The sequence below is a fragment of the Microcaecilia unicolor genome, chromosome 3, assembly GCF_901765095.1.
Source record: "Microcaecilia unicolor chromosome 3, aMicUni1.1, whole genome shotgun sequence".
NCBI classification, from domain to species: Eukaryota; Metazoa; Chordata; class Amphibia; order Gymnophiona; family Siphonopidae; genus Microcaecilia; species Microcaecilia unicolor.
The window spans coordinates 223,279,587-223,335,579 of NC_044033.1; the positions used below are offsets into that span (position 1 = coordinate 223,279,587).

Below are 55,993 nucleotides of genomic sequence, written 5' to 3' on the forward strand. Positions count from 1 at the left end.
CGTCCACGTTGCAATTTGGATTTCTTTGTAAAATGTCCAAATTCGGGGGCAGGGAAAACCGTATTGTCGAGAAAAGATGGACATCCATCTTTCATTTTGAAAATACCATCAAAGACGTCCAAATCCAAGGACGTCCTTAAATTTGGATTTGGGCATCTTTGACTTTCGGTGATTTTTTAAACCAAAGACGTCCAAGCCATTTGGACGTGGGAGGAGCCAGCATTTCTAGTGTACTGGTACCCCTGACATGTCAGGGCACCCTAGGGGGCACTGCAGTGGACTTAATAAAATGCTTCCAGGAACATAGCTCCCTTACCTTGTGTGCGGAGCCCCCCAAAACCCACTACCCACAACTGTACACCACTACCACAGCCCTTACGGGTGAAGGGGGCACCTATATGTGGGTACAGTGGGTTAGTGGTGGATTTTGGAGAGCTCGCTGTTTCTTCCACAAATGTAACAGGTGTGGGGGGGATATGGGCCTGGGTCCGCCTGTCTGAAGTACACTGCAGTACCCACTAAAACTGCTTCTGGGACCTTCATGCACTGTCATGGACCTGAGTATGACATCTGAGGCATGCATGAAATATTTTTACAGATGTTTTTTGAGGATGGGAGGGGGTTAGTGACCACTGGGGGAGTAACGGGAGGTCATCCCCGATTCTCTCCGGTGGTCATCTGGTCATTTCAGGCACCTATTTGTGCCTTCATCGTAATAAAACAGGTCCGGGTGAAAACATCCAAGTGCTCGTCAGGGACGTCCTTGTTTTTTCGATTATGGGTAAAGGACGTCCAAGTGTTAGGCATACCCAAGTCCCGCCTTCGCTACGCCTCTGACACGCCCCCTTGAACTTTGGCCGTCCTTTGCAACGGAGTGCAGTTGGGGCTGTCCAAAATTGGCTTTTGAATACACCGATTTGGACGTTTCTGGGAGAAGGACGGCCATCTTCCAATTTATGTCGAAAGATGGGCATCCTTCTCTTTCGAAAATGAGCCCAATAGAGGCTGAAAAGGGGTTCTAATATGTCAGACTACATGCCAATTTGATGCTGACTAAGGGACCTGACATTATAAAGATAAGTAAAAGATAAACAGTTTATTCAAGAGATGAACCATTAAAAGAATAGAGACCTCCTGTGATCAGATCTGAACCTGCCTTAACACCTCCTTAGTCTGGCCCAAGACCAGACGGGCACAAGGTTGTTTTGGTTTGGTTTGCAGAAAAGTTGTGATTTTTATTTCTGTCTGAATCTCTATTTGTAGTTGTCAAGTATATTGTTTTATCCATCATGAAGTTTACATGACAACCACACTACTTTATAAAAACAATATGAAGGAATATGTAAAGGAAGAAAAATGCCAAAAAACCACAAAGATTGATTATAATTATTTCTTCTAAGACTTTGTATATAATTAATAATTTTCTAATGAATGTGCAATTTATATAGATTATATTAAGAAAGCAAAAACCACAAAACACAACCTATATTTAATGCCAAACACACAAAGCTGGAGAAGACATCCCTTGAGGCTGAATCTTTCAGGAGCTGGACTCTATAAAAGATTTAACAGTGCCTTCACCATCTGCTGAATCACAGCTAATAATACAGACTTTGCTGTCTTTCCTCAACCTCATATGTGTCTTTCACTGATTTACTGGTGTGCAGTTTGAAAATTCTTGGTCATAATATGACTTTTTCTGCACTTTATTTTAATATCCAAGACATCTGAAACTTCCTCCCTCATACCACAACTGCAGAGAAGGGCAAGAAGGAGTTTGTTTCATAAGAAAAGCTGCTTTACAACCTCAAAGATGGCAGCAACTCTGGTCTTGATTTTGATACCTTTCTACATCCAATGGAAGACCACTGAGGGCCAGTATACTCCAATGAAATATGGACATGTAAAACCAGGATACTACAAGGATGGCGACATCGTGATTGGGGGAATTGTTACAATAAGCAATTTATTAATCTCAGAACCACTGTCCTATACAGCTTTTCCCACATGGATATATAAGTATGTGTAAGTAGCAGAGTGGCTTAGTTTACGTGGTAACATAGTAAATGATGGCAGATAAAGACCTGTACTGTCCATCCAGTCTGCCCAACAAGATAATCTCATTTTACATGGTATGTGATATTTTATACCGGAGTTTGATTTATCCTTGCTATTTCAGGGCTCAGACTGTAGAAGTCTACCCAGCAGAACTACTTGTACTAAATTCTGAAGTTAACGTTGATACCCCTTAAAATTTATACTCCAGCATATCCTTATCTATTCAGTCACGATCAGGGCGTAGACTGTAGAAGTCTGCCCAGCATCAGATTTGCTTCCAAATTACCGGCATCACCACCTAATTTCCGCTAAGATTGCATGGATCCATTCCTTCTAAACAGGATTCCTTTGTGTTTAACCCACGCACGTTTGAATTCCATTATCATTTTCATCTCATGATTCATATGTTTAGGATGGACTCTGACTTCAATTGCAAATTTGATTTGTATCTTAATGAAGGATCTTTAGATAAGGGTGTCCTTCTTGGGATTTTACATTTGTCTATCTGTATTCAATGGGATGCTAAGAATTTAATCATGATCTGAGGGTGTACAGTTATAAATCAGGGTCTGTCAGAAAATTAATTGCCTTTTCCAAAATACACAGAAATAGATATTCAAAATGATTTAAGCAGCTAATGTCTGGTTTATATGTACAAAAGGAGATGACAACAGAATTCTTCCCATGGCTTAGCTTAAATTCAACTGGACAGTAGCGATATTCATCCCCTTTAGAACAAATTTAGCTATTTTAGGTGGATAATAAATATCTGTCCTAATGTATACAGATAAAAACCATTTAAGTTTAGGACTACATATGGATAGTGTGATTGAAACAAGTGGAAAGGGAGAGGTGATGGGACTTGAAATACTGCTTTTCTGTGGTTACTATCAAAATGATTTACTATTATATACAGGTCCTCACCTTGTACCTGGGACAACAGAGGGTTAAGTGGCTTGCCCAGATTTACAAGGAGCTGCAGTGGGAATTAAACCCAGTTTTCCAGGTTCTCAGACCTGAATTAACCACTAGGCTACTCTTCATCAAGGCAAATGGGTCAGTCATTTGCTTATCTTTATCCAGAGACCAACCACCCTGCTGAATGTCAACTTCACACTGTCCAGGTAGACAGAGGAAAAACTGCTCATTTGAATTTTTACTTAGCTCAAGGTATGAAATGTGCAAAACTAGTGACCTTGAAAATGTCATATAAGCAAAGTTTGTCAACCCCATAAAAATCTAAGTGGTCGGTAATCAAAGTGATTTAAATAGTCATAAAATGGCTCTTGGCCCTTTACATCTCTTGTAATGGGAAATCCGTTGATATTCAGTGGCATCTAACCTTCTTTTTAGGTACCTTGTACAGATCTGTACACAGAAAAGTTTCAATTTAATTTCCTCTTTCATTTGCTTTTGAATCATGAAAGTTCATTTGGTTCCATCAGTGTCCTGGTTAATCCCCTTTTGAAAAAACCTTCACTTGACCTTTCAATTCCAGCATTTTATAGGCCTTGTAAACTGATTGAGAAGTTTTCTACCAACTCCTATGCCATGCAGAAGCCACAAATATTTTCCATCCATGCCTATTTGTCTTTTGTGCAGACCATATCATGGAGTCAATTCTGACTGGTTCTTGAGTGAAATTTACTCTGTCCTAGATAAGGGTCAAATTATATACCTCATCTCTTTAGATTTATTTTTGGCTTTTGATCTTATAGATCACAAGCTTCTTCTCTGCCATCTTGTGAATTATGAGCTCTCTGGCAGGATATTAAAGTGGTTCAAATCTTTTCTTAGAGATCGTTCTTCTCGGTCTGTGCCCATTCTACTCTGTCCACCCCTCCCTCTCACCTGTGGTGTCCCTTGGGGTCACCCCTTCTTTTCAACATATTTCTTAATCCTCTCTTTTGAACCTCAGATCTCTCATGTTATTTATATCTGCTCATGAGCATTGCAGCAGTTTAGATAAATCAGATATTATCTTGACCAGGAATCTCAGTTTATGTTCCTGCATGCTCACATCATATCTCAGCTGGATTACTATAACACTGAGCATGTCATCTTCCCACAGTTACTCATTCAAACAGTACAAAATACCATAATATAACTTCTTTTTCATACAGATAGGTATGATCACATCTTACCACTCCTCTGTGGCTATCTCTGGTTTCCAGTCATTTTTCAAACTCTTGACTCTGTCCCATAGAGCTGCTTATACCTGTATCCCTCCCTATTTGGCAAAATTCATCATTCCATACATAAGTACATAAGTACATAAGTAGTGCCATACTGGGAAAGACCAAAGGTCCATCTAGCCCAGCATCCTGTCACCGACAGTGGCCAATCCAGGTCAAGGGCACCTGGCACGCTCCCCAAACGTAAAAACATTCCAGACAAGTTATACCTAAAAATGAGGAATTTTTCCAGTCCATTTAATAGCGGTCTATGGACTTGTCCTTTAGGAATCTATCTAACCCCTTTTTAAACTCCGTCAAGCTAACCGCCCGTACCACGTTCTCCGGCAATGAATTCCAGAGTCTAATTACACGTTGGGTGAAGAAAAATTTTCTCCGATTCGTTTTAAATTTACCACACTGTAGCTTCAACTCATGCCCTCTAGTCCTAGTATTTTTGGATAGCGTGAACAGTCGCTTCACATCCACCCGATCCATTCCACTCATTATTTTATACACTTCTATCATATCTCCCCTCAGCCGTCTCTTCTCCAAGCTGAAAAGCCCTAGCCTTCTCAGCCTCTCTTCATAGGAAAGTCGTCCCATCCCCACTATCATTTTCGTCGCCCTTCGCTGTACCTTTTCCAATTCTACTATATCTTTTTTGAGATACGGAGACCAGTACTGAACACAATACTCCAGCTGCGGTCGCACCATGGAGCGATACAACGGCATTATAACATCCGCACACCTGGACTCCATACCCTTCCTAATAACACCCAACATTCTATTCGCTTTCCTAGCCGCAGCAGCACACTGAGCAGAAGGTTTCAGCGTATCATCGACGACGACACCCAGATCCCTTTCTTGATCCGTAACTCCTAACGCGGAACCTTGCAAGACGTAGCTATAATTCGGGTTCCTCTTACCCACATGCATCACTTTGCACTTGTCAACATTGAACTTCATCTGCCACTTGCACGCCCATTCTCCCAGTCTCGCAAGGTCCTCCTGTAATCGTTCACATTCCTCCTGCGACTTGACGACCCTGAATAATTTTGTGTCATCGGCGAATTTAATTACCTCACTAGTTATTCCCATCTCTAGGTCATTTATAAATACATTAAAAAGCAACGGACCCAGCACAGACCCCTGCGGGACCCCACTAACTACCCTCCTCCACTGAGAATACTGGCCACGCAATCCTACTCTCTGCTTCCTATCTTTCAACCAGTTCTTAATCCATAATAATACCCTACCTCCGATTCCATGACTCTGCAATTTCTTCAGGAGTCTTTCGTGCGGCACTTTGTCAAACGCCTTCTGAAAATCCAGATATACAATATCAACCGGCTCCCCATTGTCCACATGTTTGCTTACCCCCTCAAAAAAATGCATTAGATTGGTGAGGCAAGACTTCCCTTCACTAAATCCGTGCTGACTTTGTCTCATCAGTCCATGTTTTTGTATATGCTCTGCAATTTTATTCTTAATAATAGCCTCCACCATCTTGCCCGGCACCGACGTCAGACTCACCGGTCTATAATTTCCCGGATCTCCTCTGGAACCTTTCTTAAAAATCGGAGTAACATTGGCTACCCTCCAGTCTTCCGGTATTACACTCGATTTTAGGGACAGATTGCATATTTCTAACAGTAGCTCCGCAAGTTCATTTTTTAGTTCTATTAATACTCTGGGATGAATACCATCAGGTCCCGGTGATTTACTACTCTTCAGCTTGCTGAACTGACCCATTACATCCTCCAAGGTTACAGAGAATTTGTTTAGTTTCTCTGACTCCCCCGCTTCAAATATTCTTTCCGGCACCGGTGTCCCCCCCAAATCCTCCTCGGTGAAGACCGAAGCAAAGAATTCATTTAATTTCTCCGGATGAATGATTTTTAGCACTTTTTACAGAATTAGGGGGATAACATATAAACTACAGTGCATATCTCATCTTCAAATCCTTGCTCAAAGCCTACCTCTTCAATGTCGCCTTCGGCACCTAACCATTATACCTCTATTCAGGACATCTAGACTGCCCAATTTGATTGACTGCACATTTTGTCCATTAGATTGTAAGCTCCTTTGAGCAGGGACTGTCCTTCTTTGTTAATTGTACAGCGCTGCGTAACCCTAGTAGCGCTTTAGAAGTGTTAAGTAGTAGTAGTATCTTCACAATTTAGGTGTGAGCATTTACCCCAGCTCTGTCACTGATGTATGTGCACAAATAGGTAAATTCCTACTTGTACTAGTTTTCTATAAAGGAGGACAAGCAACTACCAGTAGCCCTCCAGTCATCTATTTTCAGGGTCTGCTTTATAGAATAGCTCCTATAGTGGTGATATTCATGCTGTACCAAAAAACAACAAGGCAAACGATCTGCAAAATCCAATATGGGAAAGAAAGCCAGCAGATCAATGTCACAACAAAAAGATTTTATTGAAGATACCGTGTATGAACAAATCGCCCCTGACGCAGCCCTAGTTGGGCGAAACACGGCCTGTGTCGGGCGATTTGTTCATACACGGTATCTTCAATAAAATCTTTTTGTTGTGACATTGATCTGCTGGCTTTCTTTCCGATATTCATGCTGTATACAGATAGTCTGTGCATTTAAGTTTAGGCCTAAAACTATAGGGATAATGACTGGCAGCCTGAGATTAATCTGTATATTCAGTGTCACTGCCTATCCATATAGCAGTACTTAATATATTTATTTTTCAATCTCTGCAGCTGGCTTTTAAAAACACACACTGACCACTGGCTTTTAAAATAGTTCCACAGGTTTCTTTCCATCTTTCAGTGAGTGATTAACTGTCTGATCTTCATTGTCCTTACAGTTATTATGCAGAAAACTATTTTGACTACCTGGCATTTGTTTCTGCAGTGGAGGAGATTAACAATAGCTCAGAGCTCTTACCTGACATCACCCTAGGGTTTCATCTTTATGAATCTTACCGCAATTCATTCTTTGCTTTTGGGGCTGCCATAAATATATTTACTGGTATGGACATATGGGTTCCTAATTATCGCTGCAAAACATCTGGCACATTGGCCGCTATCATTGAAGGTCTTCAATCAGAGGAATCAAGAGAGATGTCCAATATGTTCAGGATGTACCACTATCCACAGGTAAAGGGCCTGTTCTGTTTTCTTTTACTGTATAATCCATTAGGAAAGAGTGAAAAATGGTGAACCTGTGATGCATCAGTTTGGATTAAAAAGACCATTGGGAGGAGGCAGTGTGGCTAATTGCATTTAGGTCTTCTTTTCAGTGCCTACGTTTGGCTTACCAAGGGGCCCTTTACTAAGCTGTGTTACAAAGTGGAGTTAGAATGCTCTTGCATGGATTTTTCCTGTGTGCTAAGGTCAATTCTGGTCGCCGCATCTAAAAAAAGATATAGTGGAATTAGAAAAGGTGCAGAGAAGGGCGATAAAAATGATAAAGGGGATGGGACAACTTCCCTATGAGGAAAGGCTAAAGTGGCTAGGGCTCTTCAGCTTGGAGAAAAGGCGGCTGAAGGGAGATATGATAGAGGTCTATAAAATAATGAGTGGAGTTGAACGGGTAGATGTGTAGCGTCTGTTTACACCTTCCAAAAATACTAGGACTAGGGGGCATGCGATGAAGCTACAATGTAGTAAATTTAAAATGAATAGCAGAAAATGTTTCTTCACTCACCATGTGATTCAACTCTGGAATTCGTTGCCAGAGAATGTGGTAAAGGCGGTCAGCTTTGCGGTGTATAAAAAAGGTGTGGGCGGCTTCCTAAAGGAAAAGTCTATAGACCATTATTAAATGGACTTAGGGAAAAACCACTATTTCTGGCATAAGCAGTATAAAATATTTTGTACTTTTTTGGCATCTTGCCAGGTATTTGTGACCTGGACTGGCCACTGGTGGAAACAGGATGCTGGGCTTGATGGACTTTTACCACAGTCATAACATGGCCTTTTTCTAATTTTTGCATTAATGACCATGTGTTGATGTTGTCATTATTGTGCAGCGTTTAAAAAATTAGGATTTAAGAACTCACATACAACTGGCTTGGCCACTGTTTGGAAAACAGGATACTGGGCTAGATGGACCATTGATCTGACCCAGTATGGCTACTCTTATGTTCTTATGCTATTCCTGCGCTAATCAATAAGGAGGCTGCACTAAAATTTGGGGCTGACAGTGGATAAAACGGTCTCTCAGATTCTCAAACCAGATGTACCCAGGAACAAGCTGGAACAGGCATCCACCTCAATACCTGATATCAGAAGGCAGTGGATAAAGTGGTTTCACTAGTTACTTGCCCAGTTACTTCTGGGTTAGTGCTGCTAAAAAATACTGCCCTATTTTCCCCAGCATGCACTGGGGCTGGAGCTATCGCCGCTGCTCCTGTTGGGCCGGTGGTAGCTCCAGATTTGCATGGGGTATTCTTACTGTACACTGCCTTGAGTGAATTCTTTGAAAAAGGCAGAAAATAAATCCTACTAAATAAATATTTTTTTTACAGATCAGTTTCACCTCACGGAGTCTTTTAATGAGTGACACTTTTAAGTTTCCTTTTTTCTACCGAACTGTCCCCAGTGAACTGCACCTTTGTGCTGGGATTGTCAGGTTATTGAAGCATTTTGATTGGACCTGGGTTGGTATCATTGCATACGATGATGAAAGCAGCCTGAGGATGCTTCAAATCCTGAGAGAAGGGATTGAGCAAAATGGTGGCTGCACTGCATTCATAGAAACCTTGAGTCGGAGCAATGTAATGACATTGAAGAAAATACATAAAATAGTAATGGACATGCCATCAATTAAAGTGATCATTCTCTGTACTAATGAAGAAAATTTATTCTATCTACCCCTTCTTGTGTTGAACCCTGGGAAGATATGGATCACCAAAACTGAACTGAATTTTCTCTTGAAAGCTATACAAAAATTTAATATAATGAACACCATCTTATCATTTGCAATTGTAAAGAAAACGATACCAAGCTTTACAAAATTTATCCAGGAGGTGAACTTTACCCTGCTTCCAAATGATCATCACACTAAGATGTGGTGGACAGGCCTATGTGACAGCCAGTGTCCAAAAAACATCAAAAGATCCTGCAGTCCTGATGTAAAATTGTTGTATGTTCTACCCTGTAACACCAACTACGTTGGGATGAGCATTAGTGTATATAACGCTGTGTACGCCCTGGCACACGCACTGCATGAGATGCTCATATCTGGCTCTAGAAACAACACCACAAGGACTACAGAAATGTGGAAATTATCTGATTACTTGCCATGGAAGGTAACATTATTTGTTGTGTTGTTCAGAAGAAAGAAAAAGTGAGACAAAACAAAATTTGAAAGGAAAGACTTTGAGGAAAAGGAGACTGTATGATCTCAGAAAGGCACTGAAACCCCACGATCACAGAATGTTTGTCATGATACGGTTCTTTATAAGAAGAATAGATAAAGAAGTGGGGAAAGTATACAAAGCATAGCTAATGGAATTCTTTTCACCTTTTCTACACATATATTCCTAATTCTATAAAAGGAGTGCACATCTCAGCCAATTTGCACCAAGAATTGGCTTTTTAACATGCAATTATTGGGGTTAATTGGAATCAATCAAGATGTACGCTCATGAATTTAGGTGCATGATCTCTGCATAAATTTTATGCACGTCCTGGAAAAGGGGTCACAAAAATGGGAGGTTAATGGGAGGTTCAGGGTAGAGCGTGGGTGTGGATTTGGGTTATGTGTTTAATTATAGAAAATGCTATGAATTGGACAGACCTCACACACACAGACACACTAGGAAACAGGTCTTCCTTCATCAGGATCTTCCGTTGCTCTCCTCTAACTGTCACTAAGCAGATCTCTAACAAAAGCAGTGCAACCAATCAGAAAGCTCTATTTTAGCTCAGATTTCCATACAGAGATTCTATTAGGTATTTTAGGATAAAAACCATATATAAAATCTTTGTTTTGGATTCAAACTTCACAGTATAGATTATAGTCATGCCCTGATGTTTACTCTATAAAACTTTTCAAGAAAATTGAACCTCAACTGCCCAAACTAGAACCTTTCAAAAACGGACTGATTTGCATGCCAACTAAGATTCAATAACCTTATAGCAAACAAGTATCAGTATCAGGCAGCTAACTTCCACCACTAAAACCCATGCAAATAATTTTAAACTTGCTAGTGTCAGTGCAGGTCTCCATTGACACTACTGTGCATGCGTCCAAATTTGCGCCGTTTTCCCCATTACCATGGTAACTAAGGGTGCTTCAAACACCCCCCTGCACTCCCAGCGTTGTTTAGGACATTTTTAATTAAAATTGCGCAACATGCACGAGTGTCGCGCATGCGCAATTACAAACATCCCCCGATTCCATCCGCTGTTTTGATTTTTATATCTGACCCTTTTTAAGGGATATCCCAAACTTCACAACACTATTTTTATTAAAACATTTGTGGCTGAGTGTTTCCCATTTCTCTGAATTATAAACGGGACCATTGGTATACAACGGAACATCACTCCTACGTGATTGATGTCATTGATGACGTGATCGCGCATCCGCACGCTGCAGACCCGATTTTAGCGGCTTCCTACGTCCCCAAGGAACTCAGAGCTTTTCCTTCAGGCCTGTCCTGTTGATGGCTCACCAAAGACGATCCCGGAATCTCGCGACGGACCCACCCCCTAGCACAAAATGCAGCTCAGAGCCTTTCCCCAGCTCAGTGGCTCTACTGCCAGGTAAAAATAACTTTTTTTTTCCATACTGGTTACATTAAGTCTCCTGTGTGAGACTCAGCAATCTGATGCTATCTGTGTTAACACTAGACTTAAAGCTGGACCTTAGGAAAAAACAAATCTAGTCTAATTATGTTCTAATACTTCTCTTTATATTGTGTTTTAAATTAATGTAGCTTGCTATTTGTATTACATTGACAACTTTATAGTTATGTTTCAACAGTTCACTTAACTTAACTTGTTCCTTTCTACTAACAAATGAGAAAAGACATATGGAGGGGCATAATCAAACGTGAACGCCCATCTCCATGGGTGACTATTTCCGAAAACGGGTACGTGAAGGGGCGGACCAGACCCTAATTAAAAAAACGGTTTGTACGGACCAAATGCGCCATGGATTTAGTCGTTTGTGAGCTGGGCGTTTGTTTTTTTTAGCGATGATGAAACTAAAAACGCCCAGCTCACAAACGACCTAATCCAAGACATTTGGTCATGGGAGGGGCCAGGATTCGTAGTACACTGGCCTCCCTGACATGCCAGGGCACCACCTGGGCACCCTAGAGGTCAGTGCGGTGGACTTCAGAAACTGCTCCCACATGCATAGCTCCCTTACCACGGGTGCAGAGCCCCCAACCCCCTCCCCCAAAACCCACTACCCACAAATGTACAACACTACCATAGCTCTTAGGGGTGAAGGGGGCACCTACATGTGGGTACAGTGGGTTTTGGAGGGCTCCCATTTACCAGCACAAGTGTTACAGGTGGGAGGGGGGTGGACCTGGGTCCGCCTGCCTGAAGTGCACTGTGGTACCCACTAAAAGTGCTCCAGGGACCTGCATACACGCAGGCCTCCAGGACTTGTTGCTGCTGTATAACCTTGGCACACCAGTTGACACCTGAAGACTAATCACTCCAAAAACGTCCTTTATTGAAATAAGCATGTTTACTCACAGTTAACTGTAGATCAGAGGTTGTGCAGTAGGTCAGAGCTGGCAGAATGCTGTACAATGACCTCTTTCAGCAGCATTCAAAGTAAGAACTAGGTTCTGTAATGTGGCTAACACATGAAAGGGATCTAAAACTGGCTTACAAAAATGGCCGCTACCTCATGGACTACCGGAAACAAAACAGGGCACACTCTGACCCAGTAGGCAGGGGGGAAAAGCACCATGGGAGTAGAGACTACCACCTACCAACATTGTGAGCATTTAACATAAGCTAGTGGAATCACGGAGCCCAATACCCTACACCCACCACAATGCATTGCTGATGTGACTCTGCAGTGCACATAACAGAAAAGGTGTCACACTCACCCGAGAGCCACATCAGAACCAGGGAAAGGCTGTCTGTCACAGGATAGAACACATTCTGCTGTCATGGAGGTGGGTACGGCATTTGAGGCTGTTATACAGGCTGGCAAAAAAGGTTTTTCAAGTGGGTTTTTTTTGGTGGGAGGGGTTAGTCACCACTGGGGAGTCCGTGGAGGTCATCCTCGATTCCCTCCGGTGGTCATCTGGGCAGTTGGGCCACTCTTTGGGGACTTGTTCGTGAAAAAAAAGGATCCAAAAAAGTGACCCAAAATCGCGCTAAAAACGCCTTTCTTTTTTCGATTATCGGCCGAGGACGCCCATCTCTCCTTGGCTGATAACCACGCCCAGTCCCACCTTCACCACACCTCCGACACCCCCCCGTCAACTTTGGTCGTTTCTGCGACAGATTGCAGTTGAAGCCGCCAAAAATCGGCTTTCGATTATACCGATGTGGGCACCCACGGGAGAAAGACGCCTATCTCCCGATTTGGTTCAAAATATGGGCGTGTTTCTCTTTCGAAAATAAGCTGGATAGCTATTTGCAACTGAGAACAGCCTGTATGATAGGCTGCTGCTGTTTGGAAAAGAGAACTCGTGAGAGTGAGTTTTATTCTTTGTGCTACACTGCAGTAACCTGACATGGAAAACATTGGACTACACCTGATGCAGCCCTTGTGAAGGTGAAACATGGCCATGTTGGGCGATTAGAGGAAAATTATTGGCTGTTTTAATGTATCTGCATTGAGTAAATTTTTCTTCATGGTTCAGCTCCTATTTTTTGCTGTTCTGGATTTTGCACACCGCTTGCTTGTGTGCTTTTTGGGGCTTGCTATTTGTATTATGTGGAGGGGCATAATCGAAAGGGATGCCCAAGTTTTTCTGAGGATGACCTCACAGGACGTTCCCGTGAAGGGGCGGGGAAACCCGTATTATTGAAACAAGATGGACGTCCATCTTTCGTTTCGATAATACGGTTGGGGACGCCCAAATCTGGAAATTTAGGTCAACCTTAGAGATGGTCGTCCTTAGACTTGGTCGTTTCTGATTTTTGGCGATAATGGAAACTGAGGACGCCCATCTCAGAAATGACCAAATGCAAGCCCTTTGGTCATGGGAGGAGCCAGCATTCATAGTCACTGGTCCCCCTCACATGCCAGGACACCAACTGGGCACCCTAGGGGGCACTGCAGTGGACTTCAGAAATTGCTCCCAGGTGCATAGCTCCCTTACCTTGTGTGCTGAGCCCCCCAAAACCCACTACCCACAACTGTACACCACTACCATAGCCCTTATGGGTGAAGGGAGGTACCTAGATGTGGGTACAGTGGGTTTGTGGTGGGTTTTGGAGGCCTCACATTTACCACCACAAGTGTAACAGGTAGGGAGGGATGGGCCTGGGTCCGCCTGTCTGAAGTGCACTGCACAAACTAAAACTGCTCCAGGGACCTGCATACTGCTGCGATGGACCTGAGTATGACATTTGAGACTGGCATAGAGGCTGACATAAAATATTTTTAAAGAATTTTTTGAGGGTGGGAGGGGATTAGTGACCACTGGGGGAGTCAGGGGAGGTCATCCCTGATTCCCTCCGGTGGTCATCTGGTCAGTTCAAGCACCTTTTTGTGGCTTGGTCGTACCAAAAAAAGGACCAAGTAAAGTCATCCAAATGCTCATCAGGGATGTCCTTCTTTTTTTGATTATGGGTCGAGGACACTCATGTGTTAGGCACGCCCATGTCCCGCCCTCGCTACGCCTCCGACACACCCCTGGGAACTTTGGTAGTCCCTGCGATGGAAAGCAGTTGGGGACGCCCAAAATCGGCTTTTGATTATTCCGATTCGGGTGACCCTGGGAGAAGAACGCCCATCTTCCGATTTCTGTCGAAAGATGGGTGCCCTCTTTCGAAAATAAGCCTGATAGACAACTTTATGGTTATGTTTACTAAGCTGTGCTAGTGGCTGGTGGTACATTAATGCTGACACATCCCATGTACCTTGAATGGGCTGGGTCGTCGCTACAGGGCAGTCAATAGTGCGCCTTAGTAACCAGGGGGGGGGGGGTTAATTTTTTCATAACTAGTTCCTTTCTACCAACAAATGAGAAAAGGATTATTTACTAAGAATATAAGTGAACTGGTAGTTTTGATTAAGAAATCTATTGCTACATTTTCTTTCATTGACCTCTTTCTATGATCTCTACTATTTATTTATTTATTTATGATGACATCTCTACCCCGCATTTTCCCAAGAAAGCTTTAGTTCAATGCGGCATACATATCAAATTAAGACGAAGCATTACAAAACAATTAATATTAATACAAGAATACAACTATTAGGGAAAAATTAATTTAAGAATACATTTTTCCTATTAGCTATACACAGATCTAAAGACATGGGCTTTAAGTAAACTTCTAAATGACATATACTTGACTGATTGTCTGGTATACTTGAGTTAGGAGTTCCAGAGTTTGGTAAGAAAAATATGCCTTATGGATAGGTTTGTATTATAAGTTTTAACAACTTGGAAAATGTAATATGCAATATTCTCTAGATGAGGAGCTGGCAATCTATATTGATACTGGACTGCCACATTACTGTTGCCTTTCCCCCCCACAGACATTTCTCTTCAACTCTGTCACTCAGCGATTCATACCTGATTTTTCTTATCTTAAAACTACTAAATCACGTTTAATATGTGCAAGGTGCTTGTCTGTTTGTATCTTAAAATCCCTCAGCACATAATATACTGCTTTTAATTGTGAAACATTACTCTAATTTCTCCTGTTAATTGTAAGCCACATTGAACTGAAACTTGTTATTTGGATAGTTTTGGGATATAAGAATGAATGAATGAATGAATATATCAGACTGAACAATGGTTGAAAAAAAGGACAAGCGGGTATGAATCACTGACCTATCAACACTAGGTGACTTGTAACACTTGTAAGCTCTCGCTTCTACCTACCCTCCTCTCCTCTTTCCTCTACACATTAATTGATTTGCTTGTTTTATTTTTTGTCTATTAGATTGTAAGCTCTTTGAGCAGGGACTGTCTTTCTTCTATGTTTGTGCAGCGCTGCGTACGCTTTGTAGCACTATATAAATGCTAAATAGTAGTAGTAGTAGTAGGTGACAGTATGATTATTATTATAAAAATATTTAAAAAATAAAGAGAGAGGGCTAAAGAAGAATCAGATATTTAAAATGTAATTTCTAATGCATGCTTGTTTAGATTTTATAGTCTGTTAAAAACAGAGAATTAAAGAAAAAGAAAAACAGATAAATGAGAAAGAAAGGGAAAGAAAAAGAGAGATCAATCTGGAGATATTGATGATGAATGTCAAAGCAATTTACCAGGATAAATAGTCATTTACTTTGGTATAATAACTGAACAAAAAATCACTCTACTCTGCCTTGCTAGGGAGCTTGACCCAGACATTGTTGTGAGAGATCCTCTGAACAGAGACAATTGTCCTAGAAAAATTGCTGGATTTTCTTTCAGCAAACATACAAACACATAAGATCCCTTCTTTTCTATCATGATTGAGTCCATGAACTCTAAATCTGAAGATTCAGTCCTTATTGAGATAAAGATGCTTAAGGACATTCTTAAATGTTAGAGCTCATCAGAGATATACAAAAAGAGCTAAAAAATAAACAAAAAAATAGTTTAATGCAAAAGTAAATATTTCTCATCATAAATTAGATGATCTGGAACACAAAACTGCCAAGTTCAGCATGCAACTCATTAAGAAAGAAAAGAACATTGATCAGAAAATTACAACTAGACCTGGAAGAGCTTTCAATCAGATGCAGAAGAGGTAGCATCAGAATCCTGAGTTTACCAGCATTATCTGTGGGAAATGATATGATTACATTTCTAATCGCATGGTTACCGAAAATTCTGGAACTCTCCTTTGAACCTGAACTGGAAATAGAAAAAGCACATTTAGTTCCTTCTAGGTTGCTTACAGGAAATAGACATCGAAGACCCATAGTGAAAAACGTTCTGCAATACCAGCACACTTGAAGGATTTTAACAATGGCTAAAAATAAAAAAAAACAAAAAATCTGTTGCTGTTTCAAGATAAGACTGAGGCAGCCATGAGCAAAGAATAATTATATATATATAAGAAATCATATGAAGGGTTAATTCTGTTAAAAGCTTGAAGTTAGAATTCTAATTTTTTACTTTGCAACTGAAGTGAAGGTATGCCAGATGGTTCATATTATTTGAAAGTCTTGCCGGGCTGGGTCAGAAAGGTCAGAAAGACCCTTGTGAGGGATGGATTGCTAAATGCTGGCACAGCTGTAAACTATTATGAATGAACAAAGGAATGAGCCAGACATGCTGAAGTTTAAAAGGCTGAAATACTATTTCAGAAGTTCTTGATATGTAGATTTTGTTATAAGGAAATAGTTAGATTCTAAATAATTCTAGATATTCCTGATATTTAGAATATGTCTTATAAGAATGCTTACTTTAGAATATGTTGTATTCTGTGTAAATTAATAATTCTGTGTAGGATGTTTGTTCAACTCTGTGTTACTTTTAAAATGATCCTTTGTCTGCTGTTTAAGGCTGCAGTGAGGAGATCAACATGTGTTTTGAGTTTTCTGTGGTCTTAGCTAGTTTTGTGAAGGAAGCTGAAAGGTGAACGAGGTCAGGACTAGTCAGCTCTCTTCTCCTTGATTAATTATAGCTAAGTGTAGGTAAGTAAGACTGACTTTTGACCTCTTTAATGAATGCCAGAGTTTAGTTAGTAGGTAGTATGAAGCTGATTAGGAATATGAGAATAACCAATGTTAGATGGGGCCTCTTAGTCTCTAAGGGAATCCAGTTTAAGCTATAGATGAGACATCAATCATAATGAGAAATGTAAGAGACTGGAGACCAAATGTCTGGCATGAGGGGCCCCAGGTCACAGGTCAGTTTAGGATGTCTGGAACCTATGTAACTGATATTTCAAAAGTAATGATTGGTTGAGGCAAGGTAGCCAATCAGTTTCTTAACCAATTGGGAGTAAAGGGGGCTAGGCTAGGAGGAGGGCTTAGGACCCTATTTAAGTAGGAGCAGAAGCAGTTTACGTCAGAAGAAAAGAAGGAGCTCAGAAGAAAGAGAAGGACAGAAGGAACAGACAGAAGAAGGAGAAGACAGCATAAGAAGAGAAGCAGCTGAGAGAAAGACACAGAGAGCTGAGAGAAAGACACAGAGAGCTGAGAGAAAGACACAGAGAGCTGAGAGAAAGACACAAAGAGCTAAGAGAAGAGAAGAGAGCTAGAACTGATGTCTTGCTTTGTTTGCTGGCAAATAAAGAAGATTTCTCTCTCATACTGGTGTGTGCTGTCTGACTCCTGAAGCATCACAAATTCCTATCTCAATTCCTGCAACAATTCTTGGTGGCAGCGGTGGGATGAATCCTGCATTAATCCCAGCACCCAACTGACTGGAGAACATTCGCCGGGTATGTATTCTGTATTTTGTATTGTAATTCTAGCTAGAAAATTGTAAATCAGCCCCTCAAACAAATTGAGGAAGGAGAGCCTGATCAACTCTCAGCAAAGGCCCTAGTACCTTCTAGTCGCGGGGACTAGAAGCGAAAACGCTTGAGCTTATCTGTATTTGAGAAATCTGAAATTGTTGGGTGGGATTTTCTGTATGGAATGTGTGATGCTTGAATGTTAAAAGAGTGGAGACTCCTTACTGCATTCTCAAAAATTCCCTCCCTTTTTGTGTGTTGTAACTGTAAGCATTATGGGTGGGACATCATCTAGACAAATTGTTACCCCCCTAGATTGTATGCTTAGAAATTTCAAAAAAGGCTTTTTAATTAATGACTATGGACAGACTTTAAGCTCAAGTACTTTAAGAACCTTGTGTGAAGTTGAGTGGCCATCTATGGGAGTGGGGTGGCCCCCTAGTGGCAGCTTAGATATTGAAGTAATCCGGAAGGTCTATAGCATAGTAGTAGGAGAATCAGAATATTCTGAACAACTCCCTTATATAGATTCCTGGGACAGCCTTGTGACTGACCCTCCCTCCTGGTTGAAAACTTATATGGGATCCCCAGTAAAATTCATGTTAGGCCGTGTTCAAAGAAAGATTAGAAAATCTAAACTAGAAGAGGGAAAGAGCCCCAGGAAGCTTACCACCCAATCGGTGGCTTCCGCCCCTACCCTGTCTGAGAAACCCATACTCTCTGATGATCCCTCAGATCTTGAGCCACCACCTTATGGCCCATTGTTGGGGTTCCGTGCCACCCCTAGAGATCCACGCCGCCCAGCCCAAGCCTCTCCAGCACAGGCTTCTCCGGATAGTTCTTCCCCTCCTGTGCCAAACCTGCCACACCCTAGGTTGGACTTTTCACCTGGCCTCTACCCTTCTGTGCCACATCCTCCCCTGTTAACCTCCGAAGACCCACTTTGGGCTCCACTCCCTGACTCCTCAACTCCTGACAGCCCAGCCTCTCCCTCTAGTACCCCTACCCACTCATTAGGGGCCCGGCATCCCTTTCAATGGACTGACTCACCTGTGACCACCTCTCAGTCTATGAGTACCCCTCCCCATCCCTCAGGGGTTCAACACACCTCCACTGAATGGGTTAGACCTGCTGCAATCACCTTTGAGCATGATAGGAGGGTAGCTCCTAGCTCTACCTCAGGTTCCATTCCCACTTCCTCGAGAGTTCTGCCACTTCGTCAGGTAACTACCACTCGACCGGATCCTAATAATCAGGGTCAGGTTATACAGGCACAGGCCTACCAGTATGTACCCTTCACAACCACCGATCTCCTGAATTGGAAGACGCATTACCCCTCTTATACTGAAAAGCCTCAGGCAGTGGTGGACCTAGTGGCTAGCATTATGGCCACCCATAACCCAACCTGGACTGATTGTCAACAACTTCTCTTGACCCTCTTCACAACTGAGGAGAGGCGGAAGATTTTGCAAAATGCTGAGGCCATCACGCGAGAGCGTGCTCCCGAGAGGACACAGGACCCAGAGGGGTGGGTTAGAGCTCGGTTTCCTCGCGCAGCTCCAGATTGGGATCCAAATGATGGGCAGCACTATGAACTGTTGTCTGGCTATTGCCGGGACTTACTGGAAGGTATGAGGAAAGGCATAAAGAGGCCCATTAATCTGGCAAAGGTCTCTGAAATTCTCCAAGGGGCAACTGAATCCCCTGGGGCCTTTCTAGAGCGACTAATTGAAGCCTACAGAACATACACCCCATTTGACCCTGAAGCCCAAGAAAACCAGAGAATGGTGAATAGCGCATTGGTGGCCCAGAGTATGCCAGATATCCGGAAGAAGTTGCAGCGTCAGGAGGGATTCGCAGGGATGAATACCACCCAGCTAATTGAGATCGCAACCAAGGTTTTCATTAATAGAGATCAGGAGGTGCGCCGAGAGGCTGACCGGAAGATGCAGAAGAAGGCCGACCTTTTAGCGGCAGCCATTACTAATTCCACCCTTAACCGAGGTCGACCTCTAGCTAATGGGAAGCCAAAGTGGGACCCTGGACCACCAGCCAGGGCCCGAGATTCCTTCAATCAATCCCGGCCAAGGGGGGAGAATCCCAGACCAAGATTGGAGAGGGATCAGTGTGCCTATTGTAAGGAAAGAGGGCACTGGAAAGATGAATGCCCCCAGAGGCGCCAGGGACTGAGAAGGGGACCAGGAGATCGAGGAAGCCGAGGCCGAGTTCGAGAGGGAAGATATGAGCCTCCTGAATCTGACATCATCGGGATAGCCGAGATGGCAGAATGGGACGAATAGGACAGACCGGGTTCCTACAAACTGGGCTCCCAGGAACCTATGGTCAAGCTAACTATAGGGAGCCGCTCAATTCCATTCATGATTGATACAGGAGCTGAACATTCTGTTGTGACGGAGCGATTAGCGCCTGTGTCTGGAAAAACTGTCCGAGTGGTGGGAGCCACGGGGGTGCAGAACCGGAGGCCCTTCCTGACAACCCGTAGATGCCAATTAGGCTCACACATAGTCACTCATGAATTCCTGTATATGCCAGACTGTCCAATCCCTTTGTTAGGTCGAGACCTGCTGTCCAAGCTTAGGGCCCAAATTTCTTTTGACTCTGATGGCCAGACTTCAGTCTCCTTTCGGCCCCCAGCATCCAGCCCTAAGGGTATATTGAGTTTCTGCTGCCCTCTTGAAGAAGAATGGCGGCTGCATCAGTCGCATGGCCAAGTTGACCTACCCCTGGCAGACAGCTTTCAGGTCAGTGGGGTATGGGCAGAAGATAATCCCCCAGGGTTGGCCCGAAATATTCCTCCTGTACATGTAGACTTACTTCCAAGTGCCCGGCCAATCCATCTTCGCCAATACCCAATTCCCAGAAAGGCTCTGGAAGGGATTCAAGCACATTTGAATCGTCTGTTATCCCATGGAATTATTCGACCTTGTCAGTCTCCATGGAATACGCCACTATTGCCAGTTCAGAAGCCAGGGACTGAGGACTACCGGCCAGTCCAAGACTTACGAGTGGTCAACAAATCCACTATCTCATTACACCCTGTAGTGCCTAATCCATATGTCCTGCTAGGATTGATACCTTCTGGAGCTACCCATTTCACGACACTAGATCTAAAAGATGCCTTCTTTTGTATTCGGGTGGCCCCCGCCAGTCAATTGCTTTTTGCCTTTCAATGGGAAAACCCAGTAACAGGAAGGAAGCTTCAGTATACATGGACCCGCCTGCCACAGGGGTTCAAGAATTCCCCCACTATTTTTGGGACAGCCCTAGGGCAAGACCTTAAGACTTTTAAATCTGAGCCTTCCAGGCGAGTTTTACTCCAGTATGTAGATGACCTCCTGATTGCAGCAGTGACCCAGGAAGAGTGTTTTGAGGCTACTAGAGAATTGCTGGAGCTACTCTTGGATGCAGGCTATAAGGTCTCACGCTCAAAGGCCCAACTCTGTCAGTCAGAAGTGAAGTATCTGGGTTTTTGCATTTCCCAGGGAAGTCGGAGACTGGATGCTAGTAGGAAGCAAGCGGTAGCTGCAATTCCCCAACCCAAGTCCAGAAGAGAAGTTAGGGAATTTCTGGGAGCAGCCGGATTCTGCAGAATTTGGATTCCAAATTTTGCATTGATGGCGAAACCCCTTTACCAAGCCACAAAGGGGGGTGAAAAGGAACCATTTGAATGGGGACCTACTGCTCAACAATCCTTCATTGCCATAAAGAAAGCCCTACTCCAAGCCCCTGCGTTAGGCCTTCCTGATGTGGAGAAACCTTTCTCATTGTATGTCCACGAGCGACAGGGGGTTGCTCTGGGTGTGCTGACCCAGATGATGGGATCCTGGCAGAGGCCTGTTGCATACCTGTCTAAACAGCTGGATGGAGTGGCTAAAGGATGGCCAGCCTGCATGAGGGCCATTGCAGCAACAGCCTTACTGGTCCAGGAAGCTGATAAGTTGACCTTGGGGCAAGAACTGGTTGTTAAAGTCCCCCACGCAGTTCTCACCCTCATGGAGTATAAGGGCAACCACTGGTTTACAAATAACCGTATGGTTAAGTACCAAGCTAGTTTGTGTGAGAATCCACGGATACACCTGGAAACAGTGGCTACATTTAATCCCGCCACTCTTTTGCCAGCATCTGAGGGACCACCAGATCATGACTGTATCCAAACTATGGATGAAGTGTACTCCAGTCGACCAGATCTTAAAGATGTTCCGTGGAGGGACCCAGATGTAATTTATTTCACAGATGGAAGCAGTTATGTGGAGAACTCCAAGCGATTGGCAGGCTATGCTGTGGTGACAGAGGACAAGGTGATAGAAGCAAGAGCCCTGCCCCAAGGAACTTCAGCCCAGAAAGCAGAACTTGTGGCCCTCATACGAGCTCTGGAGCTAGCAGCAGGACTGGTGACCAACATTTATACTGATTCTAAGTATGCTTTCACAACCCTACATGCTCATGGAGCTTTGTATAAGGAAAAGGGACTTATAAATGCTGCAGGCCAACCTGTTAAGTATGGACCTGAAATACTTCAGCTGCTAGAGGCTGTGTGGGCCCCTAAGAAGGTAGCTGTTATTCATTGCAGGGGACACCAAAGAATAGATACTCCAGTGGCCCGAGGGAATCGCCATGCTGATCGGGTGGCCAAGGAAGCTGCTCGAGGACCCCCAGCAAGTACTGTGACCCCCCTGTTCCAAATTCAACTGCAAGAATGGACACCTATGTATACCCAAATGGAAGAGAAATGGGCTCAAGAAGAAGGTGCAGTAAGGAGACCTGATGGCTGGTTACATCTCCCTGATACCAGAGTTCTGGTGCCACGCCACCTAGCTTGGCCTGTAGTGTCTCAAGCTCATGACCTATCACACTTAGGGAAAACAGCACTAGCCCGCCTACTCAGTCGAGTAGTGGTGTTGGAAGGATTGGATAGTCTGGTTGCCACTGCCTCTGCCCGATGTACTCTCTGTGCCCAGAATAATGCCCGTCAGGGACCCCGTATTCCACCAGGAGTTCAGTCTAGAGGACTAACACCCTTTGAGTCCCTAGTTATAGACTTCACAGAAATGCCCAGGAGTGGTAGGTTCCGATATCTCTTAGTCATGGTCTGTACCTTTTCTGGGTGGGTGGAAGCATATCCTACAGTCACTGAGAAAGCCACAGAAGTAGCTCGAGCTCTCCTTAGGGATGTCATCCCCAGGTATGGACTGCCCCTTGCCATAGGTTCAGATAATGGTCCCGCCTTTGTTGAAGCTACACTTCAGGCCCTGTCCCGCGCATTGCGCATTACCTGGAAATTGCATTGTGCCTATCGTCCCCAGAGTTCAGGGCAGGTTGAGCGGGCAAACAGAACCTTGAAAAATAGCCTAGCAAAGATTTGTCAGGAAACCCAACTGAAATGGCCACAGGCACTGCCACTAGCCCTCTTCCGCCTCCGATGCACCCCAACTAAAGGAACAGCCCTCTCTCCCTTTGAAATTGTGTATGGGAAGCCCCCAGCCATTTTACAGGGAATTAAGGGAGACATAGGGATTTTAGGGTCTGCCCAGGTGCAGGAGCAGGTAGCCCTCCTGGGTAAGATAATTTCTGAGCTTCAGTCTTATGTGAGAGAAATAAACCCTGTCCCCTTCCAGGCTCAGGTACATTCCTTCCTGCCAGGGGATAGAGTTTGGGTAAAAGACTGGAAGCTCCAGCCTTTGGGGCCCCGATGGAAAGGACCTTTTACTGTTTTGCTTTCTACCCCTGCAGCTGTGAAGGTCGCAGGGATAACTCCATGGGTCCATTGGTCTCGAATTAAGTCTGCTGACTAGACTGAGCCCAGCACGGATCAGACGGAGCCTAAACAGTGGAGAGCAGAAAGTGATCCAGCGGAGCCATTGAAGTTGCGCCTGACCCGAACCAAAGAATCTACTAGCTGAAAAGAAGGGTCAACTGCATACTGCAGGAGCGGCTGAACTTCGGCTTCACACCGAGACTCTTTCTTGCCGGATTCTGGCTTTCCTGGAATTTGAGAGCTTGATCCTTGTCAGTTGAGGGTCTATCCCAACTGGTATAAGAACTCAAAGACTGAGAACACTATATTAGAGTAATCTGTGATTAGCACAGACTGTTGAAATATTATTGCTTAATTAGTTTGCTGTATTTGTTTTAGATTAGGAAGAAAGAAAATGTTAGTAGTTTGGATGCTTTTGTTGTTTTCTACTCCTTGCCTCCTTGTTCCTAATACCCCAACTCGCTCCAACCTTTGGTTACACTCAGTCCAGGAACTAGTTAGCCAGGCAAAGATTACTTCCCCTTGTATTGTGTGTTCCCGATTTTCTCCTTATACTACAGATGTCCCAGCTGTACCTGTCCCTGTGCAACTCCCAGCTCTTATACCTCCCTACTTTTCGAGTTCAGGTCCTTGGAGCCAGGATTATACTTGGTGGTCCTTTTATAATGCTACTTCCCCCTCTGACTCTTCTCTAAGGCCAGTTTTTACGTCTCCCTATCCAGCTTCTGGAGTGTTTTGTTTAACAAGAAGCATCTCAACTGTTCTTCCCATTCCCTGTAACTATACTAATGTTCTCCCAGAGAAGGAGGAACCTGTGTGGGTAGTTTCTCCAGGTACTCCTATGTGCCCTACTACCATACCTGTAGATTATGACCAAGGTGATTATCTGGCTCCTAACTATACTACTGAGAAGACTATAGTGTCCCATCCTATTTTCTACTTTCATAAGTCCCCGGGGGATGAAGGGGTTGCATCATATGAGCGGTCTGTTACAATTGGGGATTGGCACCTATGGTGTACAAAGTCTCCATTTCTTCTTCGTTCCCCCTGGGATAGGGGCTCGCATTATGGGCATCCTAATCTCCATCCTGTGCCTACATTTATTGGGAACTTTCGTCGCCCTCTCCTTGGTCATTACTGGCTCTGTGATAATGTCCTCCACATGATTCTTCCCTCCACATATGATTTTTGTGTATTGGTAACCTTGAATTATTTTCCTAAAGTTATTCCTCTTAAGCCACTATCCCCGCACCGCTCTAAGCGAGAGGCTTTGTCCTTACCCTCCTCCGTTGCCACAGAGGATGAGGCGATTGAATTAGCCCTCCAGTATATTAATTCTACTTATCCTCTGACTAAAAAGAGACTTGTAGCCCTTTCTGCCACGGCCTGGATTCCAATTGGAGGCCCGGTAGCGGGTATTACTGAACTAGGTATGGCTACCCGGAGACTTCAGTCTCTACTTCATGTTTTAGTTCATGAGCTGAACGTGGTAGTCAATGCATTGCAGGATCAAATTAATGAATTAAGTATAGTTTCTAGATATAACCGTATGGGCCTTGACTATCTCTTTGCAGCCCAGGGTGGTCTCTGCACAGTGTTAAATTCTTCAGAGTGCTGTACTATTGTCATAAATAGGACGCATGTAGTTAGGCATGCCATGGATAAAGTCCTACAGTTGGCCAGTCTTAATGTGGAAGATTACCGAGGAGGATTAGACCTTACCTCCTGGTGGTGGTCATTGACCTCCTGGATACGCCCCTTGTTCATTTCCCTAATAGTCTTAGTTTTAGCAGGGTTTTTGTTTTGTTTCCTGGCCTCATGTGCTTCGGCAGTATGCCGTCGGACCTTAACAAGTAGGGTAATGGTGATTCACAAGTCTATTCCTAGTTAGGATCACTATAGTCTCCAGAGTTTGAGATGTGAGACTTATCTCTGCATAAGCTGATTTAGTCTCAAAGGGGGGAATGAGGCAGCCATGAGCAAAGAATAATTATATATATATAAGAAATCATATGAAGGGTTAATTCTGTTAAAAGCTTGAAGTTAGAATTCTAATTTTTTACTTTGCAACTGAAGTGAAGGTATGCCAGATGGTTCATATTATTTGAAAGTCTTGCCGGGCTGGGTCAGAAAGGTCAGAAAGACCCTTGTGAGGGATGGATTGCTAAATGCTGGCACAGCTGTAAACTATTATGAATGAACAAAGGAATGAGCCAGACATGCTGAAGTTTAAAAGGCTGAAATACTATTTCAGAAGTTCTTGATATGTAGATTTTGTTATAAGGAAATAGTTAGATTCTAAATAATTCTAGATATTCCTGATATTTAGAATATGTCTTATAAGAATGCTTACTTTAGAATATGTTGTATTCTGTGTAAATTAATAATTCTGTGTAGGATGTTTGTTCAACTCTGTGTTACTTTTAAAATGATCCTTTGTCTGCTGTTTAAGGCTGCAGTGAGGAGATCAACATGTGTTTTGAGTTTTCTGTGGTCTTAGCTAGTTTTGTGAAGGAAGCTGAAAGGTGAACGAGGTCAGGACTAGTCAGCTCTCTTCTCCTTGATTAATTATAGCTAAGTGTAGGTAAGTAAGACTGACTTTTGACCTCTTTAATGAATGCCAGAGTTTAGTTAGTAGGTAGTATGAAGCTGATTAGGAATATGAGAATAACCAATGTTAGATGGGGCCTCTTAGTCTCTAAGGGAATCCAGTTTAAGCTATAGATGAGACATCAATCATAATGAGAAATGTAAGAGACTGGAGACCAAATGTCTGGCATGAGGGGCCCCAGGTCACAGGTCAGTTTAGGATGTCTGGAACCTATGTAACTGATATTTCAAAAGTAATGATTGGTTGAGGCAAGGTAGCCAATCAGTTTCTTAACCAATTGGGAGTAAAGGGGGCTAGGCTAGGAGGAGGGCTTAGGACCCTATTTAAGTAGGAGCAGAAGCAGTTTACGTCAGAAGAAAAGAAGGAGCTCAGAAGAAAGAGAAGGACAGAAGGAACAGACAGAAGAAGGAGAAGACAGCATAAGAAGAGAAGCAGCTGAGAGAAAGACACAGAGAGCTGAGAGAAAGACACAGAGAGCTGAGAGAAAGACACAGAGAGCTGAGAGAAAGACACAAAGAGCTAAGAGAAGAGAAGAGAGCTAGAACTGATGTCTTGCTTTGTTTGCTGGCAAATAAAGAAGATTTCTCTCTCATACTGGTGTGTGCTGTCTGACTCCTGAAGCATCACAAATTCCTATCTCAATTCCTGCAACAAGACGATATTGATTATAGTTGTGTCAACAGCTCACTTAACTTTTCTCATAACTTGTTTCTTTCTACCAACAAATGAGAAAAGGCAAATGTAAGTGAACTTGGTGGTTTTGATAAAGTAACCTACTGCTACAATTATTTTCATGGGTCTCTTTGTATGATCTCTAATATTGATACTGAACTGCCACATTTGATTATATTTCTTGACAGATTTAAAGTTAACTTTGTTGGAATGTAATTGTATTTTACATGCATTGCCTGTCACCTATTATTTCTCTGTGATTACTCTGTGACCTCTGATGTGAATTACTTAGAGAGGTCACACAGCTATGCAACTTCCTGTGGGGGTTAGACACAGCAGATGCAGCACATGGAGCACATGGAGCTCATGATCTCTCCTAACCTGAGAGGATCTATGGTGGTGTGAGCATCCATTACCATCTAAGCACATGGAAGGAGCTGATAATACAAATGTATAGTAATATGTATATAAAAGCCTGTCTGATTATAATCAAACTACAAACTGTGAGTAAACAGATGTTTTGTTACTTCAACTTTAAAGTGACTCAGCAGTGAATTATTCAGGGGTGAATGAGAGAGAGATGAAGAAAGAAATTAACATTTCTAAAGCTGAAGCTGTGTGTACTAAAATCTGCTAATTATTTACTACAAATAATCCAACAAAAGGGTTACGGGCCCAGGGTCCAGGAATTGAAAAAGAAGAGAAATATTACCAGGCAGAAAAAAAGGCCACATTTTTCTCTTAAGTTTTAAAGGAAAGATTCAGTCTGTCTCTCTCTCCCCCCCACACAGCAGACAGAAGGCTAAGAAAATGGCTGAGGGAAGAAATTCACCATTGTTCTATTCTCTCAAGGTGCCTAAATTAACTGAGTTTAATTATCAGCAGTGGGAACTAAGATTCATATGTCTCCTTCGAGCAAAAAGATTAGATATATGCTTAGACCAAGACAGAACAGCTGAAAATATGGCTGAATGGGACAATGCAAACTATTATGTGAAGTGCATGCTTTTGGAAGCTCTCTCAGAGAAACAAGCCATATTAGTGGAGGGAAAAGATACACCAAAGGACATTTTATATAAACTGAGAACTATGTATGCAACTACATATGCAAAGCAGCAACCAATTTGGCTGGCAGAGTTGAATGAAACCAAATTAAGGGATAAAAGTAAATGTAATGATCACATTATGCATCTTATGTCTTCATTTCAAAAGCTAGAACTTTCTGGAATTCCCATGTGTGATGCATTGAAAAGAGCATTTCTTTTTACCTCACTATCAAAGAAGTTTGATGTTTTTAGGTCTGTAAATGAGGCCATTGAAGGGCAATCTTTTGAACAGACAACATCAAAACTAAGGCAGGAATGCATAATAAATGATTCTGAGGAGATGTGTTCTCAAAGCAAGTCAGAGAGAAATGAAACAAATTTCTTGGCAAAGAACAGAGGAAGGCGGAGCTATGGGAAAACTCCACCCAAGGGCAAGCTGATTTGCTACTCATGTGGAAAGGAGGGACATGTATCTAAATGGTGTAAGGAAACACAAAACACTCCCTCTAGCTCACCTAAGCCAATGGAACTAAAGAATTTTCAAACCAGGAAATGTATGAAGGACAAAGATAAACACAAGGGCTTTCTAATGGCAGAAAAATCTTTGACTATGGTAAATAATAATTCAAATGAAAGTACTTGGATTTTGGATTCGGGGAGCACATGCCATTTAACCAATTGTAAAGATTTCTTTCAGGAAATGTGTCCAGAGGAAGGTATTCTTAAAACTGCAAACGCAGGGACTGCTAAGATCCAAGCAAAAGGTATTGGATTCTTAAAATGCAAAGTGTCTAATGAAGTTAAAGAAATTCCTGTAAGTGATGTCTTGTATATTCCCCAAGCAGTTTGCAATATGCTTAGTGTATCTACATTAGATAAGAAGGGATTTGTGATTCATTTTGAAAACAGTAAGTGCACAATCTCTAAAAATGATGAAGTGTATGCTGAAGCTTTTATGCATAATGATGTTTATAAACTGAGCATTTCAGGTGAAGCCTCACATATGGCGCAAGTAAGGAAGAATGATGGTAAATGTAGTCTGGAAATCTGGCACCGCCGCCTGGGACATCGTGATTCTAAGGTGATCCAGGATCTTTACAGTAAGCAACTAGCCACTGACATTCAGATAAGTGCAGATGCTGGTAAAATGGAGAAATGCATAGACTGTGTTACTCAAAAAGGTGTGAGACCCTCATTTCCTGCATACACAGGAAATAGGAGTAATAAAGTGCTGGACTTAATACACAGTGACTTATGTGGACCGTTTAATATCCCATCATTGGGAAATAACAGATTTGTGCTAATATTCTTGGATGATTTCTCTAGATATTGTGTGGCCTATTTGCTGAAAGAAAAAAGTCAAGTCACAGACATGCTGAAGAAATACGTAGCCATGGTGAGCAATAAATTTGAAAGAAAACCAAAGGTTCTTCAGACCGACAATGGTGGTGAGTTCACTTCACAAAGCATGCGCACATTTCTAGAACAAGAAGGCATTCAGCATATCACAACAGTAGCTTATACACCAGAGCAAAATTCTGTTGCAGAGAGAAAATTTAGGTCACTTGTGGAAATGACCAGATGTATGCTGTCAGATAGCAATCTCCCTAAAAGACTATGGGGGGAAGCCATTCTCACAGCAGTGTACCTACAAAACAGAATGCCAACTAAAGGCGCTGAGCGCACACCACATGAGACATGGCATGGTAGGAAGCCAAACCTGTCACACATAAGAACATTTGGAAGTACAGCATATGCTCATGTACCAAAGCAAAGAAGGCATAAGCTGGATTCCACAACAGAAAGGGGCATTTTAGTTGGCTATGCTCCAGGACACAAAGGATATAGAATTTTGAATCTGAAAACTGGCATTGTTGGCATAAGACATGTTACATATTTTGATGAAAACAAAAGGGTTGATAAAGGCTGGATTATCCCAGATGAGCCTTATCATCCAGAATATGAAACTAGAACCATAATAGACATGCCAGTGTATATAAATGCCATACCAAGGCAGATGTCTGAAAGCAACTCACCTGTATCTAACGAGGAACAGACAGAGGAAGCAGACACAGAAAGGATCATTGAAGAAGACAGTACAGTTGGAGAAGGGGAATCAATTGGAGAAGAACTCTCAGATTTAGAGGATGCGGAAAGGTCAGACCAACCTGTTGTCAGACGCTCATCCAGGGAAAACAAAGGTGTTCCACCCCCAAGACTGTCTTACCTAACAAAGTCAGCAGAAGCTCAAGAGCCCTTAACATGGGATGAGATTGAGAAAATGCCAGCAGAAGAAGCTGCTGAATGGCATAAAGCTGCACAAGAAGAAATTGATGCATTGGATAAAAATAGTACTTGGATTCTTACAAAATTACCTCCTGGCAAGAAAGCTATAGGATGCAAATGGGTATTCAAGTTAAAAGGAATGCACAAGGAAAAGTGGAAAGGTATAAAGCCAGATTAGTGGCAAAGGGATATCTTCAAAATATGGAGAAGATTTTGATGAAGTGTTTGCACCTGTAGTGAAACACACGACAATAAGAACACTTCTGAGCATTGCAGTCTCAAAAGGCATGCAAGTCAAACACATTGATGTGAAAACAGCGTTTCTTCATGGAGAAATAACTGAAGACTTGTACATGGAACAGCCAACAGGTTTCATAAATACAAAACAAAGACAGCTAGTGTGTAAATTAAACAAAGGTCTTTATGGATTAAAGCAAAGTGCAGAATGTTGGAATGAAAAATTGCATGAAATATTGACAAATTTAGGATTTAAACAAGGTGAAGCAGATAAATGCTTGTACACTAGGTGCACAAATGGACAATATGCATACATTTTAGCTTTTGTTGATGATCTGCTCATTGCAAGCAAAAGTGAGCAAGAGTACAAGGACATTGTAAAATATTTAAACCTCAATGTTGAGATAAAAGAACTTGGTAATGTGTCATACTATCTTGGTATAGAAATTGAGAAACAAAATGATGGTTCTTATCTTCTAAGCCAGAAGCAGAAAATAAATGAGCTTATTGAAAGTTTAGGTATGCAAGATGCCCAAGTTGTAAGCACTCCCATGATCACTGATTTTCTGAAGGATGAAACAGTAAGAGAACCTTTACCAGATAACATCCAATATAGATCAGCCATAGGTAAGCTTTTATATCTAGCTACCACATACAGGGCTGATATAGCAAATGCAGTAGGAATTTTGAGCAGAAGGGTCAGCTCACCTACCAAATCAGATTGGACTGCAGTTAAAAGGATGGTAAGGTATTTAAAGGGTACCATTGATTGTAAATTAAAGATTTCAGCCAATAGTAATCCAAAACTAATATGTTACTGTGATTCAGATTGGGCAGGGGATCATTCTAATTATAAATCCACAAGTGGATATGTGTTTATGTATGGAAATGTACAAATTTCATGGGCCAGTCATAAACAAAGTATTGTGAGTCTGTCTTCTACAGAAGCTGAATACGTGGCTGTATCGGAAGCGTGCAGAGAACTGATGTGGATTGAAAAACTTATGCTGGATTTCGGAATAGCTGAAAAGAGACCAATCCAGATAATGGAAGATAACCAGAGCTGCATCCGACTGTCACAGAATGACAAGGTTCAGTCACGCACCAAGCACATCGCAACGAAATACCACAACGTGCGAGAGTTGGCGAAAGAAGGGGTCATCAGTCTACACTATTGTCACACCAGTGAGATGACAGCTGACATCATGACCAAACCGTTACCCAGAGAACATTTTGAGGATCTGCGTATAAAGCTTGGACTTTGTATGAATAAATAATTGCATGACAGTTATGCATGAGAAGGGGTTTGTTGGAATGTAATTGTATTTTACATGCATTGCCTGTCACCTATTATTTCTCTGTGATTACTCTGTGACCTCTGATGTGAATTACTTAGAGAGGTCACACAGCTATGCAACTTCCTGTGGGGGTTAGACACAGCAGATGCAGCACATGGAGCACATGGAGCTCATGATCTCTCCTAACCTGAGAGGATCTATGGTGGTGTGAGCATCCATTACCATCTAAGCACATGGAAGGAGCTGATAATACAAATGTATAGTAATATGTATATAAAAGCCTGTCTGATTATAATCAAACTACAAACTGTGAGTAAACAGATGTTTTGTTACTTCAACTTTAAAGTGACTCAGCAGTGAATTATTCAGGGGTGAATGAGAGAGAGATGAAGAAAGAAATTAACATTTCTAAAGCTGAAGCTGTGTGTACTAAAATCTGCTAATTATTTACTACAAATAATCCAACAAACTTTAGTTCCAATTTCAAGAACATTGTATTTTTCATATTATCCAGCACCTGGTTTCTCTTTACAATTTAGAGTCTCTTTTCATACCTATTCATTCACATTGGGGTAAATTGTATAAGGAACACCTAAAAATCAGTGCCAATAATGTGACACACAACGCGATTATTTTTGTATTTATTAATAATTTAATAATTACAAGGCAACTCATGAACAAGAAATATAGGGGTCCTTTTACTAAGGTGTGCCGAAAAATGGGCTGCACTAATGTAGGCGAATGTTTCAGGCATGCGCAGATTCATTTTTCAGCACACCTGTTAAAAAGGCCTTTTTGGTTTCGTTGAAAATTTACGTGTGCAAAATAAAAATTAGCGTGCTTCCATTTTGGGTCTGAGACCTTACCACCAGCTATAAGGTAAGGTCTCATACGTTAACTGTCCAGTAATCATCTATGTGTATAGAATGACATTTACCACCTGGTTTCTGCCACATGCCAGAAAATAAAAATTATTTTCCTGTGCGCGTAGCGAATGCGCATCAAAAATAAAATTACCGCAAGGGCCACATGGTAGTCGAGTGGTAAGTCCAAATTGACGCGTGTTGGATGTGCTTAGGTGCCTATGGGCAGCTTAGTAAAAGGGGCCCTTAGTGAAGAAAAAACATATTAGAAATATATTTAAAAAATGAAAACGTATATAATATTATAAACAAAAACAATACTATCCCCCTCTCCCATTTACTAAGCTGCGTTACATGAATGGGCTGTGTCAGCATTAGCATACCACCAGCAACTAGCACAGCTTAAAGAACAGGGGGGTACTGTTTTCTATATAAATTTAGTGCATAAATAATGGGGAGAACAGAGAATGCAATAGCCAGGGAGCTAAGTAAGGAGAAAAAAAAAAAAAAACAACTGCAAGCAGGTTTCGTAGTCAAACTTAACAGACCATAATCTTTTCCAGCCTTATACAGCAGAGGCAGTGGGTACTGGAGCTACTCCCTCAGAAGCCTTCTGAGGGATGAAAAAAATATTGTACATTATCATATTTCAACAAACATTTTCAAGGAAATCAAAATTGAAACACTGCACTATAGGTACGTAAGGGCCTACGCATGTGCAGTGCATGTCAAATCGACATTACCACCTGGCTAGCCCGTACGCCCGGACCTCGAGGACTGTGCTTGTCCTCCATTGTGTTAGGTATTAATTAATGTATTTATTTATGCATTCTTGTGTCCCACTATTTTCCAAAAACTGGTTTTGGTTCAAAGTGGCTCTCAATTTTACGTTTAGATGAAGTTACAGTAGTGTGAACTTCAAACAGCAGCACTACTTGGCACAAACCATATCCAATGATGATACCTAAGAAATAAGAATAGCCATACAGGGTCAGACCAATGGTCCATCTAGCCCAGTATCCGGTTTCCAACAGTGGTCAATTCAGGACACAAGTACAAGGCAAAAAGACAAATAGTAGCAACATTCCATGCTACCATTCCTGGGGCAAGCAGTGGCTTCCCCATGTCTGTCTCAGTAGTAGACTATGAACTTTTCCAAACTTTTTTAAAACCCAGATATCTAACCACTGTGACCACATTCTCTAGCAATGAGTACCCCTAACCAGAGCTTAACTATTTGCCAAGTGAAAAAATATTTCCTCCTGTTTTGAAAAGTATTTCCATGTAATTGCATTGCGTGTCCCCTAGTCTTTGTACTTTTTGAGTAAAAAAATCAATTCACTTCTACTAGATCAACACCACTCATGATTTTGTAGACCTCAATCATATCTTCCCTCAGCTGTCTCTTTTCCAAACTGAAGAGTCCTAACCTTTGTAGCCTTTCCTCATATGAGAGGGTTCTATCCCCTTTATCATTTTCGTTGCACTTCTTTGAACCAATACCTAGAGATCTACATCCAATCTCTAAAATCTGGTAGACAGTGTATATAATTATATAATAATAATATTAGTAATAATAGCAATAACGTTCAGCAGAAATATGTTGAAGCTGGAAGTTAACTTGACAAGTTCTCTATTGAAATTCTAATTTTTAGCTTCATCATTATCTGAAGAATGTCCATTTTAAGAACAATCTGTATGAAGAGATCTTTTTTAATGAGAATAGAGAACTGAACACTGACTACAATATTATAAATGTGGCCTGTCTACCCAATGGAGAGCAACATCGTGAAATTGTTGGAAGTTATAATCCTTATGCTTCCCAAGGGCAGGATTTCATCATCAATGAGAAGGCAATTGTATGGGACAGTAAATTCAACCAGGTCAGATTTAAGAAATATTAGAGAATGAAGGAAGACACTGGACCATGTTGCATCATACATGTTGTTAATTTTATTATCACAATTTTACCTGGTGCAAAAATAGTAGAGCATTAGACCTTGATAAAGAACAATTCTGGATGAGGATATTAGAAAAGTTCAAAAAGAGACTAGATTAGAGAGGAGAAGATCAGTTTTTAACTGATTTATTTGTCTAAGTAAAGATTTAGCTAGATAGACAAATGGCCCCCATCCCTCCCATCCTCCACCTCCTCACATACAAATTCCCTGGTAGTCTAGTAGTCCGTGAGAGAGTAGCCCATTGTGTTGTGGCAGCTGCAGTGGCTAGTTGACCTCTTAGAAAGATTGCACATGTTTTTCCAATAGCATGGACATGAATGAAACATTGTGCATGTGTCAGCCATTGCACATGTACAACATTTTCAGGAGTGTACATTCTTTCTGAAATGCTATGCCATCTTTGCAGTTTGTGCCCATTCTTTGGAAAGAAGGTACACTCTTTTAAAAAAACACACACACACATACAACATGTTTTGAGCTGTCCATCCCTACAGACAGTTGAAGGGGAGGAGGAGAACATCATGTAAATGGGCAGTTGCTGTTGGCCTCTGCCTAATTCTTGTCACTGTTATAAGTACTGAAATTTCAAGTTAACTTGCCAGTTCAGAACTAACTTGGGACTGTTCTGAATTATTGAAAGGAAGAAGGATGCAGCATGAGTGAATGTGAACAGCTTAGTAAGGAGGGGCTTCAATGTTAAATGTAACTGTCACAAAATGCCTAGCCACCCACCTGGGGTTATAACACTGCCACTTGCATACACAACAACACTCCATACTACAAATCCCAGGGCAAGCAGTTGCTTTCCCATCTCTGTCTCAATAGCAGACTATGGACTTTTTCTCCAGGAATTTGTCCAAACCTTTTTCAAACTCAGATAAGCTAACCACTGTTACCACCTCCTCTGGCAAAGAGTTCCAGAGCTTAACTATTCCTATTTGTTATAAAAGTATTTCCATGTAACTGCCTTGCATGTCCCCTAGCCTTCGAACTTTTGCAACAAGTGAAAAAAATCAATTTACTTCTCGTTCTACACCACTCAGGATTTTATAGACCTCAATCAAATCTCCACTTAGCCTTCTCTTTTCCAAGCTGTAGAGCCCTAACCTAACTCGAGAGGAGTTCCATCCCCTTTATCATTTTAGTCACTCTTTGAACCTTTTCTAATTTTGCTATATCTTTTTTGAGATACGGGGACCAGAACTGAACGCACCATGGAGGAATATAAAGGCATTCTAGTATTTTTGGTCTTATTTATGATCCCTTTCCTAATAATTCCTAGCATCCTGTTTGCTTTTTTGGCCGTCGCTGCACACGGAGCAGATTTCAGCGTATTATCTACAATGAAACTCAGATCTTTTTCCTAAGCGCTGACCCCCAAGGTGGACCCTAGCATCAGGTAACTGTAATTCGGATTATTCTTTCCAATGTGCATCACCTTGCATTTGTCCACATTAAATTTCATCTGCATTTGGACGCCCAGTCTTCCAGTTTCCTAAGGTCTTCCTGCAATATTTCACAGTCCGCACATGTTTTAACAACCTTGAATAGTTTTGTATCATCTGTAAATTTGATCACCTCATTCGTCGCTCCAATTTCCATATCATTTATAAATATGTTAAATAGTACCGGTCCCAGTACAGATCCCTGCTGCACTCCACTCTCCTCCATTAAAATAAATGACCATTTAACCCTATCCTCTGTTTTCTGTCCAACAACCAATTGCTAATCCACACCAGAATCTTGCCTCCTACCCCATTAATCTAATTTTCTCAGGAGTCTCTCATGAGGAACTTTATCAATAGCTTTATGAAAATCGAGATACACTACATCTAGTAGCTCACCTTAATCCACATGTTTATTCATGCCTTTAAAGAAGTGAAGCAAATTGGTGAGGCAAGACTTCCCTTGGCTGAACTCATTTATTTATTTGTTGCATTTGTACCCCACATTTTCCCACCTCTTTGCAGGTTCATGCTGACTCTGTCCCATTAAACCAAGTTTGTCTATGTGTTCTATAATTTTATTCTTTATAATGGTTTTCACTATATTGCCAGGCTCTAATGTCAGACTTACTGGTCTATAATTTCCCGGATCACCCCTAGAACCCGTTTTAAAAATTGGTGCAACATTGTCCACCCTCTAATCTTCAGGTACTATGGATGATTTTAACGAAAGGTTACATATTACTAACAGGAAATCAGCAATTTCATGCTTGAGTTCTTTGTTTACCCTTGGATGTATGAGATCCTGTCCAGATGATTTACTACTCTTTAATTTGTCAATTTGGCTCAGTACATCTTCAAGGTTCACTGACATTTCTTTCAATTCCTCCACATCATCACCCTTGAGAACCATTTCCGGTACAGGCAGATCTCTTACATCTTCTCCATAAAGACAGAAGGACCTTGTCTTCCCTGAGCGCCCCTTTTGTTCCTTCATTATGTAACGGTCACACAGATTCCCTCATAGACTTTCTCCTTCTGATGTACCTTACAAAGTTGTTACTGTGAGTTTTAGCCTCTTTGGCAAGTTTCTCTTCATATTCTCTTTTAGCCTTCTTCATTAATGCTTTGCATCTGACTTCCCAGTGCTTATGTTGCTTCTTATTTTCTTTGTTTAGGTCCTTTTTCCATTCTTTCAAGGACAATATTTTGGCTGTAATGTACTCTTTTACTTCACCTTTTAACCATGCAGGCTGACATTTTCTCTTCTTTCCACCTCTGCCTGATTTAGCATCCTAACCTTTGCAGCCAATCCTTTTAGTTTCTTATTAACCATTTTCCTAATTTTATTATAGCCATCCTTTCGAAAATTAAATGCACCTACAGTAGATTTCTTTTGCGGGATCATCCCAGATAGTACTTCAACTTTATCATGTTATGATCACTGTTTCCTAGGAGACCCAACACCGCCACCTCTCAGACTATGCACTGCACGCCACCAAGGACTAGATGCAAAATGGCTCCTCCTTTCATCGGTTCCTGGACCAGTTGCTCCAAAAAGTAGTCATTTATTACATCTAGAAATATTATATCCCTGGCACTCCCTGATATAACATTTATCTAGTCAATATCAGGGTAATTGAAATCACCCATTATTATAGAATTGCCCAATTTGCCAACTTTCCTAATCTCTGTAAACAGTTCATCATCCGTCTGTTCACTGTGTCTCGGTGGACTGTACTACAGCCCTAGAAGAATACTCTTTCCCTTCACACATGGAATTTCTATCCATAATGATTCCACACTGCTATCTGCGTCAAATGGAATGTTTATTTTATTTGACTCAATTCCCTCTTTAACATATAGTGCAACCCCCCTCCAATTTGATCCTCTCTATCATTACAATACAATTTGTACCCTGTTAACACAGTGTCTCATTGATTGTCCTCTTTCCACCAAGTCTCTGAGATGCCTATTATATCTACCTCAGCATTTAGTGCTATATATTCTATCTCTCCCATCTTATTTTTTCGACTTCTAGCATTTGTATACAGGCACTCCAAATTGTATTTTTTCCATTGATCTACAAGCTGCTTAGGAGTTGAAGGGGATAATGTGCATTTTTTGTCCTGCTCTCTCATTAAGCTCAGGTCCACCTGCATCTGTCACTTATGCACTACATTAGCACCCTCCTTCCACTGACTAGGCCAGAACCACATTTGGGCGAGTTTCCCACCCTCAAATTATTCCCAGTGTTCCTGAAGCCTCACTCCTAGTGGTCCCACAGTTCCCATAAAGCACTCACAGATCCAACACATAAACCAACAGGATTCTTTATCAGTCCAGGCAAGCAGGGTGAACAAACAATTGTGTTTATTCTATAAAAAATATTTTTAGAAAGTACTTGGGGAGATCAGGATATATAGCTGCTCACCAGTTATCAAATATAGCAGTTTTACAGGGCTACAGCAAAGAGCCTTCTCTCTCCCTTCTTTCGAGTTGAGACTGGGGAAAAAACACTAGAATCCAAATGAAAAAAGCTTCCTGGCCAGTCAACGCCCAGTCAGGAAGTTTTAAAAGTATACTGCAGACCACCTTTCCAAAAGGCTTAAACAAAGAGAATAGGCGTGGATCTTCAGCAGCTTTGAAACGTAAACATGCACCACCTGCTAGACAAACTAGAGAAATACACTTCAGGAAGCACCCAGTATATTTTACAGGCATTTTACACACAGTTCTCTCACAGTTACCTGTAAAATAAGAAAGATCAGTACACATGACATTGCCATTTCAAGCTAAATTTCAGATTCCAAATGCTTGAAAGCATGAATTGTTCCATAGGTGGGCAGATATAGCAGCCTGCATTTTAACAATCATTGTTGAAGGTTATGTCAAATTACCCAGATTTTTCTTTCAATATTCAGACACTTCCACAAGCCAAATGCAGTGAGAGTTGCCCTCCTGGCTTCATGAAATTAACCAGGAAACGAGAACCCATCTGCTGCTTTGACTGTATTCCATGTCCACAGGGAGAAATCTCAAACCAAAGTGGTGAGTGATATCAGTGGCGTAGGAAGGGGGGGTGGTCCGCCCCAGGTGCACGCCGCTGGGGGGGTGTCGGCTCGCTGGTTCCCTGCTCTTTCTGCCCCGGAACAGGTTACTTCCTGTTCTGGGGCAGAGAAAGCAGGGAAGCAGCAGAGCCGACGCAGCTCCCAGTGACGTGCACTAGGGGCGGATCGGCCCTCCCGCCTGCCCCCCGCTGCAAGGTAAGGTGCATTTCGGGGGGGAGTGCGCCGTGCCCTGCACCCGGGGGATGGGTGCACCGTGCCCTGCACCTGGGTGGGGGGGGGGGGTGCGCAGTGGCGACCCGCCCCAGGTGTCAGGCACCCTCGCTATGGCACTGAGTAATATCATGTGGCATGTCAGTGACTGTGGATTATTAGCTATGGTGCTCATTTTCAAAGGAGAAAAAAATTCTCAAAAGTGGCACAAAGTGGTAGATGGACCCTTTTCTCACCAAAATATCTAAATCAGGATTTTCAAAACTCAGAATTGGGATGTTTCATTCTGCAGTTCATCTAAATTGCATGAGGGCATCTTGTAGGTATGCTTTAGGTGAGACTTGGGTTGGATTTACATCTGGATGTTTTTCTGCTATAATGGAAGAGAAAAAAAGGTCCAGGGCAGAAAATAAATACCTTTTTACCTAGTCTTTTTTTAGTCATGAAGAAGTCTGAAAACATTGCCTTAAATGATCAACTGAACATTGTAGGGATGAAGGCATGACTCCCCCTAAATCTTCTAATAGTCACCACACAATTTGGATTTAGCTGGCATCTTTCTCAGTAGTAGCTGTAGGTGAGCTACATTCAGGTACATTAGGTATTTCCCTGTCCCCTGGCAGCTCTGAGTAGCAGCACTAATTATGTAGCCCTACCAAAATAATATATATATTTTTAGTACCTTTATTATCTGGTGATTTTATTTTATCATCTTCCCTTCCCTGCCCTCCTCTCCACTCCATTCTATGGGCACCATGTCCTCCCTTCCCATGAACTAAGTCCAGATTTAATGTGTCAGTAATTAGAGCTTTTAAATATATATTAGGGCTGTACATCAATTAAAAGTTTCATTCATACAATTTTTATTTTACATTTGTACCCCACGCTTTCCCAGTCATGGCAGGCTCAATGCAGCAGGCAGTGGAGGGTTAAGTGACTTGCCCAGAGTCACAAGGAGCTGCCTGTGTTGGGAATTGAGCTCAGTTCCTCATTTCGCCATGACCAAAGTCCACCACCCTAACCACTAGGCCACTCCTCCACTCTCCCTTCCATCTCATCCCTTCCCTCCCCCTTCACTTCATAGGCATCATCTCCTTCCCCTCCCCTCCATGGGCACCAAATCATCCCTTCCCTTACCCTCCCCTCACCTAAATGGGTGCTGTCTCCTCTTTTCCCTCCTTTCATGATCACCATTGTTTCCCTTCCCTATTTCCAGCATCCTTCCCTGACCCCATATCTCTCCCCCCCCCCCCCCCCCCCCAGTTTACATATTTGTCTCTGTCATCTTTTTTCTGCTTCCACTTTCTCCCATGGCACCTGCTGTGGTCCACATCTTTCTGTCTGTCTTTTCTTTTATCTGCTTCCTCTTTCTTCCGTGCCCCCTCCCCACCCTGTCTGAATCTTTCTCTTTCTTCTTTTCTTTTTCTGCTTCCTCTTTCTCCCATGTCCCCCCCCCCCCCCCCCCCCCCCGCCCCGGTCTGCATATTTCTCTCTGTCTTTTATCTGCTTCCTCTTTCTTCTATGCCCCCCGCTGTGGTCGCATTCTGTCTCTCCCAGCAGGTCACTCCAGTGGGAACCCCTCTCCTCTGCAGCTCCTTCTCCCTGCTCCTCACCATTGCAGGCTGCACTGAAAACAGTGCTGCTTCTCACCTGGCCCAAACCATCTCTCTGCAACAGGAAGAGGTGGGGCAGAACTTCCTAATACAGAGAGACACTGCGGACAGGGTGAGAAGCAGCACTATTTTCACTGCAGCGGTGAGGAAATGGTGGACCTTTAAGTACAGTAGGTTTTCTCTGTTCCTGGAAGGTTCACTATACAATATGAAAAGGCTTATGTGGGAATTGTACCTGGATCCCTTTATGTGAAGTTCACTGCACTGACCACTAGGCTGCCTCTCTGCACTGCTGGGATGTCTGTGTGAGGTCAGTTCAGTGGGAATGCTGCCAGACAGACCTCCCTATAGCTTGTTTTTCTATGTTTTTTCCTGGGACCTATCAAAAATAGCAAGAGGCAGTCACTGTCTTTTGAGTCATATATTGTTTAGTCATAGAAGCTCCTAATGCCAGAGAACTCAAACAGTAATATTGAACGGTGCAGTTTAAAATCATTAGCAATGCTCAGTTTTATTTATTTTTAATTTATGTATTTATAATCATATTACTTCATACTGTACAAATTTTACCACTCCAGTTATAATTAAGTGTACTTCTACCCTTGTCCTACTCTGTATTGCTCACTAGAAGCTGTAGTCCCATCCCCGGAGACTTATCAGCCTCATTGAGATTACTTTTCTCTATATGCTACTATATATATTTGTTCCAGAGTTGTATTCTCTTTTCCGGAACCTTATCAGCTTCCTTGCACCTACTGTTTCCACTCTGTATATATTCCCGGAGTTGGCACTCTCCTCTCCTGAACCTGTAAGCCACATTGAGCCTATTGCTATGCAGGAAAATATGGGATACAAATGTAATAAATAAAATAAATAAAACTAGAAATACCTCTGTTCCATGGAAAGGTCAATGTAATTTACATCCAAAAACATGAGCAGTCATCAATTTAAATCATTCCACTATGAACATCCCTTCACATTTAGCCTCAATATACTTAATAAACCCCAAACTCCCTGAATTTACAAAAAAGGCCTTATCCGCCAAAACCTCAATAACTGAATGATAGGATCAAAATGCCTTCTGGCTAATCAAATGATTTTGTTCCTAGAAAAGCTCCAGTGGAACGTTTTCTAATTGCACTGCAACCACACAATTGAAGGCCCTTTATACTCCAGCTGAATCACCGGGAGGAATGGTTCAGCTAGATGCTAGAGATGCCCATAGGAATATATGGGTGTCTCTAGTATTTAGCACATGTTAATCATTAGCGTGTGCTAAAAACACTGCCACAGTTTAGTAAAAGACTCCCCCTCAAACCCTTCCAGCCAAAAACTAAGAGTTAAAACTGGTTCCTGCATTTTTTTCTAAAGCCAATTCAAATCCTCAGCCTTCTTGCCCACCAACATTTTTTGGTTGAATTCTGCAACAGCTGCTCAATAGTAATCCTTGGTACAAAGAATTACAGTAATCCAGCCTGGTGGTAATTGACACTTGAAAACCGCAGCTAAATTTTTCTAAATAGAAAAGGTCAGGGGTGCTAAATCAATCCTAGGCTTCCATAAGTTGTCTGAACTACAGAGAAGATCGGGGTTGTACCGCCAAATCATGCTGTACTTCTTTGGGAACCAAAGCTGATTATCAATGTGAGAGGCCGCTGAAAACACTTTATCACTTCTGCTCATATTTAACATTTCCAATTTATCTGGATTCAGTTTTTGTCTAGCTTTAGCCAATCATACTGCAGTGATAAGTAGCAGAAGTGACAGGCAGAAGCAGACAAACAAATTACCATGCCCATACTTTATGGAGTTAATTTAATAAAGTTATTTTATATGTGTATGCCAATATATGACCAAATTCTATAAATGGTGCTTTAAAAAATCAGTGCTGAAAGAAATAGCACTTACTGCCAGATTTTATATATGGCGCGCAGAGTAGCACGTGTAAATTTGTGCAAGCGTCCAATTTACACTTGCTACTAAATTTTTTAACGAGCCACTTTATCATAAGTGGCCGACGATGAGCACTTATCATCACTAATTGGACTTAATTGGAATGTACGCATGCTTCTCTCTGGGCATCTTCTATAAAAAGGCATGCATAAATTCTAATAGGTGCAGCCAACATGGGGGGTGTGGTCATAGAAGGAGCTTTGGGTATCTCTGTTCCATCAATTAAATCTACGTGTGTTGTTATATTATTCAGGCCTATGCATGTAGATTTAAGCAAAGGCATTTACGGCTGGTTAAACATGGGCATAGACTGGGGGGGGGGGGCCCAAACTTGTCTTACCGGAAGTCGCAGGTGTGCCAGTAATAAAAGCACCAAACAGGCAGCTCCGACTCCGTCCTTCACTTCCCTGCCCTCAGCGTTCCGCCCCAAAGGAAATGACATCAGAGGAAGGCGGGACACTGAGAGGGCAGGGAAGCGAAGGACGGAGTCAGTGCTTCCTCCTGTTTGTTGCTTTTACTACGCCAGGAGTTCATGTTCGCCGCTCTGTTCTTTGCGCCAGTGAGTGCTAGGCCAGCACTAGGAAGGAAGAAGGCCAGAAGGGGAAGGTGCCGGCACCGCGAAGCCATCTTCTGACTGGTAAATCAATGTTTCCTTTCCACTTCAAGTCCTCCCCCGCGCAGCCAGCCTTCGCTGTTCACTCTGTGAGCTTTCTGGATCCCTATCCCTACTCTTTTCCCTTCTCTTCATCTTCCCTCTTTTTTTTCCTCTAGGTGATTGCAATGGGAGTATGGTCTTGTAGATTCTGACATTTATTTTATATATATACTCCAGTCATTATTTAGCTCAGCTGGTGTGGTGGTGTGGTGAACATTGTTTCAAACACTTACAACCGCTGGCTGAATTAGTGTAGGGGGGAGTCAGGGGAGCAATGATCATTTGTGGGGGGAGGTCAGGAGGGGTTCTAGAAGGGAAAAGCTCTTGGGGGAGCTCTTTTGGGAATGGGCTTTGTTAGTAGAAGCAGTCACAAACTCGGCTGATATTCAGCTATCTGCTTGTTTTTGCTGTCCTAACTTTAACCAGTTAGCAAACCTGGTAGCGGGAAGAATTACTGCCATTGCCTGGTTAGTTACTGACCCTTCCCCAACTCCTCCTCTGGACTGCCTCAGTACTAACCAGATAGTGCCGAGGTCAGAGGCAATATTCAGCAGTTCTACCTTCTGAAGTGCCACCGAATATTGGTGGATGGCTTATGGCTAGCTCAGCGGGCTTTAACCTCTCCTGCCTGGATAAACCCTTTAGACTCTGATTGTTGGGGACAGAGGATGATAAAGAGCTCTTTTTTCATCCCTTCCCCCCCCCCCCCCCCCCCCCCCCCCATCTGCTCAGGGACACTTTTCTCAGTGTTACTTATGTGCAGGGTTTTGTTTTGTTTTGTTTTGTCTTACTGCACTTTTTGGTTTAGGATGGGAGGGGAGGTGAGGTTGATCCTGTTTTTTCCTTGGGATGTTGTAGTGTTATTTTTATATGTGTTGTAGATAGGATTATTTATTTTGTCTCAGAATGCTCAAGGGTTATTTAGATGATCACTATTTGGTTATTTCTTGGAATGTTAATGGGTTAAAGGGGACATTGAAGAGATGGGCTTTGAGTAAGGATTTGAAGATGGGCAGGGAGGGGGCCTGGTGAATGGTCTCAGGGAGTTTATTCCAAGCATGGGGTGAGGCGAGGCAGAAAGGGCAGAGCCTGGAGTTGGCGGTGGTGGAGAAGGGTACTGAAAGGAGGGATTTGTCTTGAGAGCGGAGGCTACTGTTAGGAACGTAGGGGGAGATGAGGGTAGAGAGGTAAGGAGGGGCTGCAGATCGAGTGCATTTGTAGGTTAGTAGGAGAAGCTTGAACTGTATGTGGTACCTAATGGGAAGCCAGTGAAGAGACTTGAGGAGAGGGGTGATATCTTTCCCATGGGCTTGTACATTGATCACTGAAGGTGTCAAGTATTGCAGTGATGCTTCTCGTGTTAACCAACCCTTGTTAGCTTTAATTAGATTGAAACAAATTATTAATCCTTCTGTCATAGGCAACACCCTTGGAACATGCCTGTTGGTCTCCTTAATAAGGCAATTTTTCTGTAATCACTGAATAGGAAAATTCCTTTATGAATAAGACCCATTGTTTTGAACAGAACTTCAAATGTCAAATTCTTAAGAAGCTTAAAGCATGCAGAGTTTTGTACTTTTTCCCTTCCTTCTTTCCTCCACATTAGCATATTCATTTGCATATATATATATATATATATATATATATATATATATATATATATATATATGCAAATGAATATGCTAATATGCTCCGCCCCATCCTTTGCCCCCCCCCCCAAATGAAACAGTCAAACTACGCCCATGTGGTTAAATCATTTTTATATCAATTTTACAGTGTTAATATTGCTCACTTTCTAGAAAATAGATGAAAAACAAAAGGAAAAAAGGAGTAAGATATAGAGGAAGCAATAGCAGCTATGTATTTTTTTATTTAGTGAGATGAGTTGAAATTATTCTTAGTAAAGTGTCTGTCTACTGTACATTTCGATTCCAATTTGTAACTGGTTGATGTGCATCAAAACTGCTTCACCATTCTAAACATCAGGATATTATAGAACAACATTATCTGCTGTAGCCTGAAGTATAGAGAATTAATTTAATGTTCATGCACTATCCCAAAACCAATGCTGTTTATGAGATATTGAGACAATATTTATCTTCCTCAGATATGGACAACTGTATGAAATGTCGAGAAGACCATTGGTCCAATCACAAGAGAGATACCTGTATCCCTAAATTGATAATTTTCCTGTCCTATGAAGAAGCTCTGGGGATGGCTTTGACTACCAGCAGCATTTTCTTCTCTTTTATCAATGCAATCATTCTGGGAATCCTCATTCATTACAGAGACACACCTATTGTGAGAGCCAATAACCGAGACATCAGTTATATCCTCCTCATCTCCCTTATGATCTGCTTTCTATGCTCTTTGATTTTCATTGGCCGTCCTGAACCCGTGACCTGCATTCTCCGTCAGACTACCTTTGGGATGATTTTCTCTATCTCACTCTCTTCCATACTGGCAAAAACCACCACAGTGGTTATGGCCTTTCATGCAACAAAGCCTGGAAGTAAGCTTCGGAAATGGATGGGTTCCAGGATCTCATATACTATAATACTTTCCTGCTCTCTTTTTCAATTTACTCTCTGTCTCATCTGGTTGTTTACTGCTCCCCCATTCCCATATCATAACATGCAATCAGAAACTGGGGCAATAGCAATTGAATGTAATGAAGGATCAATGATTGCATTTTACTGTGTTCTGGGTTTCCTTGGATTTCTGGCTGGTATCAGCTTCATCACTGCGTTCTTATCAAGAAATCTACCCGACAGTTTCAATGAGGCCAAGTACATTACTTTCAGCATGTTGGTGTTCTGCAGTGTTTGGTTGACTTTTATTCCAACATATTTGAGCACAAGAGGAAAATACATGGTAGCAGTGGAGATATTTGCCATACAAGCTTCCAGTGCTGGACTGCTGGGATGTATCTTTATGCCCAAATGTTGCATTATCCTATTGAGGCCCGATAGGAATAGCAGGAAATATCTTACAAAAAAGAACTGAAATGAATGTTTTTTTGAAATTCTATAGAAGATAAAGCTGTGTTCATTCAAATATGTGGAACTGTCTTTGATTTAGATCTTTAATTCATATGATAATTAATGCTTAAGTTTTTCTATCCCTTAGACTTGCATTCACTCCTAGAACCCTACTACTCAAAGGGCCCGATATTCAAAGCAATTTAAATGGGTAGGAGAATCTCCTGCCCTCTTAAATCCCTTTGGACCACATATCACCTGATATTCAGTGGCATTAAACCAGAAAGTACTGATTATTTCCTCTGATTGTCATTAAAACAATTCACAGGTCAAGGACAGTATGGGAGGAGGAATTAGGGGGCAGCCCGGTGTTATGTTGTGATGAACCAATATCTCCAATGCTATTACCCTCATTGCTCAGTGGCCTAATTTAGGCCAGCTCAAAAGCTATCATATATTAGGCCACTAACGGGCTCATTTTCAAAGCACTTAGACTTACAAAGTTCTATAGGTTACTATTGTAACTTTGTAAGTCTAAGTATTTTGAAAGTACGCCTCCACGAGATGAAGGCACCAGCACTGAATATTGGCCAGCACCCATTTACATTTTTTAATGTGCTTTTATTGCCATGATCCCCTCCCAGCCTCCCTCTCCCTGTAGCCCAAGACATGTAGAAACCAAGTGCTCCCCTCCGAGCAACCATGAAGGATCATGGCAGATGGGAGCAGACCTTTATATGTTTAACTTATAAAATGACATGTATATTGTCTGTATTTAGTTATAGGTCATGAAATAAAGTTGTAAAGAGTTCTTTTTGTTGACAAAATTATGAGCAGTACAAAGATATTTTGAGTTATTCTGTTTCAGACTTGTAGTAGAATCTTTGTTTCTTTCCAAGTTAGATTATTGCAACATTGTATATATAGGATGCACAGTATGGTTTTGAAAAAACTTCAGACAGTTCAAAATTTAGTGATTAGATTAATTTTTTTCACTATCTTGTGATGAAGCAATATCGCCATATTTTCCTAAACGTCATTCATTATCTGTGGTAGCGAGGTCTAGTCCTTTTATGAGGTACTCCATCCCACTTTATTGGGTTCTTCTCTCTTTTAAATATACAGCTAGTATAAGGCCAAGTTTGAGTGGAGGAGTAGCCTAGTGGTTAGTGCAATAGACCTTGATCCTGGGGAAGTGAGTTCAATTCCCACTGCAGCTTCTCATGACTCTGGACAAGTCACTTAACTCTCCATGGCATCTGGTATAAAATAAGTATCTGAATATATGTAAACTGCTTTGAATGTAGTTGCAAAAATGTCAGAAAGGCAGTTTATCAAGTTCCCTTTCCCTTAAAATTTCCTTCAGTTGGCTTATTTAAGTCTATTAAACAGTTAGGCAGCTTTATAAGACATGGATGCACATAAGTTTGGATTTCCTGTCCTATTTCAGTCCATGCTCTAAGAGACTACTTACATTTTTAAATTTAAGAATGATGTGGGCTAATGTATATCTCTCATTATGAGGTAGATTGTAATTCGTGGATTATTGTTTGGGTTCTTGCTATTGTGATCCACATAGAACTATACAGGCTTTTGAGGAGAATAAATCTGATATTTATTTATTTATTTATTTATGTACGTACTTGTTGCACTTGTATCTCACATTTTCCCACCTTTTTGCAGGCTCAATGTGGCTTACATTATGCCGTAATGGCGATCACCAATTCCGGAATGAAAAATACAAAGTGGTATTGCATTAAAGTACATAAATGATAGAGTAAATTATAGAATAAGTTAGCTAATGCAATGTACTGTAAACTCTCCTGGAAGGGATTTCCATAATTCAGCCTCTATACCAAATAATGTTCATTGTTCTGTACCTACCAATCGACAGACATTTCTTGATGGTCTAATTAGTTTCAAATCATGAACTGAGCATAAATTTCTGTGAGTGGTATATATTGCCATAAAATCTTTCAGTTAGCCCTGACTTAAACTATAAAGAATTTTAGAAATTAAAATTAAAACTTTAAATTCATAGGAGTTCGGTGATGCCAGGCCTTGAGTAGGCTTTGTCATTGAATTTCCTGTTTTTGTAATGCCAGCAAGCAAATGACCAGTTAAGACAATATTCATACTTAACCGGTCATGGATTAGCAGATAAAGATAGGACTGCTATTTATGTGGTACTATTAATCCACTTATCTTAGTTAGTTAAATTCTGAATATTCTACTTTAACCAGTCACACCCACAAAACTACCCCAGAATGCCCATGACATAGCCCTCTTTAAGATCGCTAAACACACATTTTCAGCAGTGATAAGCAGTTAAGTGCTGCTGAAAATGACCAGTTAGCCACTGACAAGTGAGTTAACCAGTCGGCAGCCGTTCCCGGACAGTTAACTTGTTTTGAATATCAGTTTGTCTATGTCCAATGTTTTCCAGTTTAATTTTTTGTCCATCTTGAAGGCTGAAATACATATTCTTTTGTTTAAAACTGTAGGAACATGTAAAGGAAGATAAATACAACCCAAAAGAACACTTTCACTGATTACCATTATTTTCTTCCTCACTAAGACATCCTATAAGTCTCTGCTTGCAATGGGGTAAACCAGGACAGGATCAACCCTGTCCGGCAAATCTGGATGCAGTTGGCAACCCTAAACTAGTGTAAGGGCTCATACCTAAGAGTACACACACTCACCATTAGAGACAAAGAAAGAATGCATTGGCTGTTCTATAGAATGGCAGTATAACAAATGCATTATCCTCACCCTTATCATTCTATATACCTGGCTCAACTATATTCAGTCTGGAAGCTGTATTCTGCAACAACTGTAGTTTGGATTAAAATTTAACCTAAATCCCACTGTACAACAAATTACAATATTTGAAAGGGGGGTAGAAACAGCCTGAGCCACAATTCTAAAGTTGTCTTGGGTCAGAGATGATCGAATACTGCTTGATTGACACAGCTTAAATCTTCTTAAGGTTATTTTGGCCTCAGAAGTCAAATTAGAATCTAGTATAATACCAAGGACCCTTGATTGGGAGTCTATTGAAAGAATCTTAACTGTTCCTAATACATTATTATTCAAATTTGCCATAACCTAACCACTTTCCCTGATCTGCTCATAATTTGGCCAACTAAATTTAGCTAGGAAAAATAGATGCAAGTGCACCACAGGAAAATATGATTAAAACAGAGTGCAAACAGAAGAAATCAACTGAGCTCTGTTTTTCTATAGTGAAAACCATTTATTCATGGACAAACATAACAGTCTGATTCAGAGGTTATTGAATTATACAGAAAAGCTGTAGAAACATAGAAACATGACTGCAGATAAAGACCATATGACCCATCCAGTCCGCCCATCCTCTGTAACCCCTAATTCTTCCTGTTCCTAATTGATCCCACATGATTATCCCATGCCTTTTTAAATTCTGGAACAGTCCTCAACTCCACTACCTCCACTGGGAGGCCATTCCACGCCTCCACCACCCTTTCTGTGAAATAATACTTCCTTAGGTTACTCCTAAGCCTATTCCCTCTTAACTTTGTCATATACCCCCTCATTCCAGAGCTCTCCTTCATTTGAAAAAGGCTCTCTTCCTGTACATAAATGCCCTTGAGATATTTAAACGTTTCTATCGTGTCTCCTCTCTCCCTCCTCTCTTCCAGCGTATACATGTTGAGGTTCATAAGCAGTGGTGTGCTGGTAAATTTTTAACAGGCTCTCTCCCCGGTCCACCTCGGCGTCCCCCCATCCACCTCTGCATCCCCCCATCCACCTCTGTACCCCACCCATCCACCTCTGCAACCACCCCCCCCCCCCCGTCCACCTCTGCGCCCTCCCAAAATTGCAGAGCTGGCTATAGCTGGGGGGGGGGGGGGTGCGGCTAATGCATTACTCTCTACAGGAAAATAAAATTAAATGATCCCAGGTTCCATTCTAATTCATATTTAATATGGGATAAAATGCCATAAATAAGTAAATAAATATAAACTTTTAATGTTCAGCACCTGATTCTCAAAGTGGACATATTCCAAACACTATAATGAAAATAACATTATTTTTTTCTACCTTTGTTGTCTGGTGACCTTGTTTTTCTGATCATGCTGGCCCAGTATCTGATTCTGCTGCTCTCTATCTGTTCCCTTGACTCCGTTTCCAGGGCTTCCTTTCCATTTATTTCTTTTCTTTCCTCCTTTCTTCTTCATTTCTGGTCCTCCGCAGACTTGACTGTACAGTTGATCCAGCTTCTGCCTATTTTCTCCATCCATGTGCAGTTCCTCTCCTCACTTCCTTTTCCCCTCATCTAATCTCCTTCCTCTATCTTCCCTCCATGTCAAGCATTTCTTCTCTCTCCCTTCCCTCCCCTCCATCCATGTCCAGAATTTCTCTTGCTCTCCCCTCCATCCATGTCCTGAAACTCTCCTCTCTCCCCTGCCCCTCTCTATCCATCCATACCCAGCAATTCTCTTCTCTCCCCTGCCCCCTCTACCCATCCATGCCCAGCAAGTCTCTCCCCTGCCCCCCTCTACCCATCCATGCCCTGCAAGTCTCTCCCCTGCCCCCTCTACCCATCCATGCCCAGCAAGTCTCTCCCCTGCCCCCCTCTACCCATCCATGCCCAGCAAGTCTCTCCCCTGCCCCCTCTACCATTCATGCCCAGCAAGTCTCTCCCCTGCCCCCCTCTACCCATCCATCCCCAGCAAGTCTCTCCCCTGCCCCCCCTACCCATCCATGCAATTCTCTTCCCTGCCTCCTCTACCCATCCATACCCAGAGATTCTCCTCCCTCCCCTGCCCTTCCCTCCCGCTCTGAAACATATCCAACGATGTCCTTCACTCCCACCCTCCCCTCCCGCTCTCATCCGCCTTTTTTAATTACCTCCGTTGAAGCGCACGCTATTTAAAGCCCTGCTGCTTGCTGCCCATCTCTAGGCTTCCCCTGCTTGCTTTGTATGATGTTCGTGCCTTTAGTCCCGCCTTCGCGGAAAAGGGAAATGACGTCAGAATGACGTCAGAAGGCGGGATTAAGGGCACGAACATCATCCGAAGCAAGCAGGGGAAGCCTAGAGAAGGGCAGCATGCAGCAGGGCTTTAAATAGTGCGCGCTTCGACTGAGGTAATTAAAAAAGATGAATGGGAACGGGAGGGGAGGGTGGGGGCGAAGGACATCGTTGGGCATGTTTCGGAGCAGCAGGGGAGGTAAGCATGGCCTGTGATGGCGCCCTCCTGCCATTCCCCTAATGGAGCCGGCTTGCCCCCAACAACAACCGGCTCGCAAGAGCTGTCAAAATTTAACAAGCGGCTCTTGTGAGCCGGACAGAGCCGGCTCCAGCACACCACTGTTCATAAGCCTGTTCCTATAATCTTTGCATTTAAGACCGCTTACTAATTTCGTAGCTGCCCTCTGGACCGACTCCATCCTGTTTATATCTTTCCATAGGTGCGGCCTTCAGAACTGCATGCAGTACTCCAACTGAGGCCTCACCAGAGAGTTATACAACGGCACTATCAGCTCCTTTTTCCTGCTGGTCATGCCTCTTTATGCACCCAAGCATCATTCTGGCTTTGGCTGTCGCTTTTTCTACCTGTTTGAAAGCTTTAAGGTTGTCAGACACAATCACCCCCAACTCCCGCTCTTCCTTCGCACACTGAAGCACTACACCCTCTATACTGTACTGTTCCCTTGGATTTTTGCGACCTAAGTGCATGACCCTGCATTTTTTGGGATTAAACCTTAGTTGCCAAATATCGGTCCATTCCTCCAGCTTCGCTAGGTCTTTCCTCATGTCATTCACACCCTGTTGCAGAGTTTAGTATCACCTGCAAAGAGACAAACCTTACCATACAGCCTTTCCACAATATCGCTTACAAAGACGTTAAAAAGAGCCGGCCCTAGGACCGATCCCTGCGGTACTCCACTGACGACCTCCTTTTCCTTAGAGCAAGCTCTATTTACCATCACCCTCTGTCTCCTACCATTCAACCAATTTTTTACCCAATCAGTTACTCTAGGTCCTGCACCGAGGGCACTCAATGCATTTATCAGTCGCCTGTGCGGAACCATGTCAAAGGCTTTGCTGAAATCCAACTATACCACATCAAGCACCCCTCCCACATTCAACTCTTTGGTCACCCAGTCCAAGAAGACAGTCAGATTCGTCTGACATGACCTTCCACTAGTGAAGCCATGCTGCCTCGGGTCTCGCATTCCATATAGTTCAAGAAATGTCACAATCCTCCTCTTTAGAAGCATTTCCATTAGCTTACTCATCACCTAGGTTGGACTGACATGTCTGTAATTCCCAAAGACGTCCAAGTCAAAAACGTCCAAATGAAGCCATTTGGATGTGGGAGGAGCCAGCATTTCTAGTGCACTGGTACCCCTGACATGCCAGGACACCAAGCGGGCACCCTAGGGGGCACTGCAGTGAACTTCATAAAATGCTCCCAGGAACATAGCTCTCTTACCTTGTGTGTGAAGCCTCCCAAAACCCACTACCCACAACTCTACACCACTACCATAGCCCGTAGGGGTGAAGGGGGCACCTATATGTGGGCACAGTGGGTTTGTGGTGGGTTTTGGAGGGCTTGCTGTTTCCTCCTTAAAATTTACACTCCTGCCCATCCATATTTATTCAGTTACAATCAGGGCGTAGACCGTAGAAGTCTGCCCAGCACCGGTTTAGCTTCCCAATCACCGGCGTTGCCACCCAATCTCCGCTAAGATTCCATAGATCCATTCCTTTTAAACAGATTTTCTTTGTGTTTATCCCACGCATGTTTGAATTCCATTACCGTTTTCATCCCCACCACCTCCCGATTAAATCAGCGCTGTTAATTGGATGTTATTAAGCAATTATCAGTAGTAATTGGCATTAATTGAGATTTATGTGCACAACTCGCTTAGGTGTATTCTATAATGTGATGCACCTAAATTCTAATTTGCATAATTAAAAAGGGGGCATTGCCATGTGCGGGGCACAGGCATTTCTAAATCTATGCATGTTGTTATAGAATACACCCGATCTGCGCCTAGTTTAGGCATTGAGGTTTACAACAAGTAAAACGTGGCCTAAATGGACGCAACCAAATATAGTAGCCTGGTAGCCGCTCAGTGTGTTCTAAATACAACATGAAAATTTAAGTCTATTCTATAAATTTAGGCGTACTTTAGAGAATGCGCCTAGGCGTAACTATTTTCTGTGCGGAGTTTTCAGGTGCCATATATAGAATCTAGCCCATAGCGGCTAACCAGCTATATTGCGTGATATACCCGGAGAGCAGCGTATATTCAGCACTTGGCCAGCTAAGTTTGGCAGCCAAATAGGGCCACCTAAATAGCAAGCCTATCTTTGGCCACTATAATCTTAACCACTCAGAGCTGAATATTGACTTGTTTTGGCAAGGGCGGGACCAGAGCTGAGAGAAGGGAAGGCTGAAGTGCCGAGCCTGCACGCTTTTCAATGATACTGACGTCCTAACCCCGACAATTTGAGATGACTTTTAAAATTCGGAGGGAGGGGGCCCGGAACTCGAAGGAAGGGACTTTTAAAATTCTGGGCTGGCGAAGGGAACTTCCGGTGGGTGAAATATTGGGGGTGCTCAAGTACCCACAGCACCCACGGAGTTGGCGCCTATGCTCCACACTATTGGCCCCTTTGACTAAGCTGCCATTTTGTGGGACAGCACTTACCGCCCCCTGTGAGTGCACAGCACTGCCTGATTAACCCCAGGTAAACTTCCGCTCTACAAAAATAAAAAATGTTTTTGTAGTACTGGAAAGTGCATGCAGGCGGTGGGAACTACCACTAGGCTGCTGCGTTAGTGCTATGGTAGTTCTGGATTAGTGAGTGGTAAACCCACGTTGGACTTACCGACGCTTAGAAAAATACCCCCTATATTTGCTAAACATGCACCTATGCAGATACCAATGACAGCAAAGATTACAATGCTGTGGCTGCTTGCACCATGTGGAGGGGCATTTTGGAAAGGGACGTTCAAGTTTTGATTTGGACGTCCTTGCAAAACATCCCAATCCAGGAGAGGGAAACCCGTATTTTCAAAACATCAGGGACGTCCAAATCCTTAAATTTCGCTTTCCCTAGATATGGACGTCCCTAGACATGGACATTTCTGATTTTCTGCAATTTTTGAAACTAAAGACATCCATCTCAGAAACGACCAAATGCAAGCCATTTGGTCATGGAAGGAACCAGCACTTTGTAGTGCACTGGTCCCCCTGACATGCCAGGACACCAACCGGGCACCCTAGGGGGCACTGCAGTGGACTTCATAAAATGCTCCCAGGAACATAGCTCCCTTACCTTGTATGCTGAGCTCCCCCCCCCCCCCCCAAAAAAAAAAAAAAAACACTATCCCCAACTGTACACCACTACCATGGCTCTTTCGGGTAAAGGGGGCACCTAGATGTGGGTACAGTGGGTTTGTGGTGGGTTTTGGAGGGCTCGCTATTTCCTTCACAAACATAACAGGTGGGGGGATGGGACTGGGTCCGCCTGTCTGAAGTGCACTCACACACTAAAACTGCTCCAGGGACCTGCATACTGCTGTGACGGACCTGAGTATGACATCTGAGGCTGGCATGCCATATTTTTACAGCTGTTTTTTTTTAGGGTGGGAGGGGGTTAGTGTCCACTGGGGGAGTAACGGGAGGTCATCCCCAATTCTCTCCGGTGGTCATCTGGTCATTTCGGGCACCATTTTGTGCCTTCGTCGTAATAAAAACAGGTCTGGGTGAAAACGTCCAAGTGCTCGTCAGGGACGTCCTTGTTTTTTCGATTATGGGTTAGGCATGCCCAAGTCCCGCCTTCGCTATGCCTCCAACATGCCCCCTTGAACATTGGCCGTCCCTGCAACGGAGTGCAGTTGGGGACGTCCAAAATCTGCTTTCGAATACATCTTCTGATTGATGCTAAGGGACCTGACACTATAAAGATCAGTAAAAGATAACCAGTTTATTCAAGAGCTGAGCCATTCAAAGAATAGAGACCCCCTGTGATCAGATCTGAACCTGCCTTAACACTTATCTTGTCAATAGCGAGCCCATGCTGACAGCCTCCTTATTCTGGCCCAAGACCAGACTGGCACAAGGTTGTTTTGGTTTGGTTTGCAGGAAAGTTGTGATTTCTATTTCTATCTGAATCTTTCTTTGTACTTGTCAAGTATATTGTTTTATCCATCATGAGGTTTACATGACAACCACACTACTTTATAAAAACAATATGAAGGAATATGTAAAGGAAGAAAAATGCCACACAAACCACTAGGATTGATTATAATTATTTCTTCTCACTAAGACTTTCTATATAATTAATAATTGTTTTCTAATGAATGTGCAATTTATATAGATAATATTAAGAAAGCAAAAACCACAAAACATAACCTATATTTAATGCTAAACACACATAGCTGGAGAAGACATCCCTTGAGGCTAAATCTTTCAGGAGACTCTATAAAGATTTAACAGTGCCTTCAACACCTTCTGAATCACAGCTAATAATACAGAGATC

At 42.4% G+C, this 55,993-nt stretch overlaps 1 protein-coding gene across 1 annotated transcript; it reads left to right on the forward strand.

Moving 5' to 3' along the window:
* Positions 1–1,813: 1,813 nt before the first annotated feature.
* Positions 1,814–46,471, forward strand: LOC115464404 (vomeronasal type-2 receptor 26-like). The gene is made up of 6 exons (XM_030194787.1): positions 1,814–2,025; positions 7,076–7,367; positions 8,741–9,523; positions 34,213–34,440; positions 38,888–39,014; positions 45,573–46,471. Exons 1-6 carry the CDS (start codon positions 1,814–1,816, stop codon positions 46,469–46,471), a joined length of 2,541 nt encoding a protein of 846 aa, XP_030050647.1.
* Positions 46,472–55,993: the final 9,522 nt, after the last annotated feature.

Coding starts and splice junctions, on each gene's coding strand:
- LOC115464404 (XM_030194787.1), top strand. CDS start 1,814: ATGGCAGCAACTCTGGTCTTGATTTTGATACCTTTCTACATCCAATGG. Junction 7,368..8,740: donor GGATGTACCACTATCCACAG/GTAAAGGGCCTG, acceptor TTTTTTTTACAG/ATCAGTTTCACCTCACGGAG. Junction 34,441..38,887: donor GGGACAGTAAATTCAACCAG/GTCAGATTTAAG, acceptor TTCAATATTCAG/ACACTTCCACAAGCCAAATG.